At 36.9% G+C, this 53,504-nt stretch overlaps 2 protein-coding genes and 1 long non-coding RNA gene across 5 annotated transcripts; 1 reads left to right on the top strand and 2 right to left on the bottom strand.

The window, feature by feature from the left end:
• Window positions 1-14,103: 14,103 nt before the first annotated feature.
• Window positions 14,104-25,400, bottom strand: LOC109154787. Of its 3 annotated transcripts, XM_019302510.1 has the most exons (10): window positions 24,894-25,400; window positions 24,256-24,339; window positions 23,224-23,532; window positions 22,978-23,113; window positions 22,727-22,889; window positions 22,500-22,628; window positions 22,154-22,348; window positions 21,923-22,001; window positions 14,464-14,507; window positions 14,104-14,373 (listed from the first exon to the last, which is right to left on the bottom strand). In XM_019302510.1, the coding sequence occupies exons 1-10, from the start codon at window positions 25,057-25,059 to the stop codon at window positions 14,323-14,325; spliced, it is 1,356 nt and encodes a 451-aa protein (XP_019158055.1). In that variant the 5' UTR covers window positions 25,060-25,400; the 3' UTR covers window positions 14,104-14,322. The 3 variants fall into 3 exon arrangements, with proteins under 3 accessions (XP_019158055.1, XP_019158054.1, XP_019158056.1); XM_019302509.1 differs by lacking the exons at window positions 14,104-14,373; window positions 14,464-14,507 and adding an exon at window positions 21,605-21,783 and having other exon boundaries at window positions 21,879-22,001; window positions 24,894-25,396; XM_019302511.1 differs by lacking the exons at window positions 14,104-14,373; window positions 14,464-14,507 and adding an exon at window positions 21,605-21,783 and having other exon boundaries at window positions 21,879-22,001; window positions 24,256-24,412; window positions 24,894-25,064.
• LOC109154785 (putative pentatricopeptide repeat-containing protein At1g12700, mitochondrial) lies at window positions 15,252-18,070 on the bottom strand. Its single transcript, XM_019302507.1, has one exon. It carries the CDS (start codon window positions 17,591-17,593, stop codon window positions 15,620-15,622), a length of 1,974 nt encoding a protein of 657 aa, XP_019158052.1. The 5' UTR covers window positions 17,594-18,070; the 3' UTR covers window positions 15,252-15,619.
• On the top strand, window positions 24,386-24,775 carry LOC109154791. Its single transcript, XR_002049789.1, has 2 exons — window positions 24,386-24,461; window positions 24,502-24,775. It is a non-coding gene; the product is annotated as an uncharacterized LOC109154791 (long non-coding RNA).
• Window positions 25,401-53,504: the final 28,104 nt, after the last annotated feature.

Raw genomic sequence — 53,504 nt, 5'->3', positions numbered from 1 at the left:
GTTAATTCCTCCGAACGGACCGTGTCTGATGCTGCTATGTCGTCAAGTTCGTCGTCAATTGTGTCGCTATCCACTGCACATCACTTCATCAGTACGAAGTTAACCTATAAGAATTATTTGTTCTGGCTTACGCAAGTCGTCCCGTTTCTTCACGGGCATGACCTAATGGGGTTTGTTGATGGTACGAAACCCTCACCGGCTGTTCTTCTTGCTGCCGACGCCATGCCACGGCCGAACCCCGCCTATGCCGTTTGGATGCGTCAAGATCAAGCATTGTTGTCCATGCATGTCTCCTCCCTCTCCGACGAGGTCATGCCAATCGCCGTCGGACGTCGCACGAGTCGTGCCCTTTGGGAGGCCATTGTTCAGACGTTGTCGTCTTCCTCCCGCGCCCGCACGTTAAACCTTCTCGGCCAGTTGCAGGGACTGGACCAGGGTGATTCGTCGGTTGCGGATTACATCGGGCAAGCTCAGGTGATTGTTGAAGAGCTCACCCTCGCCGGTCGCGTCGTCTCCCTCGACGATCAGAATCTCTTTGTTTTTCGCGGCTTGAGACCGGAATTCCGTGCCCTCACCGCGTCTCTTGCCGTCCGTGGGCAGCCGGTCACGCTCCAGGAGTTGGCGGACTTCCTCGACGCCCAGGAATTTATCGCCAGCCGTGATTATGGAGGTGCTCCGGCGGCTCTTGCTGTTTAGCGCGGTGGCGGCCGATCAGGTCGCGGAGGTCAGAACCGTGGCGGCGGTCAACGAGCAGGCGGGGCCAATCGTGGTGGTGGGGGTAGACAGCAAGGTGGCCGTGGGCGTGGTGGCCGCGGTCGCGGACGCAACAATGGTGGCAATCAGGTTCAATGCCAGATATGTAGGCGAACTGGTCACGAGGCTCATGTATGCTATAACCGGTATGATTCCCCACCTCAGGCCAATCTAACATATCAAGATAATTCAGATGTTGGTACTCCTCAGACATGGATCCCGGATACAGGGCCAACTAATCATGTTACTCCGGACATTGCTGCTTTGACCACCTCAGAAGAATATGTTGGCAATGACACCTTGCGTGTCGGTGACGGTATGGGTTTATCTATTAGTCATGTTGACCATGCTTCTTTTAATACCCCTTCTAGATCATTCACATTGTCTGATATACTTCACGTTCCACGTTTGTCTAATTCTTTATTATCTGTTCAGAAGTTTGCATCCGATAATAAAGTCTTTTTTTAGTTTCACCCCTTTTTTTTTTGTTGTGAAGGATATCAATACCAAGGAAATACTTCTTCGGGGCAATAGTTCTGGGGGACTATACACACTTCCATTACCTAGTTCGTCTCTGTCAGCGTTTCTTTCCGCTCGTGCCTCGGCTTCCACTTGGCACAATCGTTTGGGTCATCCTCATAACCGTGTTCTTAGCCATATACTTCGATCTTGTTTAGTTAATGGATCTCGTGATAATATTCGTTGCACTAATTCTTTATGCAATGCATGTCAATTAGGCAAATCTGCCCGTTATCCCCTCCCTCGTGTTGCTTCCTCTAGTTCTCACGTACTGGATCTTATTTACACAGACATTTGGGGTCCTGTGCGTACTTTATCTACATCTGGCTTCCGTTACTTTGTGATCTTTGTGGATGATTATTCCCGTTATACATGGTTCTTCCCTATGAAATTAAAGTCTGATCTCTATGTCATCTTTGATAAATTTCGTACTCTTGTTGAACGGTCCTTTAATTGCAAAATAAAGGCCATTAAGTCTGATTTAGGTGCTGAGTACAAAAAGTTGCATTCTTCATTTGTTCAATTAGGAATTCAACATAGACAATCATGTGCCTATACACATGAACAAAATGGTCGTGTTGAACAAAAACATCGTCACATTGTTGAAACTGGTCTGGCTCTTCTAGCTCATGCCTCTGTTCCTTTGAAATTTTGGGATTTTGCCTTTGAGACTGCTGTCTATTCAATTAACAGAATGCCATCTTCTGTATTAAATAACTCCAGTCCTCATCTCCTGTTACATAAATCCCCTCCTTTCTATCTTTTTCTTCGTGTCTTTGGGTGTTTATGCTACCCTCATCTTCGACCATATAATCGTCATAAGATGTCATACAGGTCTTCTCCATGTGTCTTCCTAGGTTATCCTGAGTCATTTAGGGGGTACAGATACATGGACTTACATACTAATAAGATTTACACATGCAGGCATGTCAGATTTGATGAAGAAGTTTTTCCCTTTGCTACTAAAACTTCTTTGCAGGATCTATCTACTCTGTTTTCTGGACCTTGGGCGGAATCTGTTCTTAGTCACAGCACACCTATTCCTGCCGTGTCCAATGATGAGCCGCCAGAACCGCTACTACCTACTTCATTCGAACCAGCCGTGGATCCCGGACAGGCTGCCTCGTCGGGTGATCCTGTGGAGCCTGTTGCTCGCCGGCGAGGCCGTCCACGTTGGCGGTCCATCAGGCCCAATGTCCGTACTCACTCTAGGCCACTCGCAGCAACACAGATGCTCTTCTTTTTGCTCTAGCAGCTCAGGTGCATCCCACGGAACCCACATGTCACTCTCAAGCTGTCAAATATCCTGAGTGGCGTGAAGCCATGGACCAAGAATTCAATGCTCTCCTGCATAACCACACATGGTCTCTAGTTCCACCCACTGCAGGTATGAATATTATTGGCTGTAAATAGGTGTTTCGTACGAAGAGAAAGGCTGATGGTGCTATTGAAAGGCATAAAGATAGGCTGGTTGTGAAAGGTTTTATTCAGGTTCCAGGTCAGGACTTCTTCGACACTTTTAGTCCAGTGGTAAAGCCTACGACTGTAAGACTCCTTCTATCTCTAGCTTTATCATCTGGGTAGTCTATCAAACAGCTAGATGTTCATAATGCTTTTCTGAATGGTAATCTGGCTGAAACGGTTTATATGAAGCAACCCCCTGGTTATATTGATGCTAACTTCCCGAATCATGTTTGTTTGTTAAAAAGATCTCTGTATGGGTTAAAACAAGCTCCCAGAGCTTGGTTTAATCGACTACATACGTTCTTACTATCGGTTGGCTCTCAAGCATCCAAGACAGATGTCTCTCTGTTCTATTACTCTAAAGACTCTGCTTTGGTTTATCTATTGGTGTACGTGGATGACATTCTTGTAATGGGAAGTGATCAGGGTATTATGTCTCAGCTCTTGTCCAAACTATCTGCTACATTCAAAATAAGAGATCTTGGTGAACCAAATTTCTTTCTGGGTATTGAAATAGTTAAGAGTGACAATGTGATTATTTTATCTCAACAACGGTATATGAATGATATTTTAAAACGGGCTGGAATGTCTGAATGCAAACCCCTTTCTACACCTATCTCTGTCTCGAAAACTGTCCCCTTCAATTCAGATCTATATGATGATCCCACACAGTACAAGTGTCTAGCTGGAGCACTGCAATATCTCACTGTCACACGACCTGACCTATCCTTTGCAGTTAATCAGTTATGCCAGCATATGCATGCTCCCACCATATCACACTGGGAGCAGCTCAAACGGGTACTCAGGTATGTTAAGGGAACAGTTGATCATGGTTTACGCATACGACAGTGTTCATCTAGAGACATTCATGCTTTCTCTGATTCTGATTGGGCTGGTTGTCCTGACGATCGAAAATCCACGAGTGGTTTTGCTGTTTTCTTGGGGAATAATCTTATATCATGGGTTTTCAAGAAACAGACAACTGTTGCCAGGTCATCCACTGAGGCTGAATACAAAGCTCTTGCAGATGTTTGTGCTGAGGTTCTATGGATTATGTCATTACTGCGTGAGATACAGATTCCGAGTATTTCCATTCCAAAATTATGGTGTGATAATCTAGGAGCTACATATATGAGTGCCAATCCAATCTTTCATGCGCGCACCAAGCATGTGGAGATTGATTATCATTTTGTTCATGATCGAGTAGCCTCGGGCGATATCCAAGTCAACTTCATCTCCACAAAGGATCAACTTGCTGATATCTTCACCAAAGCTCTGCCTGGACCTAGATTTTCTTCCTTAAGGGACAAGCTACAGGTTATTAGTATACATTGTGCTTGAGGGGGAGTATTAGGACTCTATGTATATGAGTCTGTTTAGAACTTCTTATCCTTGTCACACTGTGACTCTCTACTTCTTAGAGCATCCACACTTGTGCATATTGTGGGGGGATTTCAGCATTAATTCTTCCCTACATGAGATAATAACTAGTGTGGAGGGGAGATAATTGAAAAAGAATTGTCCTACAAATGTGAGGATATTGTCAGGAAAAAAAAAAAAAAAGAAGAAGAAGTAAGGCTGTGCGCGTTCGCGCACAACCTTGGGCAAAAGCCGGGCGCGTGCAGTGACGCGTCTGATTACTTTTTTTTTTTTTTTTTTTTTTTGGTTTTGTTTTTTCTTTTTTTTTTTCTCTCCCCTCCCACATTCTCTTTCCTAATCACTCTTACATTATCCCCCCATTCTCCCCAACCAATGTGGATGCTCTTATCATTGTCACACTGTGACTCTCTATTCTATATATTCACATCATCTGATCTCATTGTATTCAAGTTCAGTAAATACAATACAATCAGTTCTCATCCATCCCATACTGCATTGTTTAGGGCCTTCTTAAACTCGACATTCTTTGCTAGTGCAGTTTCTGCCTTGTCCCCGACTTTTGACATGATGTGCCATATACAGAACCGATGCCTCGTTTCTGGCATAATGTTGGGTACTGCGACCTTTAGTGTTGGGTCTTGATCTGTAATAGTACATCTTGGTGTATACCCCATCGCGGTTTTGAAGCTTTTTAATAACTACTCATACGACTCCACATCTTCTCTTGCAATGAGGCCCGCCCCAAATGTAATGCTTCGTTTATGGTTGTCCACTCCTGTGAACGGTACAAAGACAAGCTTGTATCTGCCCGGTGTATATTGTTTCTCAGTTAGTGCACAGACATATAATAGTAAGACAGGCCTCATTTTTTTTTTCGCCACCCGACGTGTAGTTTCTATGGCAAAACTGCAAGCAGGCTGACTTGCACTCACAAATACACAGGCGTGCACACACCACATAACACTGTAATTAACCATCTATTCGATCGCTGCAATTACCAGGGTTGGTGAAAGGATCTCATGGTTTATACTGTCCATGCAATGTTTAGCAGCTGTGCACGCACGTGTATTTGAGTACTAACACATACTGGAGAACAATTTCATTAAATTCAACTACTTTAATTGGAGTCATATATACCTGTTCGTGCTGTACGTAGCATCGAATGACATCACGTCTCCAAAACATGCAAAATTCTTTCGTGATATCGCGTCAGCCCAAAACAGCCTGCACAGTTTCCTATCTTCATTTAGATCAAAATCAAAGTAGAAGTCTGGGTTGGCCTCTTTATTTTTGAACATGTCTTCTACCATCATTTGTGCATCTGCTCCAGCAATATACGCCAACAAATCCCTTCTGAAGTTGCAGAAATCAGTGGATGTTGCTCCTATATCGGTAAAACTTCCCACCATTTCTTTGTATAATCTCTAAGATTTGGTAAAACCAATGTTTTCCCTTGCGCAGTTTGCTAGGAATATCTTGTGTCCAATATCCAGCTTCCTATTTATTGTCAAGAAGGGTCTCCCAACGTCTGAGCATAGGCAGTGTGTCTGCCATAGCTCCACTGCATGGACCTTATAACTGCCGGTTGAACACCTTGTTATCACAATTCGGACCTTACAACCAACTCTTTTTGACACCCGCTTTTTTTTCTTTGGTTGTGTGGTGTTTCCCATGTCGGTGACTGCGTTACTGCCCTTCTTGGGGGGCTTGAATCCTTCCCGTGAGCATAACATGTATTTTATGTGAACTTCCCCTTCCCTGTTCATTTGCATCGTGCCTTTTCTAATATCGAAACCGACAATAATTGCGTATGCCTGGTAGAAGGCTAGTCCGTCTTCTAGTGTTGCAAATTGTTGCCCTTCATACGGGGTGCATTCACTTTTGCAGGTGGGTAACCACAGTTTCGTTCCATCGGGTAATATGATCATTTCGCAATCTGTTGCTCCTTCTTCGGTATGCTCTTTGCCTATAAATCAAAAGTGTGTTCCGTAAATATTAGTAACATTATTTGGCACTGGTAGCGCTATTAGAATTGCATATAATATAAACGATAGAATCTGTGGGGAGCACACATGTTCAAACTACGGTACGGTGTGTGCAATTGAGACTAATAGCGTGTGCACTCAATGAACACAACGCTACAACCCCTTCCTTCACCCCCCCCCCCCCCCTGTAGTCAATCCATGATTTCTAGTTTTGCAGATTTGTATTGATGCAATTCCATCACATCTATTACGAGTACGTACTGGGTTAAATTATTTACTACTTGTAACTCCCAAAGATTTATTCCATTGCATCCAACAGTTTTTTTACTACTAAATCGATATGTACAATAATAGGGGTTCAACTATATGGTGTACTTACCTGGATTGGCGTCATCCATGGAGTCTAAGTTGGCATCGTAATTTCTTATGTCTGCGTCGGCCATGGTGTCTGCTCTCGCGTCCATGGAGTCTGTTTCTCACGTCGATGGGTGCACGTCGGAGCGGTTCCCTATGGCGTGGTAGGTTTGTCGTTGCTGATTGATTGTTCAAATCCTATTAGTATTTTAATTCCTTAATTATAGGATGGCATACGGAATAGAATTCGTTCAATATTACACGTTGTGTGTGCATTGTCACTATTACCCTTGTTTATACTAATTACTAGTCTGCGTCTCCCAATAAAGGCTACATCAAATCCATTCATCTTATCGCATCCTATGGCTAGATCTTGTCCACACGTTTGTATTTTAAGGGGGTTTACATTAGAATGGCTCCATATATATATATATATATATATATATATATATATATATATATAGAGAGAGAGAGAGAGAGAGAGAGAGTAGGGTTCCAATGAGAACACTTGCTTAGGTGAGAACGTGAGAACAAATCGTGTGCATCCATATAATATTTTTTAATGGTCTAGATTAGATTAAGTGTGTGCAAACGCGAATTAAATGTGTGGAAACACACATAATCGCGTTTACACACATTTAATCTAATCTAGATCATTAAAAAATATTAGATGGATGCACACGATTTGTTCTCACGTTATCACCTAAGCAAGTGTTCTCATATGATCCTATATATATATATATATATATATATATATATATATATATATATATATATATATATATATATATATATATATATATATATATATATATATATATATATATATATATATATATATATATATGTTCAAATGTGGATGGTGCGCCTATGTGCGGAGGTCGATGAGATGAGAGCCATTGATCTTGCCAAGATTAACATCCAAGATTAACAAGTAAAAAAAACACGGTGACAATTTAATGTTTTTGGATTTAAGTCAACTTTAAGGTGCGTGGTTTTCCTTTTTAAGGTACGTGATTTTGGTTCTTAAGGTGCTTGGTTTTTGTGCTTAAAGTGCGTGGTTTTTGTGTTGTGTGCTTAAGGTGCGTCAATTGTTGAAATTTTAAGTGCGTCATTCTAAAGGTTTAGGTGCATGGTTTTCCTTCTTAAGGTGTGTGGTTTGTGTATTTAAGGTGCGTCAGTTGTCGAAACTTAAAGTGTGTCAGCCTAAAGCTTTAGATACGTGATTTTTCTTCTTAAGGTGCGTTGTTTTCCTTCTTAAGGTACATCGTTCTAAAGCTTTGGGTGCGTGGTTTTCCTTCTTAAGGTACATCGTTCTAAAGCTTTGGGTGCGTGGTTTTCCTTCTTAAGGTGCTTTGTTTTCTCTCTTAAGGTGCATTGTTTTTCTTCTTAAGGTGCGTCATTTTTACAATTTTTTTTCATTCAACAGTCCAATGAATTTTTTTAGTTTTGATTCCCAAGTTCAAAATGATCTAATTCAAAAGAAGAAAAAAATGATAGCAATATAATAACAAATATGGAATTGTTATCTTTAGAGTAAACATGAAGAAGATGGATGCAATTGAGGACGCACGCTAGTTTTTTCATTTTTATTTATTTGAGTCGTTGATCAACGGCTCAGATCTAACCCATTTTTCACTTGAGAGCATCTCCGCACCCGAACTCATCCATATACACACACGCGCGTAATGTATCATTATGTAATGAATATTGTAAATTAGAATACAAAAAAATTTGATCCTTGACTTTGGGAATGGAGCAGCCTTAAATCTCCAAGACAGCTGTCCCACCAAAAAGAGGTGCCTACAATCCAACCAGGGGATTATTGTAACACCCCTGAATTTTGAGATATTTAAAACTTATAAAATGAAGGCGAATCCATTGATTAAATCCCAATCAGAGCACAAGGTTATCCATAAGTGTCGGGGTGCTATGCCACACCTAGGCTTGAGAACCTAGGTGCACAGGCCAAACTAACCAAGAATAATAAATCCTCAAATCAATATTCGAATACAATCCCAAGGCACGCATGCCAACTACTGAGCTAAGGCTAATTAAGCTAAGTCCAAGGTTCCGACTAGCGCGCTCTGAAGCTAATGCTCATCGCCTGAAAAACATTCGGTATAACAACCGTCAGCGAATAATGTTGGTAACCCACTCCAACGCATTAAGTACAATATAGGTAGATATAAGAAACTCATTTTGAAACTGGAATACATATATACTTACGAGACTCTAGTTTAAATTCAAGATCAAGACTCAAGACATATTAATAGACTCAACATCATAGAATAATCATAAGAACTAACAGGCATCCTAAGCATACAATACAAGACATGACAGGCAGATAAGCATACAAATAACAAGTAGAGGCAACGAAGACATTCAATACAATCAATTAGCAAGTAGTCATCAAAGCACACAATTCTTCCTCCAACCTTATACCAAGTTCCAACCTTGTAGCTCCCCTCCGTCCTTATATTAGTTCCAACCTATACCTCCAGGCCACCCATATACCACCACCCCTTATGCTTCCGGGCAACTACATGCCCCCACCGACAAACCACCTATCAACCACCAACATATCAAGATGGTGCTGTAGTGCCATTTAATGATCCGCACCTCTAGTGCCACTATCAAGGGGTTAGCGCATATAGCTCTAACATGACACCGCAGCACTTATAACCTGAGCCATGCTCAACGGCAAGCAAGTCTAAGGTGGGTGTGTGCCTTTAGCACAGTCACCGCTATGACATGTACCTTTAGTACAATGACCGGGTACAAGTGGTGTCAACCGCCAACAATTCATTTCCACCAATCACAATCTCATCATCATCATCATCATCATTCACACCAGCCATTGCGCAATGACCACGATACTCATCATCATTCAATCAATTAACACATAATCAAATAACAATCAAGACACAACAACAACGACACATATTACACATAAATTCCTAGAACGATACTTAAGACACCAAATGAGAATCATACACGACAAACGAGGTACAACGGGACACAACGAAACACGAGGAAACAACAAACGGGGGGAAAACATCACGAACCTTGACCAATTTCCAGCGGGTAGGTGGCGGGTGGGTGCCGGCGGGCATACCACCGCCCGCTGGCTACCCGCTGGAACGGTGACACGGGCAACGAGTAGGTGGCGGGTGGTCAGTCCCCCCACCTACCCCCCACTGATACACAGGCAACTTTCGACCCGGGATCACTCGTGGAACCCGAAATCATGTCCAGACACATTCAAACACATAACGACAACACCACGTACACAATTAACGGAAACAAACCAAGAATCATGCAACATACGTTCTAACACGATTCCTAAACATGCAAAGACTCAACATAAATCATATAACTGTTCAAGAGCATCCGGAACCACAGGAACATCAAGAATTCTATATGCAAAGTCTTAAACACAAGTCCTAGGCTAGACTCAATACCCGATCATGCATAATCCCACCAAAACATACCAAGAACATCATAATACGAAATTCATGATATAAACCCTAGGGCTCTAGACATAATCAAGATACAAGATCATTCATATAATCAATCACAATATCAAGAACATCAAGATTATCACATAAACACAATATAAACCCTAGGCAAAGCTCTATAAAGACTCAAACACAGAATCACATATCAAAGGAGCCAATGAATAAGATATAGCAAGGAAAATAGGTTTTGTCGAGACATGGGTTACCTCTTAGCCCTAATCAATATCCTTGGCTACTAGGGTTCTTCTTCTAAGATTTCCCTCCAGTGGATTCCTCTACGTTTGGTGGCAGGGGATCCCTTTGTAGGTTTCCCTTCGGGAATATCTTGTGTGGTAGAATTAATTGTGGTAAGGTTTCTAAATGCTTCCTAAGTCCTTATTTATAGATTCAGGAGTCTCAACTAAGGTCTGAATGGTAAGGGTCCACTTATCCTATTCCTTATAGGATTAAGGATTTGGTTAAAGATAAGGGTCCATGGTCCATTGTGGGCCACGCTAATTAATTGATAAATAGTTATGCTGTGCAACCGAATGTACCATGCGCATGGTGCATACGGTTCAAAACGACGTCGTTTTGATTAAAAACGCGCGTCCCACTTTAAAAAAAAAAAATCAGGTTCGACTCTCAGCAATAGCATTATTGTGGATATATAATTATGAAATTGTGGATATATAGTTATGAAATTGTGGTTATATAGTTATGAATTTATGGATATTTAGTTCATTCATTGTGGATATTTAGTTCAATCATATATTGTGGATATTTAGTTCATTCATTGTGGATTTTTACTTCATTCATTCATTCATTGTGGATTTTTACTTCATTCATTCACTGTGGATATATAGTTATGAAATTGTGGATATATAGTTATGAAATTGTGGTTATATAGTTATGAATTTATGGATATTTAGTTCATTCATTGTGGATATTTAGTTCAATCATATATTGTGGATATTTAGTTCATTCATTGTGGATTTTTACTTCATTCATTCATTCATTGTGGATTTTTACTTCATTCATTCATTCATTGTGGATTTTTACTTCATTCATTCACTGTGGATATATAGTTATGAAATTGTGGATATATAGTTATGAAATTGTGGTTATATAGTTATGAACTTCTGGATATATAAAAATGCTATTGCCGGGAATCGAACCTGATTTCTTCTTTAAGTGGGACGCGCGTTTTTTTAACCAAAACGGCGCCGTTTTGCAACCGTATGCACCTTGCAAGGTGCATTCGGTTGCACAGCATAATTTGCGTTAATTGATGGGGATTCTAGTCTAATTAAATCATTCATAATTATATGATAACGGGATTAATTAAATAATTAATCTGGATATGGAGGCCGTAACACGGGGTGTTACATTAGTCACTGTGTTCGACGGTGAAAACCCGGGTATACCCAAAAAAAAAAATACAAAAAATTTTAACTATGTATCTGATTGGAAATCTTTTTGATAAACAATGTGTTATGGTGTGAGAGACAAACTTTATATTTGTAAGACTTTTCCTTGATATCATGGAATGTAATTTGCATTGACCTGAACTTTCTTAAGTCAAAGATTACATCAAACGTGAGAATAATTTTCACATGAAAGTTCAAACTTTCGTGACTACCAAACACCCTCTTAGTTTTTTCCTAGAAATTGCCACTCAAAATCTTCGGATGTACTGCTTTTGTCCATATCTATGATCATAAAAGAACAAAACATGATCCCAAATCTCTTAAATGCATCTTCGGTGGTTACCTAGGTAATCTGAGTCATCTTAAGGGGGAAAATGCATCCCAAATCTCTTCAGGTCATCTTTGATTACCTAGGTAATCTGAGTCTGGTAATATTATATTACCTTGTTTGGTTCAAGTTATGAGATTACCTGGTAATGTTATATTATCTGAAAGCTGATGTGGCGGTAATGTTTCAAGGTAATATGATTACCCCCATTTTCTTTAAGTAATCTTAGATTACCTTGAACTATTCCAACTTTGCCCTTGTAAACTAATCCTTATCCATATAATAATAATAATAATAATAATAATAATAATAATAATAATGATAATAATAATATATTTATACTATAAAATATACATGTGTATATTTATATATTTAGTTTTTAATTAATATTTGAACATTGATATACATTCATACATATAAACAAATAAAATAAATACACACATAAATAATATATATTATTTATATTATTTTTTAATGTGTGTGTGTGTATATATATATATATATATATATATATATATATATATATATATATATATATATATATTATTGAAGACATTATTTTAAATTGATTCATATAACTTAAAATATAACCCTTAAGCAAACACATTAATATTATATTCCACAATTCAAACCAAACATATAAGGTAATCTTACATTCCGATAATCTCACATTACCTTCTTGGAGGTAATCCTATTACCTTGGGTAGTCTAAGATTCCGTGAACCAAACGCCTCAAAACTTGCAAAGGGGTACAAAAGAGAAAATTTCAATTTTGGCCCACTGACTATTGGAGTTGTGTTAATTGCAACACTTGACTTTCAAAAATGTTAATTTAGTACCTTGACTATGCAATTTCTATCAATTTTGGTCACGCTAGCCAAATTGCCGACGAATTGTGACCGAAAAATCTTAACTCATTAAATAAAAAGGGGCAAAAGCGTCATTTCATGTTATTCAAACCTTCTTTGGGCTTCTCTTTTCTCCAACCTCCTTCTCCTCTTCACCGCCGCCGCCTTCGCGAAGAGCAGTTTCCAGAAATCGAAATTCCATCGCCGCCGGGCACATATCAAACATTCTCAACCCCATAGAGCCATGCAAAGCGAAGAATCATGTGGAAAAACATCATATCAATTCACCCACCATATATCCATTTCTGATCTCCGGCCATGGCATTAGATACAGATACATGTAATAGGAAGCGCACAAGGTGGGAAAAACTCAAAATGAAATGGGAAGATAAGAAGCGGGGAGAAGTTTGTGAACACCTGCTGCTGCTACAAAAGTTCACAGAGGACAGCGAAAATCCAAGAGAAAATGGAAGTGATGATGATTATGCTGAGTCTATATTGTCCGAAGCTATTAAACTTGCAAAGCATTTGAAAAGCTACTGCAGACAAGATCCAGATCCAGAGGGACCAAACAATAATCAGAGTCATGAACGAACACGATGTTGAAAATCCGGTTTCAGCAGAGGAACTGATCGGCCACCCAAACACACCGGACAATAATAATAATAATAATGCTGATGAAGATCATTGTTCGGAGGAGGAGGATTCAAACTTGCAGCAGAATTGCAGAAAGTAATTAAAGATGAAAAATCACCTCAAAATGTCGTCTGCTAACGACCCCATTCCCTGTACACCCAGTTACTCACTCTCCGATATTCCCAACTTCCACCCAGCGGCGAAGCTCACCAAGAACTGACGTCCACGCGCATCATCATCACCATTGTCGCCTCCTCCAAGCTCCCATCCAAAAACGATGACCACCTATCAACTCCTCCACCTAATACGCATGTCCAAGCTCACCCCGTCTGCCACTGTGTTCTCCATCTCGTGCCAAGCTTCAGCTACGTCGTTCACCGTGACTCCACAGACGGAATCGACTTTCAGATGCCGAGGTCCAATGAAGCCATGACTCTAATGAAGCCCAGGTCAAAAGTGCAAATGTCGTGACTCCATTGACGGAATCGACTTAAACCGTGACTGACTGTACCTGCGTTTCCAGGAGAAGAAGCAAAGGAGAAAGAAAATGATGAGCTTGTGATCTCGAGATCATTGCGGACTCCTTTGCGAAGGCGCCGTCAGTGAAGACAAGAAGGAGAACGGAGGAGCGAGAGGGATGTCGGAGAAGAGGAGTACGAAATAACATGAAATGAGTTTTCAAAAAAAAAAAAAAACATGAAATGACATTTTTGCCCCTATTATTTAATGAGTTAAAATTTTCCGGTGACATTTGACTGATAATTTGATCGGCGTGACCAAAATTGATAAAAATTGCTTAGTCAAGGTACTAAATTAATATTTTTAAAAGTCAAGTATTGCAATTAACACAACTCCAATAGTCAGTGGACCAAAATTGAAATTTTCTCGAGTACAAAACTCCCCAGCTATAAAACGAGTTTATTATACATTGAATGTCACTTGGAAGCTGTTTATCATATTCTACATCGAAACTGTTTATCGTATTCTAAGACACCTCAAAATGACACCATAGATTGCACAACATGACGACCGAGATCTAGAACTACACAAATTCTAGTTGGGATGGAGAGTTGACTAATAGACCACATAGCTGCTGATCATTTACATAATCAATTTCATTCAGTCTCACACAACACAACATAACATCTGCTCTGGCAATTCTTCAGATTTGTTACCCTGTTTCATTTCATTCACAACACCAGAAGGCGAAGAATGACAGAAACAATGGTTTCAATTGCAAAGAATGAACATAAAAGCTAAGCTTGCCTGAATTGTGAGCCCAAAATCCAAGATGCAAAGCTTTAGCCTATCTAAAAATGCTTCAAATCCCTTCCTAGAGATTTAACTGAATCTGTGCATATCTATTATCTAAATCGATCTCGAATTAGCTTTCTCCCTGCACAAAAAATGATCAAATTAAACACCGTAATAAGAATCGAATCAGTCATAGCATTCCTTGTATTAGTAACTATCACCACTCTAGTTTCCTCAAAAATTTAAAATTGAAAACAGGAAAGCTTAAAATATCTGAAGGGAATAGACAATCTTCGATGTGTACAAAAAGAAGCTAAAAATAGATGTACAAATGAACATCACTTTGAGCTGGAATACAAATTCTACAGTTACTTGGAATACAAAATAGATGCAAAGGTACCTCAAAATGACACCAAGTCTTGGATTGTGCGCCGTTGAGTGTCTTAATAGTTATCTTATCAGCAGCTGAGGCCGCCGTTATATGATGCATATTAAGATATTTTGAACTAAAGCAACGAGTGAAAATAGAAATCTGAGTTTATTAACTCATTTAAAATGGCATTATAATTCCATTCTTCCCCTGTGAAGGACAGTTTCAACTTGAATTTGGAGGGGTGGAGCTGAAGGATCCTCTCTACTCGAAAACTTAAGAAATGGCAATATTTATGTACATATACATATTTTAAGAATTATACACTGGTTTTTTAGGATCAAAGTAACACTGCAGCTCCTCCCAGTTTGCAGGGATACTATTTTCCCAACAAAAGGAAATGAAAGGGAAAAAAGTGCCAGCATAAAAATATATAATACTCCGTATATATTTATAGAACATTGAGAGCCAATCAACATTAGTGTACATCTACTAACAATTTATTTTCAAAATGATGATGAATTAGTTGAAGCTTGAAAATGACGGTGGATGAACATAACTGCCTACTTGGTGCTTTAACTGTAGATTAAGAGTGCTTAAGCAAATAATACTTGCAATGAACTTCAAGAAAAAGAAAAAAAAAATGCAGCAGCTTATGAACTATTATGTTGTTAAAAGATAGATGCTGAGACCCAAACTTGTGGAAGCCCTGAAATGGGAGTGAAATCCCTGAAAACATTCCTCCAAAAGTATCAAATCATGAACAAGTAGAGAAGCTAAAAGATTCCAAATATGTAGTTACTTTACATGATTCGCTGCAAATTTCTGTACCACCTTTAGTACTGTCTCATCTCCAGTTTTAAGTGCAAGTAAGTCGTTTATGAAGAACAATGTGCGCTCATTTGGAGAAATACCCTTACCAACCATTTCCTCCAAAAGTAGATTTGCCTCATGCCATTTTTTTTCTCTAACAAATTCTTGCAAAATAACATTATAAGTCTCAGTATTTTGTAAGCAATCATTCTTCTCCATTTTCCTTAACAACTCTAAGGCTTCATCTATTAATCCTTCTCGACAAAGCCCACTTATCATTGCAGTGTATGTATATACATTTGGGTGTCGCCCTTTAGAGATGAGGTCATTGAATACATCGCACGCAATATTAAGCTGTCCTATCTTGCAGACCCTATCAATTATGATGGCACCATAAACATGAGAATAATTTCCGCTTCTATCATCTAACTGATGATAGACTGTCATTGCCTCTTCAACATGTCCATTATCACACAAACCACTAAGTAAGACACATGAAGTGTAAAAATCTGGTTTATGTCCAGCAACCAGCATCTCCTGAAAAAGTTCCAGTGCAGCAGAACATCTACCCACCAGAAATAACCCCTGCAACATTATGGTATACGTAACAACATCAAGATGAAGCCCTTTTTTAGGAATTTCACAAAATAGATGCATGGCCTCATCCACTTCTTTTATTTTACAGTATCCATTAATTAATGTGTTATAGGTCCAAACATCAGGTTGAAGGCCACTTTCTACCATCTGACCAAAAGCATTCCTCGCTTCATCCATTTCTTTTATTTTACAGTATCCATTAATTAATGTGGTATAGGTCCAAACATTATGTTGAAGGCCACTTTCTACCACCCGACCAAAAGCTTTCCTCGCTTCATCCATCCGTCCTTGCAAGCAGTACCCCTCAATAAGATGGTTGTATGTGACGACATTAGGATAAGTGTTCCTTTGAATCATGATCTGAATGATAGTTTCCGCACTTTCCAACATCCCCTCCTTACAGAGGGCATCTATTAATATACTGAAAATATGGACATCTGGATATACATGATGTAGCACCATCTCATTCATTAACTTGGTAACCTCTTTCCATCGGCAAAAATTGCAAAGGCCTTGAATCAGTGAAGTATATGTGATGATGTCCGGGGGAACTCCTCTTTCAATCATCTCAGAGAGAAGGCCAAGAGCCTGATCAACCATTCTGTCTTTGCATAGAGAATCAATTACAGTGTTATAGGCTCTAGTATCAGGCATAGGTCCCTCCTTTTGCATTACTACAAGTAAGTCAAGAGCAATTTGTGTATGACCTGCCTTGCAAAGCCCATTTATAAGAGTAGCATAAGTAATTTGATTAACTTCGCACACATTTTCCCTCACCAACTTCTTGAATAGCCCTACAGCCTCTGCAATCTTATTAACCAGAACGAGGCCCTTAATCAGAGTGGTGAATGTGACCACATGAAACTCAAATCCACACTTGAAGACCACACCAAGTACACAAAACCCGCAATCTACTCGACTTGAGCGGCAGCACACATCCATCAGAATGTTAATGGTATACACACTGATTGGGATGCCCTTGATGCGCATTTCTTGAAAGAGGGAAACAACTACAGAATAATTCTTCAATTTCCGAATTCTACAAAGCAGTCTGTTGAACTGACTAACAGAAGGAAAGGGGCGGGTATGAGCCATTTGATGGAATAAATTGAGGGCATCGTCTAAATCATTAAAGCTGTTTCTGAATTTGGATTGATTCGAAGAAACCAAGCTATTATGATTTGTAGAAACCGTTTGTGGGCGAGAAGGAACCGTACCTGCCTCCGCCGCAATATTGGCCGAAGTGGGAGTAGAGCTTGCTGTCCTTATTCTCCTCCAACTCATGTTAGTGTAGAACGAAGACAAAGCATTTCTCTTTGTTCTCATTTTCAAGAATGCAATGGAAGTTGAGGTCCTAGACATACAAAAGTTAGAAATCCATTGTAAAGATAAACTCCACAGTTACACTTCATGTGCTGATGTAAAGCTACTAACAAATAAAATAATGTTGAAAACTAGGTGAGGTATTATTATTGCAATAATAGATCAGAAACAGCAAATTAGTGAATGAAAAGGAGGAAATTCCAAATTGCCTGCTTCACATCTACGCCATCCCCCAATTTGTTGCCACCAAAACTCCTGCAGAATTAGTAATCATCTACGGAAATCGGCGCTGAATTTGCGCCGACCGGACGAAATTCTTCGGTGAGAATAAAAGTGATGCCTCCCTCTTCAGAAATCAGAATCGCCCTCTATTTATATCATTTTCAGATACAATAATTAACAAACTCCTCTCCTCAACGTATGCATCAAAAATCTGTTGAATTTACTCAAGAAACTCTGCGAACTCCATACAACTTTGTTCAGGAAGAATTCTCCCTCTCTTCTTGCTACCTGATACTTTTTAGGGTAAGTGGACAATAACAAAAATATGAAGCTTTTAAAAAATGGATCAGAACTCAGAAAAAATTTATTTCTTATTAGAAACAAGTACAAATAAGTTTTTTTTAATTTTTATTAAAATACAAGAAAGATATATGGGACATACGAGAAACGGCAATGATTGAGCGAAAAATATTGAAAAGAAAACTAATTATTAAAATGAATAAAAGTATGAACATCAATTAATCAAAAATTGCAAATAAATTATAAAAAGTTTATTTAATTAATAACAAAAATAATTTTCATTAGAGTACAACTACATGGTGGAAGAAGGAGAAAAGGAGTTAGAGGAGAAGCACACACAATGCAAGAAACAAGTCATCCACTAGGTTGGTGGGTGGTAAGAAACCAATTAACCATTGAAGAATTAAAGCTTCATTGTAACGGTTGATCATGGTCTGTCTTGATTAATATTATAGTTTAAAAATAAAATACACCATTTCTGTTTTAATTTATGAAATTCTTGTGCTGGCATAGTAAGTTCGTAGGAAAATGTTTGAGGTCCGATCTTAACCGAATCTCAAGTCTTAACAAAAATGGTCAATATCCTACCTCATCCAAACTCAGTGGGAGGTTAGACTTTGCCCATCCAATGGAAGTAGTGGTCACTTGGCTACAAGAACACTGAAAGTCTTATCTACAGATTCACTATTGCGCACAACTCTAGTAGGATCATAGGGTTCGACCCTACGGAATCCAACGAGTATTGGATCCTTCACTAAAAAACACTTAGGGGTTTACTCGGTTGGATCAATGACGCACATATACCCAAGTCCAAATCATGGCAATTTGAGTTAGAATTCTATAATTTGCCTTGGTGTAAACTATAAAAGGTTTGAAAAGAAAATCAAAGAGGTAGGAGAGTGGGGTCGAGCGGTGCCCAAGTCCTAGGCTCGGACTCTTGACCTTATGCGTACAATAATAAATAAATAAATAAATAAAAGCACCAGGATCTTTCTTGGCCACCTTAATGGCGGGGTCCTCGTTGTCTGCTATTATCATATGCCTAACAAGAGACACGAGGCTTAGAAACAAGTTCGTGGGTTCATGAAATTTTATGATCAAAATGGATAGCTTTGGCTGTTTTTCAAGTTGACCCCATCACACTCACATCTAGGAGGTAAGGGGGTTGGGATGGTTACCACTATTATTACTTCCTAGTTGATTTCATTGTGCTCGTAGCTCATGAATAAAGGTTAATGTCGAGATAATATGATAAGTTAGACCGGCCTGAAACACTTTTAATATAACCCATCAAGAAAATTAAGACAGTCAAATAGTAAAGGCTAAAAACTAAGTAGAGTAGGTGAAACAATTGCACTAGGACTCAGAGCCAATACACTCATTAGAACACCAACTCGTTAAGGAGCAACAAGGGCAGTTATAAAGGAGAGACACAATTATTAGAAGACCGTTATACATATTAGTGTAACCATTATATTTTGTAGCTATGGTCCAGTATAAAAGTCATGCCCTTTTGATAGGCTGGGGATACTCAATATGATCTTGTACTCAAAATGATTAGGCAATACAACCTATATCTATTTACTTACACACAGATATTTTCCGATAACACTCTTACCATAAAAATAATAAGAAGTAACATAGTAAAATTGCAAAATTCATCAATACTTTAAGTCATATATATAACATAAATGTAGTAGTTTCTAGCAAAACTTTACATAATAGAATTACAAATATAATCAATACTTTAAATCTTATATAAAATACTAGTATTTCATATGCGCGATGCGCAAAAATATATGCCCAATATTAATATTTAATGTTAAAATCTTAGTGTTATATATATATATATATATATATATATATATATATATATATATATATATATATATCTAAAAACATAATAAGCTTCAATCCAGGTTATGTCCCTGGTTTTATGTCCGTTTTTTCTGTTAACTTTTTTTGTACCTTATGCTATAATTGTTGTACTACATAATTATTTGGACAAAAATATCCCTGCCGTTATAACTTCTGTTATCTTTCACATTATTATTACCATGCACATGCATACACAATAATTTTTTCTTACATCCTTCAATGGTAAGTTTTAATTCATTTAGGTTTTAATTAAAATGCTACCATAGTTATATATAGTAATATAGTAATTTATCATTCTATAATTTTTACCTCAAAAATATTAATATGAATTATACAATTATATATATATATATATATATATATTGCTATAAAAATTGTACTACATAATTTTTTGGACAAAAATATCCCTGCCGTTATAACTTCTGTTATCTTTCCACACTATTATTACTATGTACATGCATACACAATAATTTTTTCTTACATCCTTCAATGGTAAGTTTTAATTCATTTAGGTTTTAATTAAAATGCTACCGTAGTTATATATAGTAATATAGTAATTTATCATTCTATAATTTTTACCTCAAAAATATTAATATGAATTATACAATTATATATACATATATATATATATATATATATATATATATATATATATATATATATATATATATACACACACACACACACACACACACACAATTATTTTTTTTAAAAAATAATATAACTAAGATTTTAATATTTAATTTTAATATAGCATATGTTCGCGATGCGCAAAAATATATGCCCAATATTAATATTTAATGTTAAAATCTTAGTGTTATATATATATATATATATATATATATATATATATATATATATATATATATATATATATATATATATATATAATTGTAGAATTGTAGAATTCATATTAATATTAATAAAGAATTATAGAAATGATATAGTACTAAATATAACTATGGTAACATTTAATTAAATCTAAATAAAATTAAACTTACCAATTGAAGAATGTAAGAAAAAGATATTGTGTATGCATGTGCATGGTAATAATAATGTGAAAGATAACAGAAGTTATAACGGCAGGGATATTTTTGTCCAAATAATTATGTAGTACAACAATTATAGCATAAGGTACAAAAAAAGTTAACAGAAAAAACGGACATAAAACCAGGGACATAACCTGGATTGAAGCTTATTATGTTTTTAGATATTTTAAAACATAAATATAATGCACATTTTGTAGGGAATAAAACAATAACATAACAGAATTGCATGTACCATCAATACTTCAAGACTTATATATATATATATATATATATATATATATATATATGTATATGTATATGTATGTATATGTATATATATACACTTTGTAACATAAATTAATACTTTATAGGAAAACTATAAAGTGTTATTACATAGCAGAATTGCAAATGTAATATTTTATAGAATAAATGTAATACTTTATAGCAAAACTATAATAAACAGTTTGCATAAAATATTACTAAATCTATATACTAATATACCATAAGATCCAAAATTTTCATGACTCAACACGTTTCACGGATAGAAATTCGTGAGTCGGTTTTAGATTCGTGAGTCGGTCTCACACGAGAACTTGCCATGCCATGTTATAATAGTGGATGATTAAAAGTAAAATTAGCTTTAAAAAAACTACATTTATTTATCATTTCTCTATGATCTAATTTTCAGTTTACATAATTAGGGTCAACCCTAGGCCCTAGCTGCTGATAATTTACATAATCAATTTCATTCAGTCTCACACAACATAACATCTGCTCTGGCAATTCTTCAGATTTGTTACCCTGTTTCATTTCATTCACACTTTGATCAGCAAAGAATGACAGAAGCAATGGTTTCAATTGCATTGCAAAAAATGAACATAAAAGCTAAAGCTTGCCTGAATTGTGAGCCCAAAATCCAAGATGCAAAGCTTTAGCCTATCTAAGAATGCTTCAAATCCCTTCCTAGAGATGTAACTGAATCTGTGCATATCTAAATCGATCTCGAAATAGTTCTCTCCCTGCACCCAAAAAAAGGATCAAATTCAACATGATGTAATGGTATAAACCGTAAATCTTCTCCCGAATACTGCCTACTGAACCAGTGAGTTAAGTCTGTGCGGACAATCGGGTTGTGAATAATATCGTGAGTAGAGATTTGGATATGGCTTACTGTGTAGAACTCGTGCTGAGGCCGCGAAAGGACAGGCTTTTCATTGTAGGCATGCATGAGCTTCCTCTCTGCTGCACTCAATGGCAGATGTTCCACGTTTGCTACACGACCTAATATCTTCAACCGTTCCCGAAAGGGCACAGTATTGTCTACAGGAAACGCCTTCACCTTTTCCGTGTCATTCTCCATTAGGCGCTGTTGTTTCAAATAGCGAAAAGAAAAGCGCACGACATGTAAGTGCAGTAACAGCTGAAAGCCGCATAGAAATCACGATCGTAGATATAAAATTAGGTTTGCCACAAAATACGATGCTAAGTAATAGGACTAAAGTATAGCCCAAACTTACTCTTATACTCTCTTGAAAATGCGATGGAAGTTCTTTAGCATAAGTTTCGGAAAGCTTGAAATACAACACGAAACTGATTCCTTCGCCATCGGTTTCGTTTTGAAAAATCGTGGCTGGATACAGCGGTACCTATTAAATGAAAATATTGTCTGAATAGGAAAGCTTAAAATATCTGAAAAAGACAGCCCAGAAAGTCACCGTAGTGTAGTACATGAAATAAGCGATACCTGAATATTCACGACAAGAATAGGTGGAAGCCTCCCAGAAGATTCTATAACCGGAAGTTCCACAAGCTGAGATATATGATTTATTTTCCTAGGACATAAAAATACATCAACGCCAAAGGGGTAATAAGCTGCGTTTTTGGGAGCAAAATCCTTCTTTTTATCCCTGCAACAGAATATAGATAAATGTCGAAAATGGAATCGCAAAGCAAGACAGGCATAAATGGTATTACTAGGGAGCGGAGATTGCTTACCGAAAATAGTTCTCCCCTCGAACTTTGAAAGTAGCCGCTTCAATGCGTGACCAACTGTCTGACACTCGCTTTTCTAAGGGACAAAATGGCACTTGGGACCCGGCTATTGGTCTTTGCAGAAGTGACTTCGATGAAACTGCACCATACAATAAATATAATCGGTTCAATTTTCGTTCTCTAACCATTTCAGTAACAGAGGTAAGTAAGTCAGAGTTTCAAATCATAATCCTCCAAAAGAGAACTCACGTAAAATTGCATTAGAATTTCCTTCTTTCCATTTGAAGGACAGTTTTAACGCATTCTTTTTCCTTGAATTTGGAGGGCTGGAGCTGAAGGATCTTCTCTTCTCGACATGGGGGATAGCAGATGCGAGACAGGGCAAACAGTTGTTTGGGAGAATTCCACAATTGTTTAACAAATCTTCATCCCTGCCACTGCATTCATCTATGCAGGGAGATATTTCATCAAGGAACACCGGCTTCACCTCAGAATCTTTCGGTGAATTCTCTGGTTTATGCGCATGTTCGGCTTCAGAGCCGCTGAGAGAGTGAACATCTGTTCAAGGTCTCATATGATAAGTAACATCCTTCAGACTATGATTGGGGGCGGTGTTAAGATCAAACGCTTACCACTACGCCAAAAGCTATAGCTCGTGACGAAAGCGCAACTTTATTTCTTTATATCGCCACATTTTCAAGAGGCAATGTGCTGGACTTGGCCCTTCATGCCTCCGTCCAACAATCCCCTAGCCACCTAGTGTTGTTGGACTTAGCCCTTCAGGCCTCCGCCCAACAATCCCCTTAGCCACGTAGTACTGGATTTGGCCCTTCAGGCCTCCGCCCAACAACCCCCCTAGCCACATAGTGCTAGATTTGGCGCCTCTGTCCAACAATCCCCTCAGCCACCTAGTGCTGGACTTCGACCCTTCAGGCCTCCGCCCAACAATCCCCTAGCCACGTAGCGCTGGATTTGGCCCTTCAAGCCTCTGTCCAACAATCCCCTCAGCCACCTAGTGCTACCTAGTGCTGGACTTCGACCCTTTAGGCCTCCGCCCAACAATCCCCCTAGCCACCTAGTGCTGGACTTGGCCCTTCAAGCCTTCGTCCAACAATCCCCTTAGCCACCTAGTGCTGGACTTGGCCCTTCACTGGCCTCCGCCCAACAATCCCTAGCCACCTGGTCCTAGACTTGGCCCTTCACAGGCCTCCGTCCAATAGGTGGGAGGGTAAAACTAGAGGATCAATACTTGTATAGTTGTATGTATCTCGGAAAACATACCATCAGTTACACTCTGGAATTCTTCATCACTGCAGTCAGATTCAAACACTGCAGCAGAATCAAACCATGTTTCCTCAGCACTTCCTGATATCAGCATCATCACATACAACAAGGGGCTTAGTTGGGAACCCAGCATTATTCATCTTTCAGGTGCAGACTAACACAAATACACAAACAAATGATTGCTGCAATTGGAGAATAACATAGTCCCAGAAACAGTAAACACACTAAAGGACCACTGGGAAGGTCCATCAAGTGATCTTCTGAACTACTGTAGTTTATTAACTTGATCCCATCTAGGCAAGAATTCAAGGAATTAAGGCAAAAAAGTATACAAATTCCTTGGTTCTTTTACTTTACCCCACATTATTAGCATAAATATTCAGAAGGGGAAACTGTTTATCCAAACACATCTCACCAATAATGCAGCTCAGCTCTCTAACCTTTCAACTTTTTCAATTGTCTTCCACAACCCTTAAACTCAGCTAAAACCACTCCAAAGAAAAGCAAACCTCAAAAACAAAAAACACAAATTTTGTTTTCTTAACTTCACTAACGCTTGGATCAAACACATTAACAAGAACACTACACACACAAACAAACATAATAATGATAATATACATAAACAGAACACAAACCATGGATTGTGGGATTGGTGAAAGATGGATTCTTGACAGCTTTATCCAACGATGGATCAGAAGAATGAAAAGAGACCCTCTTCTTGATACCAGATTTCCATCTCTTCCCACACTTCTTCTTTCTCTCACCTCCAAATCTACCCGGCCTTGACATGCATCCCCCCATCTCCCCACCCACCCACCCACCCCTAATTTCAGAGTCACTAAACAAAATGGGTAATATAATTTTTCAAGAAAACCCCAAAATTCAAAGAATATAACAATCCCAGGAGAAAGAGAAGAGAGCTGATCAAGCCCTTCTCCTCCTGGTGGAAACAGAAAGATAAAAATCGAATCTTTAGAAGGAAACGTGAAAGGGAAGAGAACCCATTTATATAAGAAAGAAACTACAATAATATATGTGTATCTACTTTTGTGATTTTCTGAGCTAAGTTCGATGGAAACAACCACTATACATTTCTGGGAAACAGAGGATAAAGTCAAATATATGTATTGTGCGAGAGAGAAAGTGACCATGTATATAAATAAACAAAGGGAATTGAGATTTGAGAAATAAATAAAATTGTTTTTCTTATAAAAATATTAATAATTTTTTTTTTTTAATGCAATACAAAGCGTAATGATGATACAGCTCGGCCTGTCCACCATGTATAATGGAAGACGCAAATCGGTGACGGCCGTTGGGGGTATCTGTTCCGGTGAACGATGTGGGCCCACTGCCGCTGCCACGTGGCGGATGCTTACAACACCAGGACGCAAGAAAATATTGAGTCCTATGATCCTATCTATTTACCAAACATTTCCAAATTAGAACCTAATTTTAATATTTCAAAAAATGAACCTAATTTTAATTCTTATATTTATCAAATAAGAAACTTCTTGACGTGCTAATCTATAATTACTTCATAATTTTTTTTTGGTGTGTTTTATCAAATATTATTTTATGAAATAAGTAGTATAAATATAAATTTTATCCTGTTTGGTAAAATAGTTCGCTTATCAGTCAATTTTGATTTATTTGACCACTATTAGCTATTTTACTTAGTTAAACAATCAATTTGATTAATTAGCATTTTGCAACAACTTATTGCTTCAAAATGCTAAAATTCAAAAAGTTGCTCAAAGTAGTTTTTTCAAGAGTAAATACCCAAAATGGTCCCTCGACTTTAGCTAAATTCACAAATTGGTCCTCGACTTTTAATTTTAACCAATTAAGTCCTTAACTTTGCAATTTTAACACGATTTGGTCCTTCGTCTATTTGACCGTTTGTTGACTGTGATTTTTTAGGATATATATGTAATTTCATGGTCCATCGCCAATTTTTTAAGGTTCCGGTTGCATTTCCAGACCGCACTGTTACATTTGAATCCATTGTCGAAAGCAATCTGCCAAATCCTGTCGTCTTTCTTCATCCTCCCTTTGGATTCAATGTAGTTGAGTTTGTACAGAGCGAAGAAAACGACGTGTTTCCGAATAGGTGCAGCGTCATCCTGGAGGCCTCCATGTGCTCCCACGAGAGCTGCAGGTTCTTCTAGAGACCGTCGATGACGGCGCGGCCGCCGGCGTTGATGCAGAAGTGTTCGAAGGCCTGTTTGAAGTCGGACACGATTGTTTGTGGCGTTGGACCTGATGAAGATTGCAAATTGAGTTGTAGCGCTGGCAATGATGAATTATGAGAAGGTGTTTGGGCGGTGGATTGTGTCGTGGCAGTATGCGAAGGTGTTTGGGCAGTGGAGTGTGTCATGGCAGTAGATGAGGGCGGCTGGGCAGTGGCTTGTAGCTGGGAGATAGACTGTGTCACGGCAGCGGATGAGGACGGACGGCGATGAAATTACATATATATCCTCAAAGATCACGGTCAACAAACGGTCAAATAGACGGAGGACCAAATCGTGTTAAAATTGCAATGCTAAGGACTTAATTGGTTAAAATTGAAAGTCGAGGACCAATTTGTGAATTTAGCTATAGTTGAGGGACCATTTTGGGTATTTACTCTTTTTTCAATATGCTTTTTGAGAAAGTCATTTTGTATGTAATCAGTTAACCGCTAACAACTAATTTACCAAATATTTTTCTACAATAAACTAATACTATTGATAGGAATATACCTACCGCACCCAGTGCGTTACGGTCGGTGCGATGGTCGGTCATGCACCGTGTTGCCACGTTAATCTCGGACCGACTGTCGCTGACCGAAATCGATCAGACTGCCTCGTCCCGACTGCCTTGGAACCGATCGTCAGGGTTGTGGTGAAGCGCGTGTCAGGAAGCTAGTACCACGTGTCGCGGGCTCCGGGGTACTGCCCAGTGCATGTGAGCCAGGTGCCCTCCATGCCGGAGGGTCGGGCCGTGTTTCCTTGTCTCCCCTATAAATACCCGCATTTATGAAGATGAAGGGACTTTTGACCTACTTGACACCTGGGCCACTTGATCGGAGACCCCCGACCCACTGTCGTAGGATCCCGAGCCCAAGTGCCCGTATTCAGTACTCTACATACACGTCCGTATTTATATTATCAACTATCAACTAGTCAAACACACTAACTCAATCAGCTAACAACCATTTAACAAACACTCCCGTAATTTTTTGGGAATTTTTGTTAGGCCAATTGGGAGAGAAGAGGGAGCAAAATGAGAGAAAAAGAAAAAAAAAAAAAACCATTTTAACAAAAAATGGATCATTTTACGCGTCATGCTGGGTGCGACAGTGCACGAAACGTGCATCTTGAGCGTTATTTTCCTATTGACTATGGCCCACAAAAAATTTAAATTTGTAAGACAAAAAGAAAAAACTCTATAAAAATTTCACCCCATCAATGTAAAAACGCTATCTTAATTTTTTCTTCGGTAAAAACTCCACAAAGAATAACTAATGTGGATGCTCTAAGTGGTTAGATTAGCTAGTATCCATTCTAAAATGTTATTTTTTACAAGCGTGTCATATAATATTTTTCATCTATTTTTTGAATTCCAATCACACGTCGATAAATTATTTTAATTATTCTATAAATATAAAAACATCCATTTTTAGACAGGAAAAGATTATTAGTAATTATAAGTATTTTGATTTTGAAGTCTATGTATATTTATAGTATTTCGTGTAATGCTAAAAAATTGTTTTAAAAAATAAATAGTAAGATTTATAAGCGGAAAAAAAAAAATAAAGAAAAAAAGAAAAAGAAAGACCTCGTATTGTGGCAGTGCACGAACAAAATAGAAATGGGTACTTTTACTAAACAGAGTTCACACGTTAGGATTGTAACGTTTAGTACGGTTTCAGATGTCTGTCAGTGGCCACACCCCCCCCCCCACCCCCAACACCCCACCAATTTTTTTTTTTTTTGTTTTGTTTTGTTTTTTTTTTTTGTTTTTTGTTTTTTTGTTTTTGTTTTTTTGAAATAACGTTATTATTGTTGTTTCTTTTGTTTTTCCTATACAATTATACGGCCGTAGTATATTGTACTTTTTTTTTTTTTGCATTTGCGTGAAGGCTTGGGCACCTTTGGCTTTTCTCCTACCGTATTTTATGATTTTTTTAAATTTTTTTTTAAGAGCGTCTCCATCAATAATTTTTAGGAAGTTTATGAAATTATAAGGAGTCAATGCTTATGTAGAGGAGAGAGAAGAATTGAGAGTGTTACAGGGAGATATGGTTTTTAGCTCTGCAATGTGTCCCACGAAAATGAAATTGCTGTTGCAAATGTTGTGTGAAGCGAACTGAAGGCGCCCATGCACCCGATGGACACGTAATTCCATTGTTTCTTTTTTCTTCTTCTATCTATTTTATTTCTCTCATGTCTTATTTCCTAGTCACATCTGCAAAATCTCAGGTGAGAATAATTGTCCAAAAGAGAAATAAGAACCACCACAACCGTCCACGTGTCCATATCAACGAATTAGATGTAATTTAAAAAAAAAAACGACGCAGTGACTTTTTTTTAAATAACTCAAACTTTGGTGTGAGTAAACGTGTTATAAGTGCAAGTAGCTAGTGCACCTTTGCAAGTAAAATCACTTATAAGTGCACCTATTTTCACTTACAAGTGCAAGTACTTTTACCTAGTTAACATTCGTGCACCTAGACGCAACTACTTATAACTATAAATGCACTTAGTTATAACGTCATGTGCACTTACCTAGTATTGATACTCAATGTAAATTTTACTTGCATATGTAATACATTTTACATGCACTTGTAATACATTTTACTTGCACTTAGGTACACTATATGAAACTGCTACTTGCACTTGTAATACATTTTACTTGCACTTCAATGTTCAATTATTTACGAAAATGTCACCGCATTTTTTTAAAAAATCAATGTTTATCATCTATTAGCTAGATTTGGACACATGGACGAATGGCATGCATTCTCATTTCTTTCCAGGACAAAGCGTTCTCACCTGAACGCAGCCCTATATACATATATATATATATATATATATATATATATATATATATATATATATATATATATATATATATATATATTTATTTATTTATTTAGGATCATATGAGAACACTTGCTTAGGTGAGAACGTGAGAACAAATCGTGTGTATGTATTTAATATTTTTTAATGGCCTAGATTAGATTAAGTGTGTGCGAACGCAAATTAAATGTGTGCAAACGCGATTAAGTGCGTTTGCACGCATTTAATTCGCGATCGCACACACGTAATATAATCTAGACCATTAAATAATATTAGATGGATGCACACGATTTGTTCTCACGTTCTCACCTAAGCAAGTTCCAGTGCGGGTGAATGCTTCCCGTGTGGTTGTGCGCGTGATTAATGTGCGTAAGTTTTGTACTTAATGTGTGTGAGTCTTGTACTTAATGTGCATGAGTGTGTAATGTTTAATGTGCGTGAGTTTTGTACTTAATGTGCATGGCTCTTGTGCGTAACGTGCGTGAGTTTTGTGCTTAATGTGCGTGAGTGCGTCCACCCGCACCGCACGGGAAGCCTCAAATGCACCTGATCCCTTCCCTATATATATCGCGTTCAGGTGCGACTAAGTGCCCAGGAGAGAAATGCGAACCAATCACCGCGCGCCACGTGTCAGCATTCATTGATCGGGTGCACCTACTTTCACTTATAAGTACACCTACTTTCGCCTGCAAGTGCATGTAGTTTTTGCTTGCATTCATTGATCGGGTGCACCTACTTTCACCTATAAGTGCCCCTACTTTCGCCTGCAAGTGCATGTAATTTTGCCTTGTTAACATTCATTGATCTGAGTTCAGCGGGTAGTAATACCCCTGAAAACCACCCGCAAACATTCATGCACCTAGGTGCAACTACTTATAACTATTAACATTCATTAATCTGAGTTCAGCGGGTAGTAATACCCCTGAAAACCACCCGCAAACATTTATGCACCTAGGTGCAACTACATATAACTATAGATGTAACTAATTATAACTATAGGTGCAACTAGTTATAACTATAGGTGCACTTAGTATTGATGCTCAGCGTAAATTTTTACTTGCACATATAATACATTTTACATGAACTTGTAATATATTTTACTTGCACTTCGATGTTCAATTATTTACAAAAATGCCACCGCATTTTAAAAAAAATCAGTATTTCTCATCCATTAGATCTGGATCGTGGACAGATGGGATGCATTTGCACTTCTCTCCTGGGCAAGTCATTCGCACAGAAGTGTAACTATATATATATATATATATATATATATATATATATATATATATATATATATATATATATATATATATATATGTTATGTAAAAATGGCATTAACTATATGTTTCCATAAAAGCATATGTGATGTAGCTAGAGCCCTAGTTTTCTTTCCCCTATAAAAGCTTGGCTGGGTAATGGTGGTAGAGGGTAGAGGCCTATAAGAGATTTGACAAGCAAGCTAGGTAGGGAGGGTTGCAGCAATTGCTTCCTACCTTTTTCAATAACTTGTCAATTTGGTATTAGTAATTGCTCTACCAACCTCTCAACTATTCAAGTTTTATACAATCATGGCATTTGGTGTTCTAAAACAACATATAATTCTTTTAAAACTATTGATTTTTTTTCCTATTTTTCATCCTCTTATAATGTTGTGCATTTTTCACGTTTGGCCAATAATTTTTTTTTTCCACATTTACTGTATGATTCTTCAAGTTTTTGCTACATGTCCTTTTAATAAATTTTCTAATGAACCTTATTTAGCTTAAATATCTCACATGAAAGTCATTTAAATTTAAGCAACATGTACAAGACATAATAAAAAAAATAGGTGGGAAGAATTAAAAAAAAAAAAATAGTGGTATAGGGATTAGTGTTGATAAAAATCAGACAAAATTGGCAAACAAAAAATGATCACAAGAACCAAGGCAAATTATTGGTCTACACGGCTGTTTGGATCATGGTCCAAAACGACGTCGTTGAATTTTATGAGTTAAAATAATGTACATTATGTATTAGACTAATGTATTTTATGTGTTAGAATAATGTACATTATGTGTTAAAATAATAAAACTTTTGGAGTAAGATAATGTACTTTATGAGTTAGAATAATGTACATTATGTTTTAGAATAATGTACATAATAAGTTATAAAAATGTATGGTGCAGTGGGTCGCGTGAAAAAAAATTAAAAATTTGCACAAAATGGCTCATTTTTGGACAGTGTGTGTGGACCACTATCTATGCAATAACTATTAAAGAACCAAATATAAAAAATTGATATTTATGTGACAAATGTGAAAATTTAAGAAAGCAATATAGTACTAAGTGACGCTACAACAGGGTTTATCCTCTCCTTATTGACCTAAAAAAAAAGTTAAAAAATTTAGTTAATGAAAAAAATATAAAGACGTACAATAGTCGAAAAATAAAAAATGGAAAAAGCTCAAAACTAAGTGATACAACTACTAATAAGGACATAATTTTCTATTTAAAGTTATAAAAACTTCCTTAAAATGTTACATGCACCGAATATCTTATTTAAACTCACCACCCTAAGAAAAGTTGTTGATTAGAATGAGCACATACGCATAACAATGAATTAAAATCTGCTACCCGCATGGGCAGCTCAACTGGTTATAGAGATGAAATTTTGGAAGAATGACCAGGGATTGAGTCTCACCAGCAGTATCAAGGGGGGTTCCTTGTGAGCAAATGTCTAGCTTGTCTAGCTTCTATGGTTCATGTTCAGTTGAGTTACTATGATTTACATCCTCCCAAATGCTCGGTCGGGTTGGAATTCAATCTTTTGGAAGAATGAATTAAAATCTGCTTTATTTTTAACTATAAATAAAATATACTGTAGCTAACAACTTTTCTTTATATTATAACTAGTTTTTTACGCGAATAGGATAATGTCCAATGATTATTTTTAAATAAGTATTTTAAAGTATATCATCAATGTAATATTATATAGGGAGTTAATACCCAAAATCGTCCTCGACTATAGTGGTTTTTCTCAATTTCGTCCTAAACGACTTTGGTGACCTAATATCGTCCCAGACTTTTGTGTTTCGCTCAATTTAGTCCCAGACTTTTGTATTTTTGCTCAATTTAGTCCTTCATTTGTTATTCTGTCTATTTGGTGTTAAATAAATAGACAATTCAGTAATTTTAATATTGGCATCTCTTTACTCATAGACATGTGAACTGCGAAATCCTTTTTTTTTTTTTACGAATTACTCCCAGAATTACTCCTAAAACTGCGAATATAAAATTTGATTTGCAGGTCCGGGAATAATTCTGGGTGTAATTCGTACAAGAAAGAGGAATTTCGCACTTCACAAGTTGAAAGTAAAGAGAGATCAATATTGACATTACTGAATTGTCCCTTTATTTAACACCAATTTGACGGAATAACAAATGGAGGACTAAATTGAGCGAAACACAAAAGTCTGGGACGATATTAGGTCACCAAAGTCGTTTAAGACGAAATTGAAAAAAATCACTATAGTCGAGGACGATTTTGGGTATTAACTCATTATATAGGAGATGGTCATACATAGGTAAATAAAAGTTGAATTTGTTTATTTAAACCGGTAATTTAAAGTATATAAATGCAAGAGAATATATGAGAGATTTGTTATAATTGTCGCTAAAATAAATGTTTGCAACTTTATAATAACGCTAGTCTAAATATATCTAAATACTTAGTCCAAAAGTGACAGTTTAAATAAATATTACTTTTGGTTTAAATTTCTCAAATTCTTATTAATTCTCTTTTGGGTAGCATTGTCATTGTCTTCATCTTGTACATGTCATCTTTTTTTTTTTTTTTATTGGTAGTGTGTCATGTGTAATTGGGTTACTGGTGGTAACATAGAGGGATTATCGTGCAATGAGATTATGGTGTAGGAAACTTTAGATTCGTCTTGTTGTGTATATGACTGGGATCTTATTAGTTGTACTAGTTTTACACGTGCATTGCGCGAATGAGTTAATGCCCAATTCTTATAATTAAATAAATATTTGAAAGTATATCAATGAAGATTATATATGAGAAGGTCATACATAAGTAATTTAATGTCGAATTTGTTTATTATTTAAATATGTAACTCATAGTATACGAATACAATGTAATATAGGAGATTCATTATAATTGTTATTAAACTTTTTTTAAAAAGTAACCAAGTATTTTTGTTGTAAAGGGTTTCAATATATTTAATGAATGCACATATATACAAGATCAATGAATAAATCAACGGTACCAGTCCTTTGGGTGTTTTGCTCCGTGTTCATTTAGTTCAACCATTATTGTTGAATAAATTATTATGGATAAAAGAAATTCCTAATTTAAGGAATTTAGATGTAGTAAAAATTTAAAATTTTTAATTAGATGTAGTAAAAATTTAAAAATTTTAATTTTAATTATAATGTAACCCAAAGATATTGGACGATTGGTAAATATGATGTAACCCAAAGATCAAAATGCTAAAGAAAGTGTTTGATTATTCAACAGTTTGAAGCAACAATTTGTTCCAAACCACTGAAAATACAAACATTGCAATTTACAATATTTTCACTTAGCGCTTTTGAGAATGATTTTCCCAAAACACCTCTATATTTATAAAAAGAAAAAAAAAATTACTGTAAAGCCATTTCGAAAAGAAAAAAAAATTACTGTAAAGCCATTTCTAATCCTTGAATAACAAGAGCTAGTTTCGCTGGCTCACTGCTTGCCCATCAACGGATGGGCAAGCTTAATTTTTAAATTAGAGCCTTAAGGCTCCTTTTATAGGAGCTTCAAGGCTCCCATGTTACTTTTCTCACCGATGTGAGAAAAGTGGCAAAACTAAGGGGAGCCGAACATTCGACTCTCCATATATTTTATTTTTTAAAATTTTTTTAATTATATTTTTTATTAAATAATAATAATAATAATAATAATAATAATAATAATAATAATAATAATAATAATAATAATAATAATGTACCTCATTATTTTCTTGTAAGTGGTACTATTATTTAATATTTAGTCGCCATTCATTTAATTTTTGCATTTTTTCCAAGATTCATCTTTAATTTAATTGAGTCTTGAGAAAGGTAGATGGATCAGATAGTATAGGGCACGTAACAACTTACTCTGCATTTATTTATTTATTTACGGAGTGTATGTTTATGCTATTCAATTCCTTCATAGGGCAAAAACCACTAAAGATACCTAACTTTAATATTAGAAATTAAATCCACTCAAGTTTCATTAAAAGAGTGTAGTACATTGTATTTAATTTTTATTTAATTAATTTAGATGTTGTATCACAAACTTAAATAGTTAAATATCACTCATCGTTCATGTCTTCTCCTAAAAGGTTGACGCACAACGGCACAAAGAATCTGTTCACTTTGAGCATAATCTCTACATTACCGATGTTGAGGTTCAAACTTTGATCTCTTCTCTCAAATACTGTCTATTAAACCACTGAGCTAAGCTAATGCAGGCCTCACGCTCCTGTCTTAGAGATTGGTGGATGAGATAAATCGCAAGATGTGTCTCAATTGAGAGGCTGGGTAACAAGTCTTTGAATACTTGTACAGTAATGTCCAAACACAAGGTCAAACCATATATCTTTTTTTTTTTTTTTTTTTTTTTTTTTTTTTTTTTTTTTTGGTCATTGGTAGGATTCGAATCATCCTCATGCGACTGCTACACAACAAAACTTAGAATTATTTTGGATTTGTTGACTACTTGAGCTATGCCCCGGGACGATTAATTAATATTTATAAATGAAGCTGGTTGTAATTTGTAAACATGCACAAATGCGTGATTGAAGAATTGAAGAAGAAACATATAAATCTGATAACTATTAGAATGTGAAATCATGATTTTTTATGATAAAAAAAAAACGAGTATGTAACATAAATTTAAAATTTCTAAAAAGTACATTGGACTTTAAAAAAAAAAAAAAAAAAAAAAAAAAAAAAAAGCACATTGGACTTAGTAGGTTACATTTGTAGCAAATGCAAATAGGTTTTATCTTTGATTTTATTCATATTCATATTCTAATTAAAGTTTTAACACTGATACTGAAATAATAATGTTTTGTTTACGGTTTACCATAAGTGAATCATGCATATATAACACATTAAGTAAGATAATGTAAATGGAAAACAAACTCTTTTGGAAAAAGTGAGTTTTAAATTTTTTAAAAAATAATAAAAAATAAATACAAGCTAAATTTTGAAATGAGAAATTGTATTAAACTAGATACACATTATATATTCATTGATTAAAAACTATTCTTAAGTTAAATTATCTAAAAACTATTAACTATATATTCACATGTGTATGGATGTGATTTAATGGTACCAAAGTTGGATTCTCACATAGGAGGTTGTGGGTTTGAGCCTCAATGGAGGTGGAATGTTAAAGAAAAAGGCAAAAATGTAAAATGTGAAAGGTAAAATTAGAAAGAAACTGTAATGGCATAACACAATAATATCCCAAAAAAAAAGTTGATTCAACTAATAAATACTACAATAATTTTATTCTATTTAAAAAGTAACATTATTAGCACTTATTAAATTTTATAGATATAATAATTTTATTAATATATTTATTGTGTTTAAAATATATTTATCAAAATAGGCTAAGCTTGGCGAGCCGACCAATCCATCCCTTCCCGCAATAAAGACATCGGGGATTTGATTTTTTAAGGCCAACTAAATAGTAGGCTTTGACGTGCCCGCCACTCTGTTTTGACAATACTAGTTTAAAATCATAATCATACATTTGCATACATCATATCAAAAGAAAAAAAAAATATTATTACTTACATGTAAATTGGTTTTATGGCCTTTTATTTAACCTAAATTGGTGTGGCTTTTGATTGGATTGGGCACAACCTAATTTAGTTGTACCAAATGTCAATCATATTAGTATCTCAACAATATATATGTCGGTTACAACTGTTATCCTTTAAAAAATTGCGATTAATGATTTCAAAATTAATTACATAGTCGGTGGTTTTTTTAATATATATATATATATATATATATGAATTCCATTTTTGGTCCTACTGTTATAGGGGCATTTCTAATTTCAGTCCACTTTAATTTTTTTTGCCACTTTACAACCACTGTTATTGAATGTGTTCCACTTTTAGTCCACCGTTAATATTTTCGTCAAGATGCCGTATAATCAAAGGGTATTTTGGTCTTTTAATATTTGTTTGTTCTCTTTTAATCCAAGCGCTTCGTCCTCCTCCTCCGATATTCGAAGATGGCTCTTCGAACAACGAGAATGGGAAACCAAAGCAACATCGTTTCGTTCGTTCCAACATGGGCCGACGATGTTTCTTAGGTTTTAGGTTTAATGTTCTCATTTCTTTATTCAAACATAGTCTTGGATGAGAAGAAATGTCAAAATACCCCTAGATTACACGGCCTCTTGATGGAAATACTAACAGTGGGACTAAAAGTGGAACACATTCAATAATAGTGGTTATAAAGTGGCAAAAAAAATTAAGGTGGACTAAAATTGGAAACGCCTCTATAACAGTAGGACCAAAAATGGAATTCACTCATATATATATATATATATATATATATATATATATATATATATATATATATATATATATATATATATAGGGCCAGGTTCCTGTGAGGTCCGGTCTTCCCGTGTGGTCAGTGCGGCATACACCATTAGGTATGCATAAATGCACCACACAGTGTTCATAAATACACCATTATGTGTAGTGTATTTTTTGGCATTTCATTCTGGTGTATTTTTGAACACTGTATGGTGCATTTATGCATACCTAATGGTGTATGCCGCACTGACCGCATGGGAAGACCTAACCTCACAGGAACCCCTCTCTCTCTCTCTCTCTCTATATATATATATATATATATATATATATATATATATATATATATATATATATACTATACTATACTAATAAGAGGCCAAGAGAGTTAGGCCTATAATGGGTAGAAAAAATGGCGGTCAAATTTTTTAATTAAATGAATGGCTCAGATTGATCAGCTTTTAATTTTTCCTTAAGATTTCCTAATTTATCCTTAATGAATATGATTTTCCGTTAACTTTTCCGTTAAATATTATCTTTTCCGTTAATTTCTGTTAGTTCACCGTTAACTTACTCAGTGAATTCAATAAGAAAGATCTTAGGTTCGAACCCCATCCCAATCAAAGTTGGCATAATTAGTAATCTATTTTACTCTTATTAAATTAAAATAATAATATAATAGCTACCACAAAAAATAATACATATGCATTTCTTTAATTTAGAATTATGTGTCTACAATGTCTTTATTCAAAATAATTATTCATTATCAATAAATTAAATAAGAAAAATAATTCCATTAGTTATATTGTATTTATTTTTCTCCAATATAAAAATTATTTACATTCAAATTCGCTACATTGTCCCTACAATGTCTTTATTAAAAAAAATTATTCATTATCAATAAATTAGTTAAGAGAAATAATTTTCTTAGTTATATTGTCTTTATATTTCTCCAATGTACAAATTCATCAATTGGTTATATTTACTACATTGTCTATTATCTTTTTTTGTGCATTATTTTTTAATTAAATATCAAAGTTATAATACAAAAGAGTGCTATATATTTATTTACCAAGTATTTTATTAATATGATGAAAAATTAAAAAAAAAATATAATAATAATAATAATAATAATTGTTTTAAAAAATAAAGAAATAAAAAAATATAATTAAACCAATCATATTAACTACTTTGGGGATTTATTGACAAAAAGAGTATTCAAATCACACAACAAATTGGAGTGAAACTCGCAATGTCCTTGTTTGACAATCAGGAGTTAGCTCTTCAATATTAGTATATATTTAATATTTTATGCCCTAATTTTTATTTTCTCTCCTTATGTCCCGTATTTGGTTTCAACCATACCTATAGAATTATTTCATTGACAATTATAATCAATCTTGACTATATTATCTTGCATTTGTAAACTTAGAATTGCCTAATTAAATTGGGGTAGTGTTGGGAGGCGCGGTAGGAAGTTGCTGAGATTATGTGTATTTGTTCACAACGTTATGTGTATTTGTTCACAACGTTATGTGTATTGGTTCATACAGTTATGTGTATTTTTTATACAATTATGTACATTCTTTTTATACAATTATGTACATCCGAATCAGAAAATTTGTGTGTATTATGTTAAGAGTTGATGTGTATTATGTTAAAAGTTTATGTTTATTATGTATTATGTTAGATTATGTGTATTATCTTTTAAAAAGAGTATGTATATTTTGTTATATAATTATGTACATTCATGTATAACATTATGTGTATTCTAGTATAACATTATGTACATTCTTGAACAGCGATTTTTTTTTTTTAAGAAAAAACTACTGCCATTCACTGGGGCGGAAAATTTCAAAAAAAAAAAAAAATTAAAACGACGTCGTTTTGTATCTGGGCGCATAGTGCAACGCGCGCCGTGGTGTAGGATATAAATGGCCACAATGTGGCTATGGACTCAAGCAATGGCGTTATGGGAATGGGATGGATTTTATGAGATGATATGGGTGTCCTCGTTGTTGCAAAAAGTACTACGTATGCTGGTTATTTCGATGTGAAAGAATAGGTGAAGGATTTGGGCTACGGTGATATTGATGTTGATCGAAACAGACTGCCAGCTTGTCTATCATGCTTTATCTCTTAATTCTTATAATTCTTCTTTTGGCTTAATAATTGATGATGTAAAGGAGATTGCATCCCAGATACATGATGTAATTCTTCTGATTCGGATGTACATAATTGTATAAAAAGAATGTACATAATTGTATAAAAAATACACATAACTGTATGAACCAATACACATAACGTTGTGAACAAATACACATAACGTTGTGAACAAATACACATAATCTCAGCAACTTCCTACCGCGCCTCCCAACACTACCCAAAACGACGTCGTTTTGGGAGGCGCGCGGCGCACAGTGCTATGTGCGCCGTGGTGTAGGATATAACGATTGCACATCTGTGTTGAGCTAATTTAAACGTCCGTGAACAAGAGGCCTCCAACATTCCTCATCACCAGGTAAGGCAACAGGTGAGGCACGTACCATCATTAACGCTCCTCCAATTATTACAAAAAGATAGAGTAGAACGCAGCACAGAGTCCATAGAATAAATAATGTTTTTACACTGCACACAGAATCATTCTCCAACAAACTATTGCAAATTTACACAAGTTATCCCCATTTAAAGTGTCTAAAAAATTCTCAAAAAACCAGTTGGAGATATTACCGTGATAGGGATGGAAACCGGCAAATTTATGGTGTGCCAAATCCTCCTAACTTCACTGCAAGTTGCAAACAAATGTATTGTCGACTCCTCCTACCGTCGACACAAATGGCACATTAACAAACAAGCTACACGTTTGGCAATTATGTATTGAGAAGCAAGTTGCCAACAAAAGCTTCTCACCTTAGGAGGAACCTGCAAATCCCAGAGTTTTAATTTGCCCAAGAACGAGCATCATCTATATATTTCCCCAACCTGCTTCCGATAACATGATTTAACCGTGTAATTACCCTTGGAGTCAGCTGCCCATAACCAAGAGTCTGCCGGGGACCTTTTGCTTATGGGAATATTCATAATCAACTGTGCGTCCCGTGGCTCAAAAATATCCCTAGCTCACACACTCATGATCCCATGCAGTGCCATGCGTATTAAGGAGAGATGAAACCGGGGCAGCAGCGATCATCTCATGCAGCGATGTCATGACAAAAGGATTTGTGTCATCTGGCAACCAAGGATCCTCGCCTATTTTTGTAGTTCTGCCATCCCCAATGCAGCGGCGAGATCCTCTTCTCCAAATATATGATGGGTTATTGCCAATTTTAGCCTCAAAGAAGGAGCAATAAGGAAAGTAACGGGCCTTGTAAATACGAGTCATCATTGAATTAGGCAACCAAAGAACAAAAACAATCATATGCAAATAACACATGAGATACCGGTGGAGCACCAAGTGTAACACCCTACTTTTTCTTAAACTAAATCTAAATACTTAACTTAACAAAATAATCTAAACAAGATTAAAAGAAAGATTCAATAACTTAATTCAACCAAAATCATCCAACCAGTGTTACCGCTACAGTCATCGCTCGCGGTGACTACACATGCTAAAAAGGATAAACTAAACAAGGTCAAACTTCATCAATTAACAACCTTAAAACTAGGGAAACAAGCCCCGTTGTCCAAGCACCAACAAAAGATTCTAACATCAAAAGTTCAACAGTAGAATCTAAACTAGATACTACTAACTCAAAGTCTACGCACTAATCTAACTCGTGCGCGCTCAAACACTCCACTCAACCCTGAAAGGGGTTATAAAAACAGTAGGAAAATAAGCCTGTTAGCACGAATGCTAAGTATAAAGCCACTCAACCCTGTAAAGTACTATAGATATAGATTTGAAAATCATTTGGCAAGCACACTTAATCTCAAATACTTTCAACACATAAACAACAATCTCAAATCATGCTCATAAACAACTCTATATGCTTGCAACCTATATATCATATAATCATGATTTCTCAATTACTCAACTTAAACATAATTCTCATGCTTGAAACAGATATTTCAAATCGTAGCTCAATACTCAAACTCAAACTGAAAGATAAAGATGTACTTAAATTAACAAGCAATCTCATGCTATCATGCCAACTCATAAACATCAACAAAGTATTATACTTCTCATCATACTTTAGTGCAAATCATGCAATAAGATAATCATGATGCTATAAATATAAATAAATAAATAAATAAATAAATAAATATATATATATATATATATATACTCTCGCTCTTATGTAAAAAGAAATATTTTTTTTCTGTGGAGGTTTCTATTGAGTCTCTTGACTTGATTTCATCTTTCTTTCTTTCTTTCTTTCTTTATTTCCTCTTTCTTAAACTTTCTCATGAATCTCTTTGCTCTTCTTTGTGCGAAGCAGGTACTCGGCCGTAGCGAACGGTGCAAACTCTTGTAGCCGCCACATCCGTATCAACGGAACCTCTAACTCATGGGGGAGGTAAGACTTCACGAATCGTGAATGGACCTATCCGGGCTCGGCAATCTAGCCGGCTCAATACTCAAATCGCCCACAGAACCAGTACTGGTGGTTCTTTAATCTTTCTTTCTCTGTGGAATCAGGTATCGTACTTTCAGTGTGCACACTCCTAACCAGGATTCCAAGCCCGACGGGTAGTCTCCAACCTAGTAACTCGGGAATATCAACCTCGTTACTTCTAAATATCTACTGGTCCTCTGTGACTGTTTCTTACTCGGGAATATCGACCAAGTCACTTTCAAAATATCTGTCGGTCCTCTGTGACCGCTTATTTCTTTTCTCAAACTTCTTTCTTTCTTTTTTCTTTCGAAATGACATAGTCCTAACGGTCCTCCAAAACAAGTTTTCCTCACAATAAATAGATCACATATATATCTCATGCAACTTCTTTCTCATGCAATTTCTCTTCTCATGCAATTTCTCAATAATATGCAAGCTTTGCAATGCACAAAAATCTCAAACAACTTCTCTTTCTCGCATTTTGGAAATCAATTATCATGCATTCTTCTCAATGCAAATAAATAGTGATTTTCCAAAATAGATATAGGTTTTGAAAATAGCTTAAGGCTTCACTTTGAGCCTTTACTGTACTTAGTCTTTAAAAGTGGCAAAATGTCCTTTTCGAGTGCAAGTTTGTAAAACAGCGACTTATGCAAGAAATCTCAATAATCTCAACAATTATACTATCCATGAGCTAAGAAATGAAATTAGCATATTTAATCAAATAATTCTTGTAAGCAAATGCTAATATGATATTTCATAACTTGAACTTAAAAGCTACACAAATACTCAAGGACCAATTTCATGCTTTGTCTACTAACATGTTCTTTACTGTGAAATGGAAATATACACTACTACACAATAAAATCTCAACACTTAGCAAATCTTCTCAATAAATACTTAACAAGTATTGATCATGCTTCTCAACTCAAAACACACTCAGATGCTAGCAGTTCTATTTACTGTAAAACAGGGAAATCATGCACTATTCATGCCAAATTCTCAAATACTTAGTAAAACTTCTCAACAAATATTATCAAGTAGTTAAACATGCTTGTCAATTAAATATATATTCTCAAAAGCTATGCATTATATTCACTTGCTGATATAGTTCACAGACAACAACAAACAACAGAAAGTTCATCTTCAACATTTCTAACTGTAAATCATGCTTTCTAACTCCAAATCAAACGAAACTAACTTCTACTAGTGCGTCGTAATGAGCCCGAGTGTCCGAGCCTCAAGGGCCCACAAGTCCCGTTCCGAACAACGCGTAACTGAGCCACAAAGGGCCCGACCAGAAAGTTTTTTGGCCTAGCGGAGCTTGGTGACGGGACTTGAGAAGCCCTGCCACTAGGCTCCGCCAAACCACGGTGCCAGACAACGGACCGTGCCAAGGTCCGTTGCTCAATGGACCTTGCCAGGGTCCGTTGGCTAGCTCCGTTGGGTGATCTGGTGCACCTTCTGTGTGCACCAGACACCTCCTTCTTCACATGTACACCAAAACCAGTGCAAACCAACACTTCTAAACCATAATAATTCAAATCATAGATCAACCACAACTCACAAATAGCCCAACAACAACATTTATCTAGCATTTTTACACATCTATTTCTCATTCTAGCAATTCACATAGTCAAAATATAGTTTGCGAGTCCATGATTTATACCTTAGCTTCTTCTTCTTCTTCTTCTTGTGTGGATCCCTTCTTCATGTCTACTCAACTTCCACCACTTTCACTTTCTAGACTCCTAAAACAAACCACACAAACAACACATAAGAAAGGAACCTCAGAGATTGGAAGCAAAGAAGATGAAAACCTCAAAGAATAAGATGGAATGAATGGATGAGAATGAGGCTTGGAAACTTACTGTGTATGTTTCTTTTTCTAACAGAGAACTCAAGGGTGGAGAGGCAAAGAAAGAGATCAGGAAAAACAATGGAATAGTGTAGAATATAAAGGGTGCAAAACCCTAGATGAGAAACCAATGATTGGTGGAGGTTAAAATGGTAACTTGGCTTGGCTTCTAGCATATATCAGACAAAGGTTTTGAAGAAAGTTGTTGGTTCACTTGCATCATGGACCATAGTCCAAAAAGTGATTTTGAATAACTTGGGGTAAAAAATAGATTTCATGAAAATAGTTTCTAGTTAAAACACTTGGTTCGGGTTTCACAGGTTCCTTTCCGGTTTCACTCAGATTGACTTTTTGGGCTTGTTTGGTTATCAGCGGTTAGCGGTTAGTGGTAGCGGATTGTGTTAGCGGCTATCAGATATCGGATTATATTAGCAGGTTTAACCAGTGAATTGTATTAGCGGTTTGTAAAAAAATATTTGATAAAATTAGCGATTTAGATTAGCGATTAACATGTAAAATGACCTATAAGAGTATACATAATAATAATATAATATAATATAATAATAATAATAATAATAATAATAATAATAATAATAATAATAATAATAATAAAACGTCACTCAATAGGTTGAATAATAATATAATAACAATAACAATATAACAACAACAACAACAATAATAATAATAATTAAATTAAAAAAATAAAAAAGAAGGGAGCAGCGCATGCTGCTCCCTTCTTATTATCCCACTTTTTCCACCGTCCCACATCGGTGGGAAAAGTGGGAGTGGAGCCTTAAGGCTCCTATTTAAGGAGCCTCAAGGCTCTACAAATAACGAAGTAACGAACCACCATTCGTCGCCCTGAATGGGCAACATTGAGGAGCCGAACACGGTTCCTCAATTACAAGTTAATTTTATTTTATTTTAAATAGGGGCGTTTTGGAAAAAATTAAATTTTCCCCAAAATGCCAATTGCAAATGCTGCATTTTGCAGTGTTTGCAAGAGTAGTGATTTGGAGCCAAACTGTTGCACAACCAAACACTTTTTTTTGGCGGTTTGACATGGTCAAACCGCCAAAAGCATGGCGGATCCGCCATAACCAAACATGGCGGATCCGCCATCCGCCAACACTTTCAAAGTTGGCTGCCATATGTACGGAAGCTTGGCTGTATATTTTCCCTAACGCGGCTATATCACACCTATCGAACCTGACCTCAGATCACAACCCCATTTTGGTAACGCTGGAGGATCGGATTAATCATATTAAATCGAAAAGATTCCAGTTTCAAGCGATATGGGGTTTACACGAAGACTTTGGGAAGCTTGTTTCTAGCACTTGGAGAAGTTCAACCAACACCGACTTTGACTCAAAGCTTAACTCAATGAAAGAGACGACGTGGAGTAAGGAGGCGATTGGTGACTTAGAAAGAAAAAGGAAACAGACCATTGCTAGGATTGATGGCATCCCACGAGCCAGAAATTATGGGAAGAAAGGAGGTTTAATCAAACTAGAAGCAAAACTGAAGACTGGGTTGGACGACATCCTTTATAAATAGGAGCTAATCTGGTTTCAAAGGTCAAGAGAAGAGTGGATTACGTCCGGTGACCGCAACACTAAATACTATCATGCCATAACAAAAGTCAAAAAAGCAAAAACCCTAGTGTCGAGCTTAAAGGATAGCAGCAGCAACTGGACCTCTGACGAGGAGCAAATTATGAAGATGATACAGGAACATTTTCAGACTCTTTTCATGGGGGAAACAACAACGGCAAATACAAGGTATGACTGCCCAACCCTAAAAACACTTGAAAAAACTGACATTTCTACCTTATGCAGGAGTGTCACGAAGGAGGAAATAAAGGCTGCTGCTTTCGAAATGGCCCCTTACAAGGCACCAGGCCCAGACGGGTTCCACGCTGGCTTCTACCAAAGAGCTTGGAAGGAAATTGAAGGAGACTTAGCTGACACAATTCTGGAGACCTTCCGTACGGCAAAGATGCCAAGAAACTAGAATGACACGCTAATAGCGTCGATACCAAAAGTGCAACACCCCGAGTTTGTCACCCAGTTCAGACCAATCAGCCTTTGCAACGTTAAGTATAAAATTGTTACAAAAATTATCACGAATAGGTTGAAGGATGTTATGAATCAGGTAGTGGGAGAGGAACAAAGTAGCTTTGTAACGCAACGCTAGATCATAGATAACATCGCGGTGTACCAGGAACTCCTCCACACCATGAGAATAAAAAGAGGGGGTCTAAAAGCGATGACCCTTAAGATTGATCAAGAGAAAGCTTATGATAGGCTTTCCTGGGACTTCTTGCAGGACACGTGTAACAACCCAAAATTTTATTTTATAAATCCAATTTTCAGAAATTCCAAAATAGCCATTTTCACTCCATTAAAATTTTTTGCGATCAATTGGTGTTTGAATAAATTATTTTGGACACATTTTAAATTAATTCAACACCAAAATTCCTTTATAAATCCAAAATCCTAAATTTTTGGGTAACTCGCGTAACAAGTTTTAAATTGAGAAACCAATCTGAGTGAGACCGAGAGAATTCAAAGAAGCTTTAAACAAGTGTTCATCTAGAAAACTTTTTGAGAAAATTCATTTTCAACCCCAAAGTATTTAAAATAGCATTTCTAGCCTTGGGTTCATGTTGCTAGGTGAACCACAAGCTCCCAAGAGCCTTTGTATGATGCATTCTTTAGCCATCTTTTTCCATTTTTACCCTCCACCAATCATTGTGGATTCTCCTAGGGTTTAGTGCCCCTATAAATAAGAACACAATCAGACTTGGACTCTTGATTCCCAACCTTGTCTTCCTCCCCAAAAGCTCCACAAGACATCCAAGAAAAACCACAGTAAGTTTCATAGCATTTCATCTCTTCTAGCTTTCCTTCCTAGCTTTCTTCTCTGAGAACTTAGTCTTAAGGTTGTTGTTTGGTTTGTTTGAGGTGTTTAGGAGGTGAAGGAGGGTGTAGCTAGCTTGGGAAGAAGGTGGAATCCCAACAAATAGGAGGAATCTACAAAGGTATAACCCCATGGACTCCCACTCTTTATTTTGGCTCTGTGAAGCTTAGTTCTTGAATGGTAGATTCTTGTTGTGTTTGAGCTAGGAAGTAATATATTACTTGTTTATGAGGTGTTGATAAAGTTTTGGTTGTGTTAGACATGCTTGAAATGTGTTTTGCAGATGAAATGATCTATCTGGTGCACACACAGTGTGCACCAGACCAGAGTAACGGCCCTAGCCGCGGCCCATCATGGAGGCCGCCGGCTAGAGCCGGGGCCAACCGGGCCTAAGACACGGCCCTAGGAGAGGGCCGTTGCCTAGGCCCATCTATATAGCGGCTTTAGGGGGGCGGCTCATGAGGAGTCCCGCCCTAGGTCCCTGAGCATTGTTCTGAGAAGATTTTGTGCAGTGGTCGGGCCCTTGTGGCTCGGCTACATGTCGTTTCGGGCCAGGTGTCACGGGCCCTTGTGGCTCGGTACCTCGGGGCCGTCTCGATGCACGTTTTGGCTTTGATTTCGTTGAATTTGGATTAAAAATGAGCATGTTATGAAGGATTTAGTGAGGATTTTGCTACACAGTATATGTTTTGAAGTTCACTGTGAAAGAGAAATGCTTTAACTTGTTGCCTGATGTTAGTTTTTTATTGAGTAGAGAAACATGATCACTTTGAAAATATGACTTATTAAGAAAGCATGACTAGAATGTGTTGTTTGATCAATGAGATTTGAAGCATATTTTGTTGATAGAAATATATAGAATTTGTTATGTTGCAAACCGAGTATGATATTGTATTCTTGAGAATTTTATGATCTTTATATATGGTTGACGAGCATGTTGTAGAGTATTTTTACATCTCAAGTATATCATGTTTTAAAGTGCATAAGTGGCCAACGTGAGCCCAAGTATTACTTTCAAAATCCATAAGCATGTGGTATATCATTATTTGATGCATTGAGAAGTTGTTGAGATGTTGCATGCATGAGATTGATGCATGAGAGATATATTTATGTATTATCTATATCGGTGAGGTTTTGGAGGACCCCGTTTGGACTATGTCCTCTCGGATGATTTTATGGACATTGCGGTCCCAGTATATGTAACGCGGTGTATTCCCACGTTACGAGGTTGGAAACTGCCCGCCAGGTTTGAAATCCTGGTCAGGGGGTGTGCACGCTAATAGTTCGATACCTGATTCCACAGAGTTTGAACATAGAACCAAGAGAGTGGTTCAGTGGACGATCAGAGTATTAGGTCGGCTAAACGCCGTGCCAGGATAGGTTCATTCACACTATGGTGAAGTTCCTACCTCGTCCATTTAAAGAGAAAGAGTGAGTCATTGCGACTCTAAGAAAGAAAGAAGTGAGTCATTGCGACTCTAAGAAAAGAAAGATAGAAAGCAAGTCATTTATGACTCAATGAGACCTCCACAGAAAGTATTCTATTTTACATTCGAGTGTATGAGTATATTTATAGTATTGCACGATAATTCCATATGAGTATAGTATTGCACGAGATTGCATATGAGTATAGTATGGCACGAGATTGCATATGAGTATAGTATGGCACGAGATTGCATATGAGTATAGCATGACACGAGATTGCATATGAGTATAGTATTGCACGAGATTGCATTTGAGTAGAGTACTGTATGAGATTGCATAATGAGAATGATGAATCAGGATTGTATATCGAGCATGATTGTTTAATTACATTTTGAAGTCTTGTATATCCAGTTTGCATGATGAGAACTTGAAAGCATGGCGATAGTTATCGTAGGGTTTAATAGTATGAAATGGCTTGTAAGCATACGTTCGTTACGATGAGTTCATTGTGATATTTATGTGTTGAAATATTTATATTGTTAAGTCATTTGTATTTAAAGCATGCCTGTTGATATTATAGGTTGCAAGCATATAGAAAGTCTATGATGTAACTATAGTTGTCTATGAGATGAGATTGTTGATTATGAATGTTATCAAATGTTTTCCAAAGTATACTATATAGTACTTTACAGGGTTGAGTGTGGTTATACTTAGCTTTGTGCTAACGGGTGTTTTCCTATTTGTCTATGTGTTGTTTGTAAAACCCCTTCCAGGTGGGCCCATCGTTGAGAAGTGAACGAGTTAGACTAGTCTAGTAGTTATAGAAGTCTAAACTCTTTATGTTTTTATTATGACTTTATTTTCCGGATTTTAGATTTATGTTGTGGATGACGTTTGATGATGTAGACTTTGGGGTGTCTTTTTCCCCCTTATGACTTTCAGTTATTATTATGGATGTTAGTTATTAAATCCTTGTTTCTAGTTCTACCCTTAGCCTATGCAATCACCATGGAGTGGTGGTTGTGGCGGTGACATTCCCACTAGTTATCTTATGTAGTTGTTTATCCGCTGCTTAGTTTATGTTAATTGTGGTTTAGAATTGTAATTAAGAGTTAGAAAAAGTGGGGTGTTACAACACGCTCCAAGGTTTAGGCTTGGAAAGTCATTGGATTGTCATTGTTATGGAGTGTGTTCGGACTCCAAAGCTTGCTATTCTCTGGAAGGGCTCACAACTGGAATGGATCACGCCCACACACGGCATTAGACAAGGAGATCCAATCTCCCCCTATTTGTTTGTGCTATGTATGGAACGCCTGAGCCGGATGATAAAAAAAGAAGTCCAGGACAAAAACTGGAAAGGCGTTAAACTCTCAAGGTATGGTCCTAAGTTCACTCATCTTTTTTTTTCGCTGATGATATGGTTTTAATTGCAGAAGCTTCATTAGAGCAAATGAAGGTAATCAAACACTGCCTCCAGAAGTTCGAGGATGTTTCGGGCAAGAAAGTCAGTGTCCAGAAATCCCAAATCTACTTTGGGAAAAATGTAGATCCTAACCTGGCACAAGCCATCATGCGAGAAACAGGTTTCGCCCACACGTAGGACCTGGGGCGGTACCTTGGAGTACCTTCGGTTCACGGGAGAGTTACGCATGGTACCTTTGCGCCCTTACTTGAAAAGATAGATGGGCGTTTGGAGGGCTGGAAAGGGAAAAATCTGAAGTTGGCAGGTCGTATAACTCTGGCCCAAAGTGTCCTAAACGCTACGCCTTACTACATGATGTAATCCATGTTTTTTCCTAAAGGGGTTTGCGATGCTATTGAGAAGAGGATACGCCAATTCATCTGGAGGGGTGGCGTGCACTTAGTAAACTGGGACGCAGTTACAAAATCGAAGGATCAAGGAGGCATAGGTCATAGAAGGCTAAAGGAAATGAATCTTGCTTTCCTAACGAAGCTTGGGTGGAGACTCCGCAGGGAAAATCAAAATCTCTGGGCCAAAGTCATTATGGGTAAATACATGCACAACAAACCAGAGAGCAGTGCCTTTATAAAGAAAAAAGAAAGCTCAAACCTTTGGAGAGGGGTTTGTGATGCCTACCCCGTCCTCTCAGAAGGAGTGCATCGAAACGAAGATAACAATGAAATCTACTGGAAACTTGAGCTGAGCGGTCATTGCTCGGTCGCTACTGCGTACAGCGTTGCTCTCAAACCAAGTACCGGAGTTAACGACCCCTTGTGGACAACAATCTGGAGATTGAAGCTACCTAGGAAAATCAACACTTTTGTCTGGCTTTTAAAGCACAAAAAGCTAATGACTAATGTGGAGCGAAAACGGAGGGGGTTCACAGCTGATGCAAGATGTGAGATCTGTCACTCACAAGAGGAAGATATCTTGCACTACTTACGGGATTGCAACGTGGCGAAGGAACTATGGGAAGTTTTCCTACCCTCTGGGGCTAATAGGTGGTTCTATTGTGTGAATGTTGATACTTGGCTTGTCCGTAATGTAACAGGTAAACCCAATGGTGGGAGAGGCTGCGACTGGCCAGTGCATTTTGCGGTAATTGATTGCATGGTGGAACTGGAAATGGCGCTGCAACAAAACTTTCAACGACAAAAGCTGGAGCTTGGCAAGAAGAGTCAGCTGGATCAAGGAACAAGTGGTGGCCGTGACTACTGCCTATGCTCGGCAGAAGACACCAAAAGTAGCAATTGTGCAGAAACAAAACACCATTGAACCATGCTGGACAATTCTTAACACGGATGCATCCTTCTCTCCTTCAAGCCACATGACCGGTTGCGGGGAAATGCTGCGAGACTACAAAGGCAATTGGATGAAGGGTTTTAGCTGCATGACGCGAACTGAAAACGCGACAGAGGTAGAGCTTTGGGCGATTTACTTGGGACTCAAGTGGGCTTGGAATCAAGGCAACCAGAAGGTCCTCCTTTTGAACGATTCGAAACAGGCGGTTGAGTGGCTTAATGAGCAACATGTCATTCTTGGAGATTGCGGTACTTTAATCAAGTGGCGCAAGGATTCGCTTGAGAAGGAATGGTTAGTTATCGTGGAACACATCCCCCGTGAAGAAAATGTTGCGGCGGATTGGCTGGCCAGATAAGCCCCTCGACGGCTTTGCGATTGGATGGATCTTCACCAACCACCGAAGGAAGTTCGTGACATTCTGTGTGCGAACAATGAGACTATTGTGTCCGCCAACGTTAGCCACTAGCGTTAGCTGGGTAAGCCCCCTCTCTTCCCCAAAAAAACATGGCCTTTGGGTCAAAACTTGGTACATAAACGTACCCGAAATTTTAGGATTTTCGAAATACGATAAATCCCGGTGTTGAATTTATTTAAAAATTTGATTGAAAATATTTAATTCAAACACCGTTTTCAAAATAAAATTTTTGACAGAGTGAAAATAGCTATTCTGGAATTTTATAAAATAGAATTTAGAAAATTTATTTTTGGGTTGTCACACCACGTGCAACATGCACGCCATGCAGGGACGGAGCCAGAAATTCGGTTAGGGAGGGGGGGGGGGGGGGGGGGGGCGAAGAAGTAGGGATGGATTCAAAAAAAAAATTCAGTAAAGACGAAACATTAAAACAAAAGAGATAATTTTAAAAAAAATAAACACATCTCATTATATATATATATATATATATATATATATATATATATATATATATATATATATATATATATATATATATATATATATATATATATATATATATAGGGAAGGGTTCAGGTGTGGTTGATGCTTCCCGTGCGGTTGGACGCACCTTAAGTACACAAATCACCATGCACCTTAAGTCCACAAACAAAGCACCTTAAGAACACAAATCACTCATCTTAAGTACAAAAACCACACACATTAAGCACAAAACAAAGCACATTGAGCACAAAACTCACACACTTAAGATTTTAAAATGTCTCATATTAAGCACAAACTCACGAACATTAAGTACAAAACCCATGCACATTAAGAACGAACCTCACGCACATTAAGCATTAAACTGACGCACTTTAAGTATTAACTCACAGACTTTAAGTTTCAACAACTACTAACATTAATCACTAACCCCACGCACATTAAGCACAAACTTCACTCACCTTAAGAACGAATCTCACGCACCTTAAGCACAGAAGCCCACACACTTTAAGTTTTAACAACTATTCACATTAAGCACAAACCTACGCACATTAAGCACAAAACTCACGCACATTACGCACAAGACTCACGCACCTTATATACAAAACTCACGCACATTAATCACAAAACCATTCACCTTAATTTTGACCTAGATGCAAAAATTACAAAATTGCCACCGCATTTTTTTTAAAATTTTGGTAATCTTGGACGTTGATTAAAACGAGATGAATAGCTCAGATTAAATCGCACAATCTCACTAGAAGCCCTCACCCGCACGGGAACCGATATATATATATATATATATATATATATATATATATATATATATATATATATATATATATATATATATATATATATATAGGGATGCACTCAGGTGCGAATAAGTGCCCAGGAGGGAATATGCGATCGAATCCGCGCGCGACACGTGTGCAGATCTAATAGATTAAAAAAACGCGGTGGCATTTTCGTATATAATTGAACATCGAAGTGCAAGTAAAATCACTTACAAGTGCACCTACTTTCACCTATAAGTGCATGTAATTTTGCCTTGTTAACATTCACTTCCCGCAAACATTCATACACCTGGGTGCAACTACTTATAACTATAGGTGCAACTACTTATAATTATAGGTGCACCTACTTTCACCTATAAATGCATGTAATTTTGCCTTGTTAACATTCACTTCCCGCAAACATTCATGCACCTAGGTTCACCTACTTATAACTATAGGTGCAACTACTTATCACTATAGGTGCAACTACTTATAACTATAAGTGCAACTACTTATAACTATAGGTGCACTTAGTATTGATGCTCGGTGTAAATTTTACTTGCACCTATAATACATTTTACATGCACTTGTAAAACATTTTACTTGCACTTCGATGTTCAATTATTTACGAAAATGGCACCGCTTTTTTTTTTAATCCATTAGATCTAGACACGTGTCGCGCGCTGATTCGTTCGCATAAAAAAAAAAAAAGCCAACTATAAAGTTTAGTTCCTGATGCAGAACTCTTTTGGTTCATCCTATTGGTTGGATGTTAATGCTAGGATTCAAACCCCTACCCTTTATCATAACCTAAAATTTGCTCAACCAACTCATCTAAATCAACTCTTGTTAATATTTAATAGTTCTATTTTACTAATACTAACACATGTACTATATATACATATATACATACAAAAATTATATATGGGGTGGGGGTGGAGTGAGGGGGAGGGCAGTGGCCCCCCTGCCCCCCTTTGGCTCCGTCCCTGACGCCATGCAGTAAGCTACGGGCAATCTGGCGATTAATTATAGCACTTAACCCTTCAGTGATAAAAAAGGAAGAGATAGAGGGATAACAGATCACCTTGCCTTAATCACGCCCCGGTATTATTGGACCAAACTGGCACTGTTAATAAAGAACTTGATATTTAACCGAGCTTACTGTTTCAGTCATAATATCAACCCATATCTGACCAAAGCCCATTTTTAACATCACCTGTTGTAAAAAACACCATTCTACCTGATCATAAGCTTTGCTCATGTCAACCTTTAACACAACCACACCCTCTTTTCCTTGGGTCTTCTGTTTCAAGTAGTGATGGGTCTCATATGCAACCATAATATTATATGTTATTAGCCTTCCTGGAATAAAAGCGCTTTGTGCCCCATTAATAAGCCC

This window comes from Ipomoea nil, unplaced genomic scaffold, assembly GCF_001879475.1.
Source record: "Ipomoea nil cultivar Tokyo-kokei standard unplaced genomic scaffold, Asagao_1.1 scaffold2653, whole genome shotgun sequence".
NCBI classification, from domain to species: Eukaryota; Viridiplantae; Streptophyta; class Magnoliopsida; order Solanales; family Convolvulaceae; genus Ipomoea; species Ipomoea nil.
Note: the sequence above shows the minus strand (reverse complement) of the source record. Positions and strands in the feature narration are given on the sequence as shown.

Coding starts and splice junctions, on each gene's coding strand:
- LOC109154787 (XM_019302509.1), bottom strand. CDS start 25,059: ATGGGGGGATGCATGTCAAGGCCGGGTAGATTTGGAGGTGAGAGAAAG. Junction 22,629..22,726: donor TTCTTGTCGTGAATATTCAG/GTATCGCTTATT, acceptor TTCATTTAATAG/GTACCGCTGTATCCAGCCAC. Junction 22,002..22,153: donor CTCAGCACGAGTTCTACACA/GTAAGCCATATC, acceptor TTTTGGGTGCAG/GGAGAGAACTATTTCGAGAT.
- LOC109154785 (XM_019302507.1), bottom strand. CDS start 17,593: ATGTCTAGGACCTCAACTTCCATTGCATTCTTGAAAATGAGAACAAAG.